This window comes from Triticum urartu, chromosome 5A, assembly GCF_056163025.1.
Source record: "Triticum urartu cultivar PI428250 chromosome 5A, HENAU_Tu73, whole genome shotgun sequence".
NCBI lineage: Eukaryota > Viridiplantae > Streptophyta > Magnoliopsida > Poales > Poaceae > Triticum > Triticum urartu.
In genome coordinates, this window is record NC_141877.1 from 101039182 (window position 1) to 101110537 (window position 71356).

The 71356-nt window shown below is 48.8% G+C and overlaps 3 protein-coding genes across 8 annotated transcripts; 2 read left to right on the forward strand and 1 right to left on the reverse strand.

Annotated features, from left to right (window-relative positions):
* Nucleotides 1-19597: 19597 nt before the first annotated feature.
* Nucleotides 19598-33691, reverse strand: LOC125537213 (putative tRNA N6-adenosine threonylcarbamoyltransferase, mitochondrial). Of its 6 annotated transcripts, none has more exons than XM_087525600.1 (16): nt 33553-33691; nt 33037-33122; nt 32577-32869; nt 32421-32465; nt 32218-32292; nt 32040-32136; nt 30269-30359; nt 29340-29389; nt 28749-28939; nt 28566-28651; nt 22022-22100; nt 21864-21947; nt 21669-21783; nt 21307-21395; nt 20556-20683; nt 19598-20073 (listed from the first exon to the last, which is right to left on the reverse strand). In XM_087525600.1, the coding sequence occupies exons 3-16, from the start codon at nt 32826-32828 to the stop codon at nt 19905-19907; spliced, it is 1551 nt and encodes a 516-aa protein (XP_087381726.1). In that variant the 5' UTR covers nt 32829-32869; nt 33037-33122; nt 33553-33691; the 3' UTR covers nt 19598-19904. The 6 variants fall into 6 exon arrangements, with proteins under 6 accessions (XP_087381726.1, XP_087381724.1, XP_048556471.2 ...); XM_087525598.1 differs by having other exon boundaries at nt 32577-32903; XM_048700514.2 differs by having other exon boundaries at nt 20551-20683; nt 32577-32903.
* Nucleotides 33692-34177: 486 nt separating this feature from the next.
* LOC125537212 (putative inactive purple acid phosphatase 1) lies at nt 34178-38003 on the forward strand. The gene is made up of 13 exons (XM_048700512.2): nt 34178-34438; nt 34518-34686; nt 34754-34845; nt 34977-35043; nt 35170-35292; nt 35413-35505; nt 35670-35799; nt 35953-36034; nt 36120-36252; nt 36387-36592; nt 36678-36803; nt 36898-37207; nt 37429-38003. Exons 1-13 carry the CDS (start codon nt 34422-34424, stop codon nt 37738-37740), a joined length of 1860 nt encoding a protein of 619 aa, XP_048556469.2. The 5' UTR covers nt 34178-34421; the 3' UTR covers nt 37741-38003.
* A 7057-nt stretch (nt 38004-45060) lies between these two features.
* Nucleotides 45061-45447, forward strand: LOC147970466 (protein FAR1-RELATED SEQUENCE 5-like). Its single transcript, XM_087523452.1, has one exon. It carries the CDS (start codon nt 45061-45063, stop codon nt 45445-45447), a length of 387 nt encoding a protein of 128 aa, XP_087379578.1.
* Nucleotides 45448-71356: the final 25909 nt, after the last annotated feature.

Consider the following 71356-nt stretch of genomic DNA (forward strand, 5'->3'; position numbering starts at 1 on the left):
TCACAGAGCCAGTCATCAGCATCCAGAGGCTGAGTTGAGCTGCGGTACACAGTTGGGTTCGGGCGCATGAAATCCTGCAGAGTTACTGGGGTTGGCTGCTGGTTCATATTGGGGCGAGGAAACTGAGCCATCATATTCTCCATGAACTGGCGATTCATCGCAAGCTGTTGGATCATACCAGCCATGTACTCAGTCGGTGGTGGGGCGTTGCCACCACGACCACGACTACCTGGTCTAATCATCCTGCTAATATATAACAGGGGTAGTTCAGCATTGAGAAATTTGCAAAGACAAGAATCATTCATGATGAAACATGCACAACGAAAGCAGCACGGTAGATACTACATAGTAGTCGGCATATCTTACAAAAGAGATCATGCATAGAGTTCGGTACACAGAGTTCAGTACATAGACTAAGACATCATAGGCGGCACGCAGGCTCGCGGCGAATGCATCTAACACTAACAAGCAAGTCTACATCAGTCCCACGCGGTATTGCGGAGGTAGCTATAGCTTGAAAGCTGGTAGTGTGGCATCGGGAACTCCACGTCGGCAACCTGGGGTCTGTGGGTACTCTGGTGCAGAACCCGACGCTCAAGTGGCAGAAGATTTCCAAGTGCGGGAGAGTAGCCTCCCACATCTGGCCAACCGACGCCCTGGGGCATCACGGTCCTGGCAGGGTAGATCGCAGAACGCGACAGATCACCAGATCGTACAGAGGGGTGCAACAGCGTCAGAGCACGATACAGGTGCTGATGGGTGGTGTACAACTCGTGGCGAAGAGCTCGGTTAGCTCTATCCAGCCCATCAGCATACAAAACCAGGTTCTGATGGTAGAAAGACTCTCGGGTGACAGTGGAGTAGGCAGCAGTGTAGTATCCCTCCGCACCAACATCGGATGCGATAGCAATGTGCCTGAAGGGGGAGGTGTCCAACTCCTGATACTCTCCACGAAGATGTGTCAAAGCAGCATAAACAGCATCATGGACCGCCATATCGATAGTCACTCCAACACCATGAGCAGTGTGCAGCACGGTAGTGGAGTCATACTCCCGAGAGTAGAGGTGGACGATGGCACGGTACTGCTCCTGGTTGAAGTCTTGATACTCCTCATAGACGGTGTACTCAGGGTGCCAGCGATAACCCAGATAGGTCATCATCTCAACCAACACAGCAGGTGATCCTGAGGCACCAATGGCCGTCGTGTGGCACACGACCTGTCTCGTGGGTTCCATCTAAAAACAAAGATGTTTCAAAGGAGTCAACTGACAGTGTGGATAATGTTCAATATACTACTCTAATGAATAGCTAGGGCTTATCCAACTTTGGGGTGAACGTGGTCACGAGATCCTAGTGTTAGAGTTAGTAAAATCATTTAACCCGAGTAGGAGAGAGTTCAGAGTCCCAGAGTAAGGATCGAGGAGTAAAACATCCTAATACCACCCAGATGGAGACATGGGCCCGTAAGGCACACAGCCATGTTAGTAAAAGTTTTTGTAATGTCTAGACTCGACTTCGGCCAAGGAGTGTGGAAGGGGGATTCCTACAGGCAGTCGGCTCTTATACCAACTTGTGACGCCCCCGATACAATCGTACACTAATCATACACGCAAACGTGTACGATCAAGATCAGGGACTCACGGGAAGATATCACAACACAACTCTACAAATAAAATAAGTCATACAAGCATCATATTACAAGCCAGGGGCCTCGAGGGCTCGAATACAAGAGCTCGATCATAGACGAGTCAGCGGAAGCAACAATATCTGAGTACAGACATAAGTTAAACAAGTTTGCCTTAAGAAGGCTAGCACAAAATGGGATACAGATCGAAAGAGGTGCAGACCTCCTGCCTGGGATCCTCCTAAACTAATCCTGGTCGTCGTCAGCGGGCTGCATGTAGTAGTAGGCACCTCCCAAGTAGTAGTAGTCGTCGTTGACGGTGGCTCTGGCTCCTGGGCTCCAACGTCTGGTCGCAACAATCGGGTATAGAAAGGGGGAAAAGAGGGAGCAAAGCAACCGTGAGTACTCATCCAAAGTACTCGCAAGCAAGAAGCTACACTACATATGTATGCATTGGTATCAAAAGGATTAAGGGTATCATATGTGGACTGAACTACAGAATGCCGGAATAAGGGGGGGATAGCTAGTCCTATCGAAGACTATGCTTCTGGTAACCTCCATCTTGCAGCAGGAGAAGAGAGTAGATGGTAAGTTCACCAAGTAGCATCGTGTAGCTTAACCCTAACCGGTGATCCTCCCCTCGTCGCCCTATGAGAGAGCGACCACCGGTTGTATCTGGCACTTGGAGGGGTGTGTTTTATTAAGTATCCGGTTCTAGTTGTCATAAGGTCAAGGTACAACTCCAAGTCATCCTGTTACCGAAGATCACGACTATTCGAATAGATTAACTTCCTTGCAGGGGTGCACCACATAACCCAACACGCTCGATCCCATTTGGCCGGACACACTTTCCTAGGTCATGCCCGGCCTCGGAAGATCAACACGTCGCAGCCCTACCTAGGCACAACAGAGAGGTCAGCACGCCGGTCTAAATCCTATGGCGCAGGGGTCTGGGCCCATCGCCCATTGCAAACCTGCATGTTACGAACGCGGCCGGAAACAGACCTAGCCTAGCAGGCGTTTCAGTCCAATCCGACGCGCGCCGCTCAGTCGCTGATGTCACGAAGGCTTCGGCTGATACCACGACATCGAGTGCCCATAACTGTCCCCGCGTAGATGGTTAGTGCGTATAGGCCAGTAGCCAGACTCAGATCAAATACCAAGATCTCGTTAAACGTGTTATTTTGAAATAACCGCGAACGCCCACCAGGGCCAGGCCCACCTCTCTCCTAGGTGGTCTCAACCTGCCCTGTCGCTTTGCCACAAAGATCCACTCAGAGGGCCATCGGGACAAACGTCCTTTCGGACCCAATCCGTGAATCACTCGCGGGTACTCCTATGAGCCGACCCGTCTTTAGTCACCACAAGTATCATATATTATGTATATAAGTATATACCCGTGACCACCTCCTGAGTGATCACGGCCCGATAGTATAGCATGGCAGACGGACAAGAATGTAGGGCCACTGATGGTAAACTAGCATCCTATACTAAGCATTTAGGATTGCAGGTAAGGTATCAACAGTTGTAGCAACAATGACAGGCTATGCAACAGAACGGGATTAATGGAAAGCAGTAACATGCTACACTACTCTAATGCAAGCAGTATAGAGGAGAGTAGGCGATATTTGGTGATCAAGGGGGGGGGCTTGCCTGGTTGCTCTGGCAAGAGAGAGGGGACGTCAACACTGTAGTCGTACTGGGTAGCAGCGGCGTCGGTCTCGGTGTCTAGCGAGAGAAGAGGGGGAAGAAACAATAAATATTAAGCAAACAGATGCATAGCGATGCATGACATGACAAGTATCGGTGCTAGGGGTGCCCTAACGCGGTACGAGGCGGTACCGGTGAAGGGGGGAAACATCCGGGAAAGTATCCCCGGTGTTTCGCGTTTTCGGGCAGAGGAGCCGTAGGGGGAAAGTTGCGTGTTCGCTATGTTAGGGATGCGTGGCGGACGAACGGGCTGCGTATCCGGATTTGTCTCGTCGTTCTGAGTAACTTTCATGTTGAAAATAATTTAATTCGAGTTACAGATTAAAAGATATGATTTTCTAAAGATTTTATTATTATTTTGAAATTATTTTTAATTCGAAAATAAATGTTAAATTGCTAGGCGGACCCAGCACAGTGTACACAAAAGTGTACCCAGTGGCTGACAGGTGGGCCAGAGGGACCCAGTTGACCAGTCAATGTTTGACTGGTCAACAGGGGTGGACCCCCCTGTCATTGACTGTTTTAGTTAATTAGGGTTTAGGTTAATTAGATAGGATTAATTAGTTGTTTTAGTTTAAATAATCAAATTAATTAAGTTAATTAATTCTTTAATTAATTAATTAGTTTTATTTTTATTTTTATTTTTATTTTTGTTTATTTTTTAAAATGCGTTCTGGGGCCGGGCCCCACATGTCTGTGGCCCAAGGGGCCTATCGGACGCCGCTAGTGGGCGGGGGCGTCGGACGCGCCCGAGTGGGCGCACGCCCAGTGCGGGCAGACCCGGCAGGGCACCGGCGCAGGGGAGGTCAGTGGCCATGGAGAGGCCATTGCCGGAGCGGGGTCCGGCCGGCGGGCGGCGGCGGGACTACAGAGGCGGGGCGGAGTGCAGTGGCCGGACGCGGCCACGGCGGGTGCGTGCGGGCAGGCGAGTAGGGCCGTGGGGAGCGGCGGTGCTCGACGGGAGTAGCGGTGGTGAGCACAAGCCACCGCGGGGAGGAGCAGCGGCGCCAGGGGAAGCGGGGTTATGCGGGCGGCGCGGTGCACGGCTAGACTGGGGCCCTGACAGGCGCGACGTGCAGCCGGGGAGGCAGGAGAGGGCGCGGGCGAAGCGAGGGCGCGGGCAGCGCGCGCTGAGCGCGTGCATCGTTGCGGGCGGGCGCGTCCAGGAGCAAGGGACGGCCACGACGAGGGGAGCGGGAGCGGGCGGTGCACGTGCGGGTGCGGTCCAGGGACGGCCGGCGCGTGGTGAGGCACAAGAAGGGCGCGGCAAGCGGCGGGTAGGGAGTGGCGGCAGCAGGCGATGCAGCGGGCATGCACGTGCAGGGGCGCGGCTCGGCGCACATATGGGGCGATGTGCGCGTGCGAGATGTGGACGGCACCAGCGACAGAGGGGGGAGGAGGAGCGGGAGGTGCTCACGGCGGTCGTAGGGGATGGGCAGTGGGGCTCGGGGTGGTCGACGGGGACGAAGGCGACACACGGGAGGAGAAGCAGGCCGGCGGGGTGGCGCGGGCTCCGGGCGGCGGCGTCCTGGGGCGGGGGGCGAGGTCGTCGCGGCGACGGGCGATGGGATCGGGGGTTTGCCCCGATCCAGATCCAGTCGAGGGGAGTGGGGTGTGGGTTCGGCCGGCTGGGCCTGTGGCCGAATGGGCCGGCCTACTGGGCTGAGGCCCGGGGGCAGGGGGTTTCTCTTTTTTTTTCTTTTGTTGTTTTGTCTTTTCCCTTTTTCTTTTATTTATTTCTCTTTTCTATTTTATTTAGTTTAAAGCACTTAGGCACTTTATAAAAATATGTTTATTACACCATAATTAAATATGAAAATTATGGCACTGCCCGAATATTTTTGTTTTAACTTTTAAAAAACTTTTTGTCGGTGTACAAAAAGAGGGGTACGCTTTTTGTACCCCTATAACTGTGCACGGGCAGTCTGAGCCACGGGCACCACCACACTGAGCAAGGCAAGGGAGGTGAGCCAAGGTAAGGCCGAAGCTCAGGAGAAGCAGAACGATGCCAAGACCAAGACCACAAAGAGCAAAGGGGACGAAGCGGACTCCCCCCGGCAAGATCCTTGTGGGAGGCGGTTTTAGCAAACCCGGTAAGACCCTTGCCATGGCAGCTCGCCCCACACCTACGGAGTGAGTCATCCTTGAGTCCACTGCCCCCATGGGGCAAGGATTCAGGAGACATCCCCGTGGTGGCATGCAGATCTTTGTGAAGACATTCAAGATCAGATACACCCTTTAGAAGATGATGATCCTTGGCGGGATCCCAGCCAAAGAGGACCACAAGGCCCCCGGCAAGAGCCTTGCCGGGGATGACAGCAGGCGCCACGGCAAGACCCTTGCCGGGGCCCCGGCAAGGCCCTTGCCAAGAACACCCATAGGGCCACCATCAGGCCCACCCCAGTCAAACCTCCACCGCCGTTCGCATGCAGCTGCCGACCCAACCAGCTGGGCAGGCACCTGCGTGGCGACATGCGGATCTTCGTGGAGACCCACCACTGCGCCACCTCAGCTGCCTGCCTGCCTACATGGCACCGCGGGCGCCGCTGGCCAGGGCGCGTGTCGACACGAGAGGGAGCGGCGACGGACGAGACAGGGCTCTCCCCCGTTCCCGATAAAGCAAGGACACCTGGGCAAGACGCATTAAATGCGCCTTGTCATGTACTGCGAGGGATAACCTCACATCATTGTACCCTTTCCACCTCCTGTGTGCCACTGTGGCAACCCCCTTTCCTATAAAAGGAGGCCCGAGGCGACCAGGAGGAGGATTCGGCTTTTTGGAGCTCCTCACGCCCCATAGCTAGCTCAAGAACACAGATATACAATCCACCAAAGCAGGAGTAGGGTTTTACGCATCCTCACGTCCCGAACCTGGATAAACGAACCGTGTGCTATCTGTTTGATCCGCTCTTCTCACGACCCCGCGCCCCGCAACCGTAGTAGGGATTCTTGTGATCCCATAGGTGTCGTTCCCACCGACATCTTTGGCGCGCCAGGTAGGGGGTGCCGTTGTGAGAATCGGCTTTAACAGTTAGTTCGATGCTTCTTCATCGTCATGGCGCCCAAGAAGAAGACGACGGTGGCGGTTGGCCCGTCGGAAGCCGGACATCCCGTCCCGACACAGGCGAGCAGCGGACCGGTCACAGAAAGGACCCGGGGCGCCGTTCGCGAACACCAACACCGTCCCAGCAGCTGGAGTTTGGGATGCGGCGATGTTCGTGCGCCTGGTAACGGGCCGCATGCCGCCAAATCCAAAGACGGAGCCAGGCCCTCCGCGGGTGGCGCAGGGCCTTCTAAGATCGCTACCGCCCCGCCCGAAGGCGATGCGAGGGCCTCCAAGACTCCCACGCCGGCGCCGACGGCGCGCTCCTCTCAAGCGGCGCGCGACGAATGGCGCAATCACGCCGAAGACCCCGGGCGTCGCCGCGGGAAGAGCCCCGAGCGCCACTCCCGGGAGGTAGAAGACCTGCCCGCTCGCCGAGGCGCTGGTGAAGATGGCATGCGACCACGGGGTCGTGATAGAGCTCCTTCTGACATGGTCAGAAGTCGAAGCGCGTCGCGATCCGTGCAGGTTTCGCTGCCACCAACGCCAGCAGAAGCCCTGGCGCGCGCGCAGTTGCTCCTCGATTTTCCTCCCACTACGGGGAAACTCGACGAATCGAGAGCCACTATCCGAAGCCTTGTTGCGGTGGCCAACAAAGACGAACCGAGTCCGGTGGAGCCCCCGGGTCGACGCTCCGACGGAGTCCCACGCACCAGTGGCAGGAAAGTCGGCGGCGCCGCGACCACGGTGCACTCGCCTCCTCCTCGCCCGGTACCGCGAACGCCAGCCCGTCGCGACGTTGCGGGCGACGAAATCTCCATTGCGTCGTCCGACCCGCGGACCCACTGTGACCAGCGCCAAGTCCTTCGGGAACGAGAACATGAAGACGCTCGAACCACTATCGAGCGCAGGCGCGAAGCGCGCCACCAGTCAGACAGGCGAGCAGGGCCTGCTGCGAACCACCCGGCACCGGAGAGCCCTGGAGGCCTACCTTACGAGGTAGGCTGTCCGGCTTTTACCCGTGAGCTGCGGCAGTTCCAGTGGCCCACTCACCGCACCTTCAAACCTGACGTGGGCGAAAAGTACAGCGGCAAGACCCACCCGTCCGAGTTCCTCAGCATCTACACCATTGCGATGCAAGCTGCCGGAGCCCGCGACGATAAGGTGCTTGCGAATTACTTTCTGTTGGCTCTTAAACCCAACGCCATGTCATGGTTGATGCACTTGCTGGTAGACTCTATTTCCTCCTGGTCAGATTTGTGCCATGAGTTTGTGGGCGCCTTTACTGGAGGCCACCAAGCCCATGGCCGAGCGAGCGACCTGCACGTCATTCCCCAGAAGGGAGGCAAGAGTCTCCGCAAGTATATACAGATGTTCAGCCGGATACAGTTCAATATCCCTGATGTTCACCCTGCCGCCATCATCAGCGCGTTCCATCAAAACGTGCGTAACCACAAGATGCGCGAAGAGCTGGCAATGAACAAGGTGAAAGATGTAGCAGAACTCTATGTTCTTGCTAACAGATGTGCCCGGGCTGAAGAGGGAAGGAATTACCCCGGCGAAGACGCCGGCGTGGAAACCGACTCCTCAGATGAAGATACTGCCGCCCCGGCGAAGAAGGGTCGGCGCCGCAACAGGAAGCACAAAGGTAAAGCCGTGCTTGCCGTCGAGGGATCTGATGACACCGGCTCCACCAAGAAAACCAAGGCAGATGACCCCGGCAAGGAAATTGCCGGATGTGTCGCCTGCCGGGCCTTGGCGGTTGCCGAGAATCCAGGAAACTCCGACAAGCGATACTGCAAGATCCATCGCACCAAAGGCCATGCTCTCCAAGACTGCCGACAGGTTGAGCTCCTCGCTGAGAAGCAGAGGGATGAATATGAGAGGCGGGACAAGGAGAAGGGCCAAGACGATGCTAAGGGGTCCGGCAAGAAGCGTGACGGCTAGGCGGGCCGTCACGGCAAGGATAAACAACAGGAGAGGCCCGCCCGGGGCCGTGACAAAAAGCCAGAAGACAACGATCACGAAGAGGACGACGAATCCGGCGACCAAGAGTTTCAGAAAGCTACAGAGGCCATGTGCGTCGACAGTGGCGCCTCGCTGCATACTTCTCACCGCCAGCTTAAACAGTGGGCGCGAGAGATTACAGCGGCAGAGCCGTCATTTGATGCCCAAAGGCCGCTGAAGTGGTCCAGCACACCTATCATTTTTGACACTGAGGATCACCCTGATCGCACTACTGCGGTCGGGTGCTTGCCATTGTTGGTTTCACCAACAATACGCAACCTCAAGGTGACAAAGATGCTAGTCAATGGCGGGGCCGGTCTGAACTTGATCTCGCCTGTCGTGATCGAGAAACTGCAAATTCCTGATGGAGACCTCGAAGAGACGGGCACGTTTCAGGGGGTCAACCCGGGAAGAAGCCAACCTAAGGGAAAGGTCACGCTGCCCGTGACTTTTGGAAGCGATCTGAACTACAGGACGGAGAGGATCGTGTTTGATGTTGCCAAGATCCCCTTGCCCTACAACGGGATCCTTGGCCGCCCAGCGCTGGCCAAGTTCATGGCGGCGTCACACTACGCCTACAACACCCTGAAGATGCCAGGACCTGTGACGATCATCACCATCCCTTCGATAAGAAAGATGCGCTGATTTGCGCTAACCAACTATACCAGCAAGCAGTTGCAGCAGCTGCCGCCACTAGGGCACTTGCTCCTGCCGCTGGGACCCCGGGAGGGAAGAAGAAGAAGAAGACCGGTGAGACCTCGGACACCCACTCCGGCAAGCGCACCTCTTCGAAGTGTAGCGCTCCCGTCGAGGACGTGCTAGAGAGCTCCACCGGCGGAAACAAGAAGCCCAGGGCCATACCGCCGGGAACCAAGAAGGTTTCTGTCAATGAGGACGGCACGGGAGGGGCTTTCACCATAAGCTCCACCCTTGACGACAAATAGGAAGACGCGCTCGTCACCTTCCTGCGGGCGAATGTCGATGTGTTTGCATGGCAAGCTTCCGACATCCCCGGCGTTCCCAGGGAGGTGATTGAGCACCACCTTGCTGTCTGTCCTCATGCGCGGCCCGTCAAGCAGAAGGTCAGAAAGCAAGCTTTGGAACGACAAGAGTTCATCACAGAGGAGATCCGGAAACTGGAAGCAGCGGGTTTGGTAAGAGGAGTGCTCCATCCAACGTGGTTGGCCAATCCGGTCGTAGTGCGCAAGGCTAATGGGAAGTGGAGGCTGTGTATTGATTACACAGATATCAATAAGGCTTGTCCTAAGGACCCCTTCCCGTTGACGCGCATCGACCAGATTGTTGACTCCACAGTTGGGTGTGATTTGTTGTCATTCCTCGATTCCTACTCCGGCTACCACCAGATCTTCATGACAAGAGAAGACGAAGAGAAAACAGCATTCATCACCCCATGTGGTACGTATTGTTTCATGCGGATGCCTTTCGGGTTGAAGAGTGCTGGTTCAACGTTTGCAAGGGCGGTCCAGATTGGTTTTGAACCCCAGCTCCATAGAAATATGGAAGCTTATATGGATGACATAGTGGTCAAAACCAAGGACAGGGCAACCCTCATACCGGATTTGCACGAAACATTTGCAAACCTGCGCAAGATCAATCTCAAGCTGAACCCTGAGAAGTGCGTCTTTGGCGTCCTGTCCGGCAAGCTTCTTGGGTTCTTTGTGTCACAGCGTGGTATAGAGGCCAATCCGGACAAGATCAAAGCTATAGAGCAGATTGAAGCACCCAAGCGAATCAAGGATGTGTGTCGGCTTGCTGGTTGCGTCGCCGCCATGGGCAGATTCATTTCCAAGTCTTCCAAGCGCACCCTTCCCTTTTTCAAGATCCTGAAAAAGGCGGGCCCGATGGAGTGGACGCCAGAAGCCGAAGCAACATTGCAAGATTTGAAGAAGTACCTCTCCTCCGCGCCAATACTAGTTGCGCCTAGGCCACAGGAGCCGTTGCTGCTATACCTGGCGGCAACGAACCAGGTGGTCAACGCTGCACTAGTGGCGCAGAGAGAGGTTGACGACGAGGTAATGGCAGCGACAGAGCCCGACACCACCAATGCAGAGACGACACAGCCAGTTGAAGTGCCGCCGAAGAAGAAAATGATGCAGCACCCGGTCTACTTTGTTAGTTCCCTCCTGCAGGGAGCTAGATCAAGGTACTCTGGCGTGCAGAAACTGCTATTCGGCCTTCTTATGGCCTCGAGGAAGCTGCGTCACTACTTCCAGGCACACGAGATCACTGTCGTCACTCACCTCCCTCTGCAACGGATATTGCACAATCCAGATGCAACGGGAAGAATTGTGGAATGGGCCCTGGAGCTGTCCAGCTTTGGCCTCAAGTTTGAAAGTACTTCGACGATTCAGAGCCGAGTCCTGGCGGAGTTCATTGCAGAATGGACCGCAACGCCTGACGAAGAAGCCCAAGAGACTTCTCTTCCCGGCAAGGAGGCAAGTTGCAGTTGGATCATGTACTTTGATGGAGCTTTCTCCTTACACGGCGCCGGGGCTGGCGTACTTCTTGTCGCGCCCACCGGAGAGCACCTCAAGTATGTGATCCAGATGCACTTCCCCAGGGAGGTGTCAACAAACAATACGGCAGAGTACGAAGGGCTACTCGCCGGTCTTAGGATCACGGCGGACCTCGGAATCAAGAAGCTCATCGTCAGGGGCGACTCGCAGCTCGTCGTCAAGCAAGTCAACAAGGACTACCAGAGCCCATTGATGAAGGCCTACGTCGATGAAGTGAGAAAGCTGGAAGAGCGTTTCGATGGTATACAGGTTGAATACGTTCCCTGAGCAGAGAACGATATCGCCGATTACCTGTCAAAACGCGCTGCCCTCAAGCTACCTGTGGAACCAGGTACCTTTGTGCTCCAGCTAACTCAGCCATCCGTTGATCCATCAACAGAGCTGAACAAGAGAAGGAAATCAGGACCCGGCAAGTACTTTCCCGCCGAGCTCCCTGGAGCCGCCGGCAAGGATGTTGCCGGGGACACTGAGCCCGCCACGGGACGGCTAGCTCCGGCGGAGCGTCAAGCTCTTGCCATCGAGACAGCCGCTCCTATAGCGGAGGAAATGCCTTTAGTCCTCGCCGTCGAGCCCCAGGCTCCAGCGTGGGCACAGCATATCGTCTGATTCCTCTAAACAGGGGAACTTCCTGAAGAGTAGGAAGAAGCGGAAAAAGTAGCCCGTCGCTCTACCATGTACCAGTTCGTCGATGACGTCCTGTACAGAAAGAGGCCGAACGGCGTGAAATTGAAGTGTATCCCTCGGGAGGAAGGACTGGAGCTGTTGGCGGAGATACACGGAGGCATATGTGGATCCCACATCGAGTCAAGGGCCCTTGCCGGCAAGGCATTTCGGCAAGGTTTCTTCTGGACCACCGCCCTCCAGAATGCGACGACACTAGTCACCAGGTGTGAAGCGTGTCAGTTCCATTCAAAGAAGCTTCATCAGCCAGCTCAATCCCTTCAAACCATTCCTCTCTCCTGGCCCTTCTCGGTCTGGGGGCTCGACATACTGGGCCCTTTCCCCCGCGCTGTAGGGGGCTTTGAGTACTTGTACGTTGCAATCGACAAGTTCACAAAGTGGCTGGAAGTGGAGGCAGTGAGGAAGGTCACAACCCAGTCAGTCGTCAAGTTCTTCAAAGGACTAGTGTGCCGTTTTGGTGTACCCAACAGGGTCATCACCGACAACGGCACACAGTTCACAAGCCGCACCTTCATGCAATATATCCAAGACCTCGGCAACAAAGTCTATTTCGCTTCCGTTGCTCACCCACGAAGCAATGGTCAAGCTGAGAGGGCAAACGCTGAAGTACTGCGAGGCTTGAGGACCAAGACCTTTGACAGGCTACACAAGAGTGGAAGGCACTGGATTAATGAGTTGCCGATGGTTCTTTGGTCGATCAGGACGACGCCAAATCGAGTCACCGGCCAGACACCCTTTGCCCTGGTATACGGGGCAGAAGCAGTTCTCCCCACTGAACTCATATACGGGTCACCTCGAGTGCTCGCTTATGATGAGTTTGAGCAAGAGCAACTGCGGCAAGATGACGCAATGCTCCTTGAGGAAGATCGTCTCCGGGCGGCTGTGAGAGCAGCATGCTACCAGCAAGCCTTGCGCCGCTACCATAGCCGCAAGGTTCATGCCCGAAGCCTTGAGGAAGGCGACCTTGTCCTTCGGCGCGTTCAATCGGCCAAGAATTCCAACAAGTTGACGCCAAAGTGGGAATGCACTTATCGGGTAATACGAGTCACCAGGCCCGGCGCAGTCCGCCTGGAGACCGAAGATGCCGTTCCAGTGAGTAAATCCTGGAACATTGAGCATCTTCGCAAGTTTTACCCGTGAGGCGCGGCTTGCCGGGCCCCCCGGCAAGCCACCTTTTGTACAAGCATTGCTGATGATGCATGTAACCCTTTGTACAAAGCCAGGCGCAGACCCTGAGCACAAGTAAATGAAGCGCTGGCGCCCTAAGTTATAGCATGCATGCTAGGTCGAGTCTCGTCCTTGGTTAGGGTTGATAGTGCTTAGCAGCGACTAACCCCTAGCTTAGAGGTCGAGTGTGCGCCACTTTGTCTTTCTTTTGTCTTCTTTGGTTCACAGGACACAAGGATTTCCGTGTCGAACCACTTGGGGAGGAAAAGAAGATGAACAGACCAACATCTAGCCCCCGGTAAGCCAGCATTGCCGGGGGCTGCAAGAGCAAAGATTCACCCACAGCGAACCAGAGTTGCCGGGGGCTGCATCTTCAGATAAGTTCTTCATCCCTTATCATGCATTCCATTATGGACTGAGGTATGTGAAACCTCGTTTTCCCCTAAGCTACCGTGCTCCCATAACTCTAGGCCCTAGGGCTCGTTCCTGGGGCCAAGTTTGGTCGTAGTCGCGGCAGCGAAAGGATGAAACAAGGAGCCAGAACCCGCCTCATCCCTGCCTCCGCCAAAGGCATGAGGAAGGTCGAGCGAAGTGGGAAGACGGCAAGGCCTGTTGCCGGGCAAGGAAATGTTTATCTTGAAGATATCAAGGATTTACTCCTTGTCGTGGGTTCTACCCACAAACAAATGACCCGGCAAGCATCCCTTTTTCATTAAAAACATTCCACTCAGGTACAGTCCATAGGGAATGAAAAACATGAATGATGGGATTACAAGTTTTAAATTCAGCTAAGGCCCGAAGGCTTACAAACTAAAAAGAGATAAGGTGCCTGTAATCCCTTTCTTGTCCCTCTCCTCAGGAGGCAGGTCAAGGAGGCGAAAAGGGCAAAAGGGGCGCCTAGGCGAGCTACGGGTGGCAGAAGACACCAAGAGAACATCTCGGTGGCCGTCCGAAGGCTGGATGGTGATGGCGGCGCCGGAAGCAGAGCTCGAAGACGAGGCGGCAGGACGTCAGCACGCGTCGAAGGCGTCGGTGCCCGCGTACTCTGACTTGACGGCCTTGCCGCCCGCCCTCTTCCTCTTCCGCAGCCTCCCAACGCCAGCCGCCCAAGGAGACGACCTCGGGAAGTTCAGGGAGCCGGTGACGCGGATGATGGGGTCGCTGGTGCCGCACGGAGCGGCACCCGACACCTAATCGGACCCATCATCCTGCCGCCTACTACCCTTGTCGTCGCTGCCACTGTCCTCCTCGTCACTCCCGTCCGAGGAGTCTTCACTATCAGAAGACCTCTCCACGCAGCACCTTGCACGGGTCCCAAAGCACCCGAAGACCTTGACGGAGAGAAGGCCACCCTCCATCAGCTTAAAATAGAGAGTGAGCCCCTCCGTCAAGTGGTGGATATGGGCAAACGTCTTCCATCCCCGACGGAGATACATCACGTGAGGGGCAGGGAAATCGACGCGGGCTCGCGTGCCACTGATCGCGCAACCCCTCATGTGCAGCCACAACGACTTCGGTGGATCCAGCTCCATCTCCCGCGCGAATGGAATCAGGAGACGAAGGCGACGGCGAGGCGGCCGGCGTAGCCTAACGAAGAACTCGCAAGGTTCATCCCCAACGTGGCCCTCCACGGGGGGAAGAACTGCTGGCGGAGGCGAGGCCGGCGCACCGCCCCGTCCTCCTCTTCCCCGAGCGCCTCGGCCTCGCCCACGGCCTCGCCCCTCCCCCTTCCCCTCGTGGCTAGCTCTGCCACCGCGGGTGCAGGAGAAGGAGGGACGCGTTGTCGAGCGGCGCCGCCACCGTTGAAGGACCAGGATTTCCTCTCTCCATGACGGATGGAAGGGGGGAGCAGAAAATGAAGGAAGGAGGGATGAAGTAATGCGGGACGCCATCCCCCCTCCCGCTCTTTATAAAGGAACGGGGTGGGGGCTCGGCCACCCCACTCAGCCAATCAAGACGCGGAAGGCGCAGGGAACTAAGACCGACCCGCCGCCCCAGCCCGCGGGGGCCCGGTTTCCCGCCTCCATCGTTCACCACCCCAAGCGCATGAGAGCCATGTGGCAGGCGTACAGGACTGAGGTGACGGGTGAGGCGACCTCTCCCCACCCCGTGATCGTGGGGAGTGAACGCCTTGAAGACCACGCCTCGGGCCCCGTTCAGTAAATGGGCCGTGCCTCCACGCCTCCCTCCGTTTATGGGGAAGGCGCAAACCGCCCCCTTTACTACGACGTGACGCATGCATGCAGAGCTCAGCCCCACGCATGCCGCCCCACGTCACACATGCCTCCCCACGCCGCGCCACGCGCGGGAAGCATGGGAAGCGCAGCGCGCGAAGAGACTTACCGCGGTAAAAACCGCCCCGCCTGCCCGCGCCCGCTTTTGGGCCTAGCCCAGCGACGCGATTGCGCTTACGTGTGGCCCAGGCCCGGGGGCTCCTGTCAGTGTACAAAAAAAGGGGTACGCTTTTTGTACCCCTATAACTGTGCACGGCCAATCTGAGCCACGAGCACCACCACACTGAGCAAGGCAAGGGAGGTGAGCCAAGGTAAGGCCGAAGCTCAGGAGAAGCAGAACGACGCCAAGACCAAGACCACAAAGAGCAAAGGGGACGAAGCGGACCCCCCCCCTCCGGCAAGATCCTTGCCGGGAGGCGGTTTTAGCAAACCCGGCAAGACTCTTGCCATGGCAGCTCGCCCCACACCTACGGAGTGAGTCACCCTTGAGTCCACTACCCCCATGGGGCAAGGATTCGGGAGACATCCCCGTGGTGGCATGCAGATCTTTGTGAAGACATTCAAAATCAGATACACCCTTTAGAAGATGATGATCCTTGGCGGGATCCCAGCCAAGGAGGACCACAAGGTCCCCGGCAAGAGCCTTGCCGGGGATGACAGCAGGCGCCACGGCAAGATCCTTGCCGGGGCCCCGGCAAGGCCCTTGCCAAGAACACCTGTAGGGCCACCATCAGGCCCACGCCAGTCAAACCTCCACCGCCGTTTGCATGCAGCTGCCGACCCAACCAGCTGGGCAGGCACCTGCGTGGCGGCGTGCGGATCTTCGTGGAGACCCACCACTGCGCCACCTCAGCTGCCTGCTTGCCTACATGGCACCGCGGGCGCCGCTGGCCAGGGCGCGTGTCGACACGAGAGGGAGCGGCGATGGACGAGACAGGGTTCTCCCCCGTCCCCGATAAAGCAAGGACACCTGGGCAAGATGCATTAAATGCGCCTTGTCATGTACTGCGAGGGATAACCTCACATCACTGTACCCTTTCCACCTCCTGTGTGCCACTGTGACAACCCCCTTTCCTATAAAAGGAGGCCCGAGGCGACCAGGAGGAGGATTCGGCTTTTTGGAACTCCTCACGCCCCATAGCTAGCTCAAGAACACAAATATACAATCCACCAAAGCAGGAGTAGGGTTTTACGCATCCTCGCGGCCCGAACCTGGATAAACGAACCGTGTGCTATCTGTTTGATCCGCTCTTCTCACGACCCCGCGCCCCGCAACCATAGTAGGGATTCTTGTGATCCCATAGGTGTCGTTCCCACCGACACTTTTATTATTGACATTAATTTAAACTTGAATTTTGAAGCGGTTTCGAATTAACCCGAGATTAACTACAGTGACAGAGGTGACGTGGCACCATTAACGTGAGATTACTGTAGCATGATTATCCGGGCATTACAAGAGGCTTACTAGGGACACAATGTTTTGTCTATATATCCACACATGTATCAAGTTTTCGGTTAACACAATTCTAGCATGGATAATAAACATTTATCATGATATAAGGAAATATAAAATAACAATTTTATTATTGCTTCTAGGGCATATTTCCTTCAAAAGAAGCAAAGAAGAAATATAAAACACAAACTATACTGGACTACTTGAAAAAAAATAGAAAGAAAGAAGAACCAAAAGGGGAGGATTACTTGGAAGAAAGTAGCAAATCACCCATTGTACTGACTTCGGACCGCAGTACCGCTGATTGTTGTTGCTAGAGCAGATCTAGAAGAGAAGGAGAGACATATGCAAAGGGATCTCTACTATTAATCGTTCACTACCGCCTCCCACCGATTGTCGAGACACATTGTAGATTAGAAGTGGTACGCACTGCGAAACAACTGGCAAGGAAGGAGAAGCAAAGAGGCCCACATTAATGAATGTGCTTGGGGTACTTGGTGACTGTATGTTGTTTTGTACTAACCGGCAACACCAATGTTGTGTCACACACCACCAAGTTCACCGTGCTTGGGGTTATTCATAGGCTGGGGGCGGTGTCCCCCCACATTGGAATTACGCGTAGCTTAGCCGTGGAGCTCCCTCCAGCAGCTAGATGTCCCCCGTGGGCATTGATCATGACTGAGACAGACCGTGCGCCATGGTAGGGTTATTAACATCGGGATAAATGAATATGTCAGAATGTTGGGCTCTGTATGATGAAATCTGGTTTGTGTGAGAAAAATTTGAAGACTCGGTACTACGGAAGATTCCAAGAGATGGACATGACTGGATGGCATGCGAGCGCCCTTCCAATCTTCCGGTGCACACGCTTAAAAGGTAAAGGATCCATGCAAGCCAAAACCACGCCAAAAATGGAAAGCTAGCTACAAACCGCCGGGGTGCATGTGCATGTCCTTGCCTCGCCGCGTCCCTCGTCTGACACCCAACGCGAAAATGAACCCCCCCCCCCCCCCCCCCCCCTCGTCTAGCTAGGGTTTTAGCACAAGCAGAAAGAAAAGAAATAAAAAGAATTAGGGGCAGCGGCATCCATGGTGTTCTGAAGCATAAAAGAGAAAAAAGCCATAGGAAAAAATCGTTCGGCAGAAAATACATAAGTACGCAGAAAAGCAAGATATCTCTCTATGTGATACTACCTCCCTTTCGTTTATAGGGCTTATTTAAAAAAATATTTTTTTCTATTTAATAAGTCGCAATTTTATTGTTTCCCATCGCAAGTTTAAATTTGATGAGGTGCATTAAATGGATTAACAGAAAACTCATCAATACATGTAAAAGTTCTTCATCATTTATTGGTCACGGATGCATGCATTGCAATTAATGCATTGATAAACACAATTTTTTTAGAAAACAAGTGCATTAATTGAATACATTTGCAAACTAATCCCCCATGTTCCTAAATATAAGTCTTTTTAAAGATTCCACTACAAACTGCATACAGATGTATATAGACATATTTTAGAGTATAGATTTACTCATTTTGCTCCGTATGTAGTTTATAGTGGAATATCTAAAAATACTTATATTTAAAAACGGAGGAAGTATAAAAACTATCACTCATCGTTTACCCTGGTAGGTGAGATTTATCAGTCGTGCCCTATAAACCGAAAGGGAGGGAGTAGCATCTGTAGGCAAACCTAGTTGTGTGGTGTTTCTATTTGGTAGCAACCCCTGATCTGTAGCAAAGAAAAACTCGCAAAAAGAATCCCTTTGATCTCTCAGCAGAACACACATGAGGGGAATCCTGCAACAAAAAAGAACCTCCTGCCACTCCTTTTGATCTGATTCTTCCAAGATATCTTGGCACAAGAATGTCTTGGGAAACTCCGAAGGCAAATATTTTGATTCCTTTTTGTTTATGCATGATCCTTGTGCTGACCTGCATGAATACATAGGAGAATTTTTAGTTTTGAACTTTTGATTAATTGAATTGTAGTGATTTACTTTACAGAAAGTTGGTTTGGACGCAAAATTTTGTGTTAATGCTTGCCTTTTGAGGAGGAACTTTGTATCCCCCCTGATAATGCTATCCCATATTGTTTCTGTGAGAAGCTTCTAGAAATGCACAAAATCTCGGAGGAGCAACTTTCACTACAGGATCAGGTGTTTGTTGGATGGACATCTTTGCATGGAGCACAAAAACTTAACATACTTGTCACTAACCATTTTTTTTAAACCCTACTAACTAGCCGATTTTTTTATTAGATTCTACAAGATATACTCTCTTGTGTTAATTTGGAAAAAAAAATGAAAACAAATGGCGGGGTTTGCACGGTTCCCTCCCCTGTGGATGAGTAAAAAATAGAAACGAACATTAGATTACTTGCCGATAAAACATGCGTAAAAGACGCATTTCTGATACTCACTCTGTTCCAAAATAGATAACTCAACTTTGTACTATATGTTTGACAAGAGAAGACAAAAACTAGCCTGTGGGCACATAATTTGTGTCTGTTGCAGCGTGATGGTCAGGCTGATCCTCACCGCCACCTTGTTGATGGGCGTTGCTTTGTCACTACTGTGTCGTGCGTCCGTATTTATACGTATCGGATTCTACTTGGCCCTTCTTCCCATCAAAAAAATAAACTCATGTATTGTACTTGTACTAGAGTTGTGTCAATTAATTTAGATCGGAGGGAGATAAAAAGGCAACCCAGTGCAGTCCATTCCCCCTCTTTTGAGAAAAAAATGCAAAAATAAACCCAAAAACAGATGCAGCGAGTATGCATTTCAGTCTCTCAAAAAAAGAATAGCAATTAAACCAAAGCGTTGAATATGCAGTTCTCTGAGAATCTTTCAGAACCTCTACCGTGTTGTTTGCTAGTCGCTCTCTGACAACTCATATAGAAGCGCTCTCTGAAAACACATTTTTAGCAACCCTGAACATATAAGCAAACGGTGTCTTATTTTGAACAACAGACCTGTATATATATATATATATATATATATATATATATATATATAAAAGCAACCCAATACACATACAAGCACTCTACAGTTTTAGTACCCTAGAACATGTAAGCAACGGTGTCTTATTTCAAATACAGTCCTGTAAAAAGAGCATGACACATAAACACAACGGTGTATTCGCGTTGTAATTCATTCATTGTTGATTGTTTCAGTTGCCTTTTGGTACAGTATCCACATGACTTTCAAATACAGTCCTGTAAAAAAACGCTGAAGAAAAATAGCACTTCCATCATGAACGATGTGACTCATTAGGACAGCTAAAAATCCAAGTTGGCAGCTGTACTTCCACCCTTTCATGTCTCGCAATGCTTACTTTTTATTTAGAGCCTGAGCACTTTCTACAAGAGTATTTCTAGCAGAATATGAATCAAGATGCAAGAAGCTTCAGACCGATAGCAGCCAATGCAGTCCTGCAGGATCATCAGGTAAGCGTTCTATTTCTCAAACTCTGATCCATGTGCATGTAAGTAGAACTTAACAAGTTGCCCAAGGTTTGGGCGCCTTCTATGTAGACGGTTCTTCTTCCTTGTGACATGTTGATATGCAGTTCCTTGTGAGATGCAATTGTATTTTGATCCAGAATATCAACACTGCAACCACAAATAAAAATAATTTAGGGAAACATGCCTCCTCTACATATCCTTTTCATGCACATCATGATGCGGTTCATGTGTCAGAATAATCATATAAAGAATAATACTCCTACATAACAACAAATACTTGTTTACTCTTCAGTTATACAATACTCCTACATAACAACAAATGCTTGTTTACTCTTCAGTTATACACACATATAACACTAGAAAAGTAATAATTGGTATCCTATAAATACATTGATTTCCACCCACCCATTAATGATTGCAATCATTTAACATGGATGCTCAAATATCAGGTCATGGCGCGGTAAACAACTTGTATATGAACAAATGAACAACTAGTCAGCTCATGCCTTTGCAGCTAATTACTACCATGACAAATAAAGGTGAGCTGTGCTACCCAAATAAAGGTCCCAAAACTGGATGATGTGGAACTCAACGACAGCAAAGAGCAAGGATCAATGATCTAACCATACTAGTTGTGGAGAGAGCTGTGTGTCATGGATGTAAGTGATGGATGGATCCTAGCCGTTTTCAGTGATCGTGAAACAATTCTTCCTTCTGAATGTTCCTCACCAAGTGGCCATCTTGGACGCAAGTCATACTGCAGCAGACAACTGATCAGGGAGGATACTAGCAGAACAACCAGAACAAAACCTGTAAGTTCTGCATCAGATCTTAAATACTCAGTGCGAGACACTTATCAGTACAAGACAAGGGCCTGATTCAGAAGTGCCTACGATTCCAATGAAGGAAACAAGAAAGCCGGGTGCTCATACCCTATATTAAATGACCAAACTTCAACAATCATGCCAAATTCAATTATCTGTTTTTCTAAGAGCTAGTTTGTCAACGCTATTCAAAGTCCCAAACCAAGTATAAGAATTTGACATATTTAACTCTTCAACCTTTGATGATGATGGAATCACCATTGATTTTATATTTACATTCTTCATTGACATACCAAATCTTTTTTATCCAAGTAACTATTTAGCTTTAAAAAGGAGCTGATCATACATCTGAATTAACAAAACAACCAAATAATAATATTTAAAAACTCAGGGCTTACAATGAAAAACAAAATAATGCAACTATAAATAAATACATAATGGAGCTCCCTATAGTGGAATTTAATCAGTTACTTTGTGCATTTATTTTTTAAGTTACCTTAACTCATCCATTATGCAGTTGATTTTATCAACTGTGATTACTGCTTGGTTAGGTTACCTGCATATCATCAGGCTCATCAGCGGGAGGTGGATCTTCAAATCTACCGGCAACAAAGTGCTCGATTCCAGTCCAAGCAATCATGACACCTATGCATATAAAGGAACATAGCATATTTTACTAGTTAAAAAAAGATATCTAATAGTTTATCACAGTTATGGGAATAACTGCAAAGTTGGCAGAAATGGTCAGGATAAGTCATTCACATGCTTCAAAATAAAAAGGGAATACAGCCTAGGGTATAGACTGAGAAACAAAGAACTGTGCTGAGTTTCATCAAAGTTGATTTTGAATATTATATGCTTTTACTGACAGTGTGATTGAATATTAATATTTACAGCTCATAACAATAAACTCATTACCATTGTCAGTACAAAGACTTGGGGGAGGGGATACGAGCTGTAGACCATTCTTCTCAGCAATATGATTCAAGCGGGTCCTAACATACTGGTTAGAAGCAACACCACCTGAAACAACCTTTAATAATTGAATCGATTAACCACTGGATGAATTAAGAAAAGTGACTGAATTTAACAGCAACAAGATATCTGCATTACAAAGTTTTTAATTGAAGGTTTCATCTTCAATGCCCATTCAACTGCTCGCTGGCATCTATCCTCCAAATGTAGAACAGCAATCCGCTGCACAAGTTAAAATTATCAGAAACTTATCAGAGTCCTCCTGGACAACGAGTACAATATCCATGATACTAAACCTGAAAAGAGGCAGCAATGTTCGCCCTTAGTTGTCTGTCTTCTTCTGTTGCAGAAGAAATGGGGATATCATCTGTGCACCTACAATGGTGTAAAAATGGCAACACAGTTAATTAATAATCACAGCATAGCGACTCACCGACCCTGATTGCAAATTTTTCCTTCACCGATAATTAGTTAAATACAGTAAGGCATCTTGTACCCTCACTCATTTCAAACAAACTGATATATTTGGTTACTTAGCCTACTTCGTCTGTAGTCCCGTTGGAAATGTTCAGTTTATCAGGGCATAATTTATTCAACAAATTAAGGTGTCAAATTGTCACTGCTTGAAAGATGTAAGATGATTCCCATGAAAAAAACATTCTATGATGTTTTAAGCATCAGTTGCATCACTCTTCCCACCAGTACCGTTCTTGTGATTTGGTTCACAAGAATGCTACCACATCTGTATGGCATTATTCATACGAAAGGATTTCCAAATTCCAATAATATGTAAACCTTGCTTAGCAAACATTTCCACCGCAGATCATTGTACATTGTGTACTTTGTATGAATGTTCTCTAAAAAATGAACTTTGTGTGTTTGACATTGGATTACTAAATGGGTAGGCTCTCCAGTACAAGTTTCAAGTTACAACCCCTACTACATTAAACAAACAAAAAATGGGAGTAAATAAGAATACATGTATACTATTTTTTTGCAGGGGAATACATGTATACTATTGAGAGTTCCAAATGAAGTTGCGTTTGAAAACCTGAGGTGTAGCATAAAAAAATAATAAATTTCAAGGATAAATAAATAAGGAACAAACAGCATGCCAAATGGCAAAATGCAAGGTTGTATGGAAGACAGCAACAGGTGTGTTCATCTTATCTGTTATGACCGGCCAGGTCTATGGCCGCAGGAGGCCCAACAGGCAGGCTTAGGCCCGCAAGTTATCTTAGTTTTATTTTCAGATTATGGTTATATATACGAGCTGTAAGACTATTTTGAGAATTAAGCAATAAGACTATTCTATTGCCAGGCTCCCAGAGGAGCCGGAACCCTAACCCTAGCCGCCTCCTTCCTGCGCCGCCGCCGCCCCAACCGCAAGGACGGCGCCTCGCCGCCGGCCGCCGCGCTCCAGCCCTCGCCCAACTCCCTCCTTCCCCTACACCCTACGCCCTAGGCAGGGCAGAACCCTAACTCCTAACACCTTGGTATCAGGTACCCGGATTTCGACCATGTCTTCCCCGCCAATCCCACCACCGCCGCCGCCGATCCCCCACGCCTCCCCCACCGCCGCTGCCGCCGATTCCTCCACCACCGCCGCCACATCGCCGGGTACTACGGCCTCCCTATCAGCGCCGCTCTCCTCCGCCCCCGACACCACGCGGGGCCAGGCCAGCTGCACCTTCCCATCCAGCAACCATCGCCGCCGCCTTCCCCAGCGCTGCCGCAATTCACACCGGAGGCTATGGCCGGCGTGCTCAATGACCTCGTCGTGGCGGTCCAGGGCATCCGCCTCTACTTGGCCAGCCCGTATGGACCGCCTCCACCGCTGCATCAGGCCGCGGCCGCGGGACAGCAGGCGCTGCCGTGGTACTCAGTACCGGCGGCCCTCACCGGCGGCTTCCCGCCCCGGCGGCTTCGACGCTGCCTTGGCCGCAGTGGCCGACGCCGTTCTCGGCGCCAACCGCGCCCCCCGCCACCGTCCAAGGACCACAGTGGCCGACCTGGACCCCGCCGTCCGCGCCACCCTCCACCGCGCCGTTCCTTCCGGCGGCCACGGTGCCAGTTCCACCACCGCCACCGCCCAACCCTGGCTCGGGCGGGTCCTCACCGAGCGGCCTTCCGATCCAGGAGGTCCGCTTCCCTTCGTCACCATCGCCGCTTCCCGACTGGCTCCACGGGCCGCCGTCGGCTCCCACGGAGGCCCGGCCGCCGTCAGGGGTCCAGGGGCAGCCCGAGGCGTCGGGCGTCACAGGGCACTACGCCGGGCCTTCCACCCTGGACCAGGCGCCGTCATCCGCCCTCCGTACCGCCGAGGCAGTGGGCCCGGGCGCGCCACACCAGCAACCGCCCCGGTTCGCAAAAGTCGACTTCGCCACGTACGACGGTTCGGACGACCCTCTTAACTGGCTCAACCAATGTGACCAGTTCTTCCGTGGACAGCGCACGCCCGCGTCCGAGCGCACGTGGCTGGCTTCCTACCATCTCCGCGGGGCCGTCCAGACATGGTACTACGCCCTCGAGCAGGACGAGGGCGGCATGCCACCGTGGGATCGCTTCCGCGAGCTATGTCTTCTTCGATTCGGACCACCGGTACGCGGGAGCCGCTTGGCCGAGTTGGGCCGCCTACCGTTCACCTCCACGGTGCAGGATTTCGCCGACCGCTTCCAGACTCTAGCGTGCCACGCCCCGGGTGTGACAGCCTTACAGCGGGCGGAGCTCTTCGTCGGCGGCCTTCCCGACCACATCCGCGTGGACGTCGAGATGAAGGGACCACAAGACCTTCAGACGGCCATGTACTATGCGCGGGCGTTCGAGCAGCGTGCCCAGGCCTTGACGTCGACGCGGCCATCCGCGCCACGTGGGGGCCGTCCACCTTCCCGGCCGCCTCCGGCAGCGCCGGCGTCCTCTACCACCGCCCCGGCCGCTACCCCGGCCCCGACGCGGCCGTTCCGGCGCCTCACTCAGGCGGAGCAGCTGGAACGCAGGCGCTTGGGCCTGTGCTTCAACTGCGATGCGCCCTATGCGCCGGGCCATGTTTGCCCGCGCCTCTTCTACCTGGAGACGACGGACGAGACCGAGGATGACACCCCGGAGGCTGACCTCAGCGCCCCGACTCTTGCGGAGCCCGCAGCGGCACCCGCACCGGCCCCGGCTACCGCCCTCGTGGTGTCCCTTCACGCGCTGGCCGGCATCCGTGATGAACGGACGATGCTTTTACCGGTCATGATCCATGGCGAGCGCCTGGTGGCCCTCCTGGACACAGGTTCCACGCATAATTTCCTGCCGGAGGCCACCATGCGGCGTCTTGCGCTCCAGCCGACCGGAGGGGAGCAGTTGCGGGTCACTGTCGCTAATGGCGACCGTCTACGCTGCCACGGGCTCGCCCGCGACGTGCCCATCACTATCGGCGACGAGCACTTCACCATCACCTGCGCCGGCATCGATTTGGGCTGTTTCGACTTCATCCTCGGCGTCGACTTCTTGCGCACGTTGGGTCCTATTCTTTGGGACTTCGACGCGCTGACGATGACCTTCTGGCGTTTGGGTCGTCGCATTCGGTGGGAGGGCATTAGGGGGGCCGCACCCGCACCCCCTCTTCAGCTGGCCGCGACAACCACGGAGGCCGAGCATCCGCTCTTGGACGGGCTCCTGCAGCAGCACCTGGATCTCTTTGAGGAGCCACAGGGTCTGCCACCGGCCCGGATCTATGACCACCGTATTCACCTCCTTCCGGGATCGGCCCCTGTGGCCGTACGGCCTTACCGGTATCCACAGCTGCAGAAGGACGAGTTGGAGCGGCAGTGTGCACTCATGCTTGCCGCCGGCATCATCCGCATCTCCACGTCCCCGTTTACAGCACCGGTCCTCGTCGTAAGTCGGACGGCACGTGGCGTTTCTGCATCGACTACCGCGCCCTTAATGCTCTCACATTGAAGGACAAGTTACCTATTCCGGTTGTCGATGAGCTTCTCGACGAGCTACACGGGGCGCGCTTCTTCACCAAGCTGGACCTCCGGTCGGGGTATCATCAGGTGCACATGCATCCAGACGACATTGCCAAGACGGCGTTTCGGACTCATCACGGCCACTTCGAGTTCTTGGTGATGCCCTTTGGCCTCTCCAACGCCCCGGCGACATTTCAGGCCTTGATGAACGATGTCCTCCGGCCCTACTTACGTCGGTTTGTGCTCGTTTTCTTTGATGACATTCTTATCTACAACGCCTCTTGGGCAGAGCACCTCCAGCATGTGGCCATCGTCTTCAACGAGCTTCGGGCGCATCATCTTCATCTTAAGTGCTCGAAGTGCTCGTTCGGGACACCTTCGATCGCTTACCTCGGCCATGTCATCTCGGCCGAGGGAATGGCCATGGACGCCGACAAGGTGGCGGCCGTCGCCGCCTGGCCGATCCCGCAGTCTCCGCGGGCTCTTCACGGGTTCCTTGGCCTCGCGGGGTACTACCGGAAGTTCATCCGGGAATTTGGCCTCATCGCGGCCCCGCTCACGCGTCTCCTCCGTCGCGACGCCTTCTCTTGGGATGCGGAGGCCACTTCAGCATTCGAGGCCCTCAAGGGGGCCCTCACGACGGGACCCGTACTGCAGATGCCGGATTTTGGCCTTCCCTTCACCGTCGACTGCGACGCTTCCGGTGCGGGGTTCGGTGCGGTCCTCCACCAGGGCGAGGGACCCCTCGCTTTCTTCAGCCGCCCCTTTGCCGCACGCCATCTCAAGTTGGCAGCATATGAGCGTGAGCTCATTGGGTTGGTGCAGGCAGTACGCCATTGGCGGCCCTATCTTTGGGGTCGCTCTTTCCAGATCCGCACGGACCATTACAGCCTCAAGTTCATGTTGGATCAGAGGCTCTCGACGGTGCCCCAGCACCAATGGATCAGTAAACTCTTTGGCTTTGACTTCACCGTCGAGTACCGGCCGGGTCGCCTTAACACCGTCGCCGACGCCCTGTCTCGGCGTGACGCCGATGTGGACGACGGTGCGGCGGAGGGGGCGGCCTTCTGCATCATCACCGGGCCCTCCTTCGCCCTCTACGCCGACATCCGCCGGGCGACCGCGGCCGCGGCCGACTCCCTCCTCCTGCAGCAGCAGCTGGCGGCGGGAGAGCTGGAGGAGCCGTGGCGCCTCGCCGATGGCCTGCTTCTCCATGGGCGCCGGGTCTTCATTCCGGTGCACGACGATCTTCGCCAGCAGGTGCTGCGCCTCGCTCACTCGGCGGGCCATGAGGGAGTGCAGAAGACGCTCCATCGTCTCCGCGCCGACTTCTACATTCCCGGTGATCGTGCCCTGGTCCGTGACTGGGTACGGTCGTGTGTGACGTGCCAGCGCAACAAGTCGGAGACTCTACGGCCGGCTGGCATGCTTCAGCCCTTGGAGGTCCCATCTCAGGTTTGGGCGAACATCTCCATGGACTTCATCGAGGGCCTCCCCAAGGTGGGCGGCAAGTCCGTCATTCTCACGGTGGTCGACCGCTTCTCCAAGTATGCTCATTTCATCGCGCTTGGCCATCCATATTCAGCGGCATCTGTCGCACGGGCCTTCTTCGATGGCATTGTCCGCCTCCACGGGTTCCCTTCTTCGATCGTCAGTGATCGGGACCCCGTGTTCACGGGATACGTGTAGCGTGACCTTTTCCGGCTGGCGGGCGTGAAGCTACGCCTGAGCACCGCCTTCCACCCTCAGACGGACGGCCAGTCTGAGATCGTTAACAAGGTGATTGCCATGTATTTGCGTTGTGTTACAGGTGATCGCCCGCGCGCATGGGTGGACTGGCTGTCGTGGGCGGAGTACTGCTACAACACCTCTTATCACTCCGCCCTCCGTGCTACGCCCTTTGAGGTGGTGTATGGCCGGCCGCCCCCGCCGATCCTTCCGGTTGATCCGGCCTCGGCACGGACCTAGGTAGCCGGGGCTCTTCTGAGGAGCCGTGATGAGATGCTCGCGGAGGTCCAGCAACGACTCCTGCAGGCCCAGCAGTTGGCCAAACGTTACTATGATGGCCACCATCGCGAGGTGGAGTACGCGGTGGGTGATTGGGTCTGGCTGCGTCTACTTCACCGCTCTACGCAGTCCTTGGACCCACGCGCGAGGAAGAAGCTCGGTCCTCGCTATGCCGGTCCCTTTGCGATCCTGGAACGCATTGGGAAAGTGGCTTACCGTCTGCAGCTTCCGACAGGCGTGCGGATCCATGATGTCTTCCATGTCGGGCTGCTCAAGCCATTCCGCGGCACCGCCGGCGCTCCCACCGATCACGGACGGGCGTCTCCTTCCTGAGCCAGAGAAGGCATTGAAGGCTCAGCTGCGCCGAGGCTCCTGGTATGTGTTGATCCGGTGGACTGGACTACCAGAGGAGGACGCTACTTGGGAGCAGCGCGAGGAGTTCCACCAGCACTACCCCGACTTTCAGCTCGAGGACGAGCTGTTTGCGCAGGCGGGGAGAGATGTTATGACCGGCCAGGTCTATGGCCGCAGGAGGCCCAACAGGCAGGCTTAGGCCCGCAAGTTATCTTAGTTTTATTTTCAGATTATGGTTATATATACGAGCTGTAAGACTATTTTGAGAATTAAGCAATAAGACTGTTCTATTGCCAGGCTCCCAGAGGAGCCGGAACCCTAACGCTAGCCGCCTCCTTCCTGCGCCGCCGCCGCCCCAACCGCAAGGACGGCGCCTCACCGCCGGCCGCCGCGCTCCAGCCCTCGCCCAACTCCCTCCTTCCCCTACACCCTACGCCCTAGGCAGGGCAGAACCCTAGCTCCTAACATTATCATGAAGATGATGAAACAAATGGTGCAACTAAAGGGAATGACAAAGTCATACAGATTTCTGGATTCAATAGCCAATCGAACTTGAGTCTTCAGACCAGCATAAGAGAAATTGCAATCTTTCTGTTGTCGCATCGGAACCTAGAGGTGTACAAAAAAGGGCAAGTAACATGTCAAATTGAACTAAGATTAAGGGCAAGCAAACACAATTACTGTGAAATTACACCTGCAAACTTACTGTGAAATTAATAGAATTTGGATCACCTTCTAGGGCAAGCTCCTCAAGAGCAGGACCACCACCTTTCCGTATATCAAGACCCAGCCATCTTGCTGACTTGTCATATGCCTCACCAATTGCATCATCTATTGTAGTTCCCAGTTGAACATACTCACCAAGGTTCTGAGCGAGAACAAGAAGATTGTGTCCTCCTGTACATACTAACTACTTAGCGCAACGTCATAAAAAAAAGCAAACACAATTATTCCAGTGTCAGTATTAAAACTAGCATGTCTGCTAGATTAAGACATCTCTTCATGAACTTAGGCTGATGCGGTTTTGCATTAAATTATTTTGAATAAAAAATATAAAAATTTAGTGGATCGAAACTTCAATTTGTATGAGTGAAAATATTAGTCACAGTTCAATCATTGCAATAAGGCATAACATAATGGCTGGCTTTGGACTCCGACAGGCAGGAAAAGAATGACTGCGTATCTTCTATGGCATTATTGCTATCGTAATTTACAACTGCAAGCTTCTCTGGAATAAGAAAATTAAGCTAGATCATGGTATAGAATACTGAGACATGGTACTGTAATTAGCATATACCTGAAATTAGAAGAGCTAAAAATGGGTAATCAAGGTCCTTGTTCACTAGCCTGACAAGGATCAAACCACATTAATCTATAATTCAGTAATGCAATATCATTAGAAGTATGGCAGACACGCGTGCTGCTTTTTTTATATGTTTACAGAGTGAGGCCTTTGTCACAAATATGAAACATGTTTACCATATTTGAAGTAATTAAACTACGAATTTTCACATCATAAGTTCACAACAAGGCATGCTGGAAACAGATATGATACTGAGAAATAGCTTGTAGACAGTAGACGTAAATACTTTCCTACTCAAAGTCAAATTGTAGCTATAGAGTAGAATTTAGTTCAATCTTTGGAGGTTGTATCATTATAAAATAGTTCAATTTTCAGTTGTCGCAGCTTGTGCTAGACTTAGTTCAATGTCTCGATAAGTTCGCAGCTATTTTAAGGGGAAAACATAATGTAGGACCTACAAGGAGTTTGTAAGCATAGCTCAGATGACTAGGTTCCTTGTGGTGGAACCTGCCCACCCAGGTTCAAGTCCTAGACTTGACACGGGTGGTTGCATTTTCCTGGATTTATTCCAGGCTTTCCGGCAACAGTGTCTGTGGCGATTTCGTCAATCTCAAGATTTGCCTGCTTGGTTTCTCGGAGGTGCTCATAGGGGTAGGTCGGTAGGGTGTCCGTGCGTGCGTTCATAGGGGTGACTGCATGCATGTATGTGAGCGTCTGCATCTGTACTGTGCTTCTAAAAAAAGTAGCTGTAAAAGAAAATCCACACAAATAAACACTTTTGGAATCTGGTTTTTCAAGTTACATGAAAACACATTGTGTCCTCGAACCAAAAAAAAATTCCTATATAACTTATTCTATGTGATGTTGAACTCATCAAACAAATTGTGCGTCACTTAAAAATATGTCAGAAGTTAAATGTTTACCTGGAAACTAAAGCATGTGCCTCCATATGGTGAACTCCAACAATAGGCAAGCCAAATACTTTTGCTATTTTCCGAGCTTTGTGAACACCAACTGCAATTTAGAGAGGTAATTACACTCCCATACAAAAAAACAGAAAAAAGATTAACATACTTGCAAGCTTTAACCGAAGTCTTGCAGTCACATAAACAATAGAACAAATAGAAAATGGTTTCTCTCCAGCTTCAAGAGTGTCCCAAATAAATCAAAAGATACAGTGATCTACTTGGCATGGTTCTATAAAAATAAAAAATAAAAACATGACCAATTCTTATTGAGTGGGTAAGTAGACTGCATATGTTATAATGAAGAAGTCAATTTTTCATCCGTCAACTCTATATAGGGTAAGTTTGGTCCCTCGAGTATTCAAAATCGTCCCGAATCCGCCCCGCTTGCCCCACTGAATGCTGTTTTGATCATGATTTGGCGCTGTTTCACAGAAGTGGTACCACAAAAGATCGTGTGTGAGTGTGTGTGTGTGTGGGGGGGGGGGGGGGGGGGGGGGATTATGACGGGAGGGGGGAAATCAAATATTGAAGTTCTTTTCGAAAGGTCAGCCAACAAAAATAAAAAACAGGAAAAATAGATTACCTATTTTAATATTATTTCAGAAGTCAGGAAAACAGACTATTCAGTTACCAAAAAATCTGAGAATTTTAAGGATGGCAAAAAATATAGAAAAAGAAATGCTTTTAAAAAAACCAAACCTAGGGGCTTTCCAGTATCTATGGACGTTACACATTTTTTCAATTTCTAAAATATTTAATTTAATTAACTTTTAGGAACATTTCCCTTTCTATTTTATTTTTTTGCTAGCTGCGCTGTCATGTGTGTGAAACCGCAGCCAAGTCACTGTCAAAAACCACTTTCAGTGTCGCAAGGGATCGAATCTAGACGGTTTTGACATATTTGAGGGACAAACTTATCAAGTACAGACTACAGAGTTGACGGACCAAATTTAGAATTTACAAAGTTGACAGACTAAAAATGTATACCTTCTTCCTATCTAATATGCCAGTTCAATAAACAACAACAAAACAACAACAACAAAGCCTTTAGTCCCAAACAAGTTGGGCTAGGCTAGTGGTGAAACCCATAAGATCTCGCAACCAACTCATGGCTCTGGCACATGGATAGCAAAACAGTTCTAATATGACTGTGTCTGCATGTAAGAAGGAATTACTAAAAAAGCTAAAGGGCCGACAGGCTAGTGATAAAAATGCACTACACCTAAAACAGTTTTGCTTAAGTACCACAAAGAAAGAAAATGAAGATCACATGTGACAGATTAAACTTAAGTCAGCCCTTGAACTGATAGTGTGATACATATAAAACATGGAAGCAGCAAAAATTGGCTTTCGAGTTGTGATACTCGCACACACACCACCATCATCCATCCTAGAAATCTGGCACATCCCAGGTCATATGACAACATTTGACACAAAATGGTCACTTCAAGAAAGTCAACACTAAATTATCCAAAACAGTTCTTTAAGTGAATGGCAAGATTCTTTGATTAACTTTAACTCGCTCGGACCACTGTCACCATGCCTAAAACCTAACTGATAAAAGTATCCGATGTGCAAACTTACAAGTTAAGTTTCTTTTTTTGCGAGGATAAAAGTTGAATTTGGTAACTGACGAACAGACATTTCCTTATTTTAGTAGCATGCGATGGAAAACATCAGTAATTCATATTTATTTTAAGCAAGTCAGAATAGCAAAAACAGGAACCTCTAAGGCATAGACTAAGCCCTGGTCCAATGGTCACGGCCACAGCAGAAAGATCAGTCTCTGACACATTTGCGTCATCGAGTGCTTTCTGAACAACCTGCAAGACAAGGACATATAAGACAGTTAACACAAACATCTTAGACTTAAGGTCATCCATCTTCTTAAAGGAAGACAAAACCTGATCAATAGCAAGCGCATGAGCTTCTTCGGCCATCTTAGGAGCGACACCGCCCCATTTCACAAGCAAATCTGACTTCCAAACACACAACAGTACGATCAGCAACATGTAAAGGATACAAATGTTTGCCAAAAGTTCTTGATCTCAATAGAATTAGACATGGAACATCTGGAGAGAATGTGAACTGAAAAGCAAATCCTTACTTGGGAAGCAATCGCTTGGCTAAGGATCTCCCCATCGCCTCTAACCTGCAAACAACCAAGCATCATAGAGACATGCCGTAAGCATAAAACCTGGAAGGTTCGACCACAAATAGAAGTGACTGGACAGAAATGGGACAGCAAATGAGCAATGCATACCACGGCAGCAGCAGTGTCATCACAGCTGGTCTCAATGCCAAGCATGAGGAGGTCCCGGCGCGCAGGGATACCCGCGGAGGCCATGGTGACGAGGGAGTGGTAAGTAGGAGGGGTTGATGGGGAAGAAGCTGAGGCGGGGAGGCTGCGGAAAAGCGGATGGTGAGAGCGGAAGGGTTTTGGTGGGGTTCGGAGGAGGAAGGCGACGGCACGTGAAACTGGCGGCAATAAGGTCGGGAGAAGGGTGGACGCCATTTTTCCAGGCGCCGTTCCAGCAGATGACCAAGCAGCCTCAGCTGGGAACACAATCAAATGGATGAACCATGCTCACTGTCCATGCACATAGCAAATATTCCTCACAATCCATACACATACAGAATAGAAGAATATATCATGCTCACTGTCAAACGATCAAAGAATAGAACCAAACAACAGCAATGGAGTTCCTGTGTGCTTGTTATACCTCTGCTTTTTGAGGGAGAGAAACGGGGCTGCTGTGCTTGTTATCTTGGCCGGCTAGGTGCTCCCAGGAGAATCGCTCGGTGCTAGCTGAAGAGAGAAAGAGAGGGTGGGGGTCAGAGCCGGCGCAGAGAAGTACAGAGGAGAGCCCCACTCCACGCCCAGTGTCGAGAACTGAAATTCCGATCCAATGGCAACCCCCGGCCATAGCATAAGCCACCTCACCCCCGCGCCGGAGTTCGCCGCCGTCTGCCTCATTCACGGGCTGCCCGTCGCCGTCCCGGACCTAACCCTCGCCGCACCGGCCTTCCGCCTCGCCATCTGCCAGTTCGCCTCCCGGCTCCCGCGCACCACCCATCCCTCACCGTCCACTGACTGTCTCACTCCCCTCCCGCCCACGACCATCCCCTCGACGCGCGCCACCGTCGCTCACCTATCGCGACCCGCCGGCCGGCCGCCGTACCATAGAGATAGAGAAGGGATTACAGAGGGGGAGAGAGAGAGGGGAGAGTGGCTGCACCTCGACGCGCGCCGCCGCTGCCTTCTCTGCCGCGGGTGAGGATTGGGTAGCTCTCTGTTCCTGTGGGGACGGTGAGAAAAGAAAAGAAAAACGTTTCGCACCTCGGGAGGTGACTGGCCCGGGCGAGCTCGGCCGTGGGCGGCCCAACAGCCGGCCGCTCGCTGCCACCATCCTCCAGGCCGGCGTGTTCGCGTGCGCCGTCGGCGCCGCGCTCGCAGGCCAGGCCGAACAGCACGGCGTCGAGTCTGGAACATGAGCGGCGCGCGGGTGTACGCGCGAACGATGACCGGCGTGACTGTTCCCCTCCTCCGTCGCCCACCACCTGTTCGAGCAAGTTCCATGCTATGCTATGGATGCTTCTTGGCACATGTTCATGCGCTCCATGGCTGCGAACAACCTCTGTCGAAGACCGTCAGAGAGCCACGTCGACGCCACGGTTCTTGCTCTCAGGGTTTGCCTGGTAATTTGATCAAGAAGCATTTATCTCTAATACAATTAATCCTTACCGAATGATCTTTTCTCTAGGTCTGTCAAACTAATCTTCACCAGTACTGTACTGACATTGACAGCCCTCGCAAAGAAAAAAGGAAATGCTGACACTGACAGAATCAGTCAACTATTATGGTCTTTCTTGACGCCATTTTTCAATCTCAGTTTGTCTTCTTGGGAGCAACGGATGGTATCCTATGCCTACACGCCTACCTCAATGATTGGCTGTATATTTGTGCATTCTTCCTCGGTTCCTCCAATCCTGCACACTCGGTCACTCAACTAAGTTGCACTACCCACGCATATGCTCGTATCATAATAAAGCTGCTGTCTCTTGTTGGTATACTTTCTCCTTCTCCTTCTCCTGGCGATCGCCAGAAATGGTTCGAAATTACAGGTAGGTGTTGCAGTCTATATGCTTGCTCTTTTCTTCTTCTTGTTCTTCTTCGATTGTTGTCTTAGTTGGGAGTGTTCAGGCTTCTCGACGAAATGAGGCTGTGGGTGGTCGTCATATGGCTGTTTGTTTGTGCCGCGGCTCTTCCGGGCGGCGAGCAGCCGCTGTCGAGGATCGCAGTTGAGAGAACAACCCTCGCCATCGATGACTCGGTGCATGTAAAGGCGTCCCCGTTGGTTCTTGGGCTCAAGGTTAGCATGCCCCACTTCTCACCACTCTTGTTCAACAGTTTCACAGTGATGTGATGCCATCCTGCAGGGCGAGAGCAGCGAATGGGTAGAGGTAGAGTTCTTCCATCCAAATCCCTCTGATGACGACTGGATTGGTGTGTTTTCTCCTGCCAATTTCAGGTAATAATATTGGTATATCTGCGCGGAGGCAAATCTGTTGTAACATGATCTCAATCCACCTAGGCATTCAGAGATGCACCTAAGATCTTACGTATTATTTGATTTGTTGTTTCTTTTTTGAAAAAAATTAGTGATGCGATCTGCGAGCCTGAAAATGAGAGACAACAACCTCCAGTGCTATGCACAGCACCTATCAAGGTTGGCATTATTTTTTCCTGTTCGATTTGGCTAATTGAGCTTCAGATATAGTTCTATGCCAGGATTCAGACTCTGGGATACTTCCGTTTCGAACATTAACCTTTTCCTTTCCTATCTTCATTGCAGTACCAATTTGCAAAGTTCAAGAATGATGGCTATAACAGGTCTGGGAAGGGAAACTTGAAGCTTCAGTTGATCAACCAGAGGGAAGACTTCTCTTTTGCACTCTTTTCTGGTGGTCTGATGAAGGCAAGGCTATACTGTGTTACCTCAACTTCTCTACATAATAACAACTCTGATCTAACCAAAAATATACTCGTCATATTCCTGAGACTGAAAAATGTCCAATCCTGTCCTCACCTGTAACAGCCCAAGCTGATTGCTGTCTCAAATATGGTCACCTTTGCGAACCCAAAGGCACCTGTCTACCCACGTTTGGCACAAGGGAAGTCTTGGGATGAAGTAAGCTTGCCTATAAATTCACCATCGAAATGACCGTTTTGAATTGTGTGGCTGTTTTTCATGAGAATATGCATCGTATTATTATTCTCAATTCAGCATTGAAGCTAGCTATACAAGATAACTGTCTTCAGTTATCTAAGGTAACTGTACTAGTACTATTGTAGATGACAATCACCTGGACAAGTGGATACGATATAAAAGAAGCAGTTCCTTTTGTTGAATGGGGTGCTAAAGGCGGGCCTCAGTTTCTTTCCCCAGCCGGAACATTAACATTCAACAGAAATAGCATGTGCGGTATGTCACTATTTCCCTATTCTTCTTAAGAGATGAGATGATCGTAGTTCAGAATTTACACCGTCAACATAACTGAGAATCTGCTCAAAGGTTTTCTGAGGTCATTTGTTTTTGTTTTGAATCAAACACCTTACTTCTAATCTGCACATGTAGGAGCACCTGCTCGAACTGTTGGTTGGCGCCATCCGGGTTACATTCATACTAGTTTCTTGAAGGATCTGTGGCCAGACTCCAAGTGTGTTGTCTATCTTTTCACTTTAACCTGTTTTGAAATTGTGATGCATCCAGCTACTAAGAAATGGTTACTTAAAAATTTTCAGGTATACCTACAGGCTTGGCCATAGGTTACCAAATGGTACCCACATCTGGAGCAAGTTATATAGCTTTAAAGCATCACCTTATCCTGGGCAAGATTCCTTGCAACAAATTGTCATATTTGGAGATATGGGAAAGGTATATTATATTTCCTGCCCATCTTGGTTTTATTTCATATTTTTCTTGTAACAATTAGACATTTTCCAGTTACGGTGATTCTCTTTCTGCATCAGAATTACAGTGATTTTTTGTGCTCGCATTTTTTCCTTCAGGCAGAGGCAGATGGTTCCAATGAGTTCAATGACTTCCAACCTGGCTCACTGAACACTACTAACCAGATCATTAGAGACCTAAAAAACATTGACATGGTGCTTCACATTGGGGACATTTGCTACGCCAATGGCTACTTGTCTCAGTGGGATCAGTTCACCTCACAGATTGAACCAATTGCATCGACTGTACCATACATGATTGGCAGGTTAGTTTAGTATATCACTTCAGAACTTCCTCTGTTATCAAAATGTATTACTGTTTCATAAATACAAGAATGGGCATTTCTTCAGTGGTAACCATGAAAGAGACTGGCCCGGGACTGGATCTTTCTATGGAAATCTTGACTCAGGTGGAGAATGTGGTGTTCCTGCGCAAACTGTATTCTATACTCCTGCTGAGAACCGTGCAAAATTCTGGTAAATGCTGTGACTCGGTGAGGCCATAAGTCTTCCTTTTAAGATATACAGTACAATCCTTGAAATTTACTGACAGACAGCTATCCTTCTTCAGGTATGCGACAGATTATGGCATGTTCAGGTTCTGCATTGCTAACACAGAAGAAGATTGGAGGCCAGGGACCGAGCAGTACAAGTTCATTGAGCAATGCCTGTCGTCGGTCGACAGGCAGAAGCAGCCCTGGCTCATCTTTCTGGCACACCGTGTTCTTGGGTACTCATCCTGCACTTACTATGAGACAGAGGGCACATTCAAGGAACCAATGGGACGAGAAGCTCTGCAGGAGCTCTGGCAGAAGTACAAGGTCGATCTCGCCTTCTACGGTCATGTCCATAACTATGAAAGGACATGTCCAGTCTATCAGGTATGTCCCTAGTTTTCATTTGCACCAGACTGAAGTTTTCTGTAGAATATTGCATTTGCACTTGGTTCAAATGACAAGGTCCAGTAAGTACTATTGCTGGTAATGCTGCTGTAAATATTATAGTTTACAGGCATAAAGCTTACATATCCTGTACAGTATATTTTTAAGAGTTAGTCTGTTACAATCTTATATGTCCTGTTACAATCTTTAATTGGTTGCAGAGCCAATGCGCCGTTGATGCATCGGATCATTACAGTGGCCCGTTCAAGGCAACAACACATGTGGTTGTTGGTGGTGCTGGCGCTAGCATTTCAGATTCAGCATTCACCACATCAAATATCCAGTGGAGTCACTTCAGGGATTTCGACTTCGGGTTCGTCAAGCTCACGGCCTTCAACCAGTCATCCTTGCTGTTTGAGTACAAGAAAAGCCGTGATGGCAATGTGTATGATCATTTCACAATTTCGCGGGATTACCGAGATGTCCTGGCTTGCTCCATCGACAACTGCCCAAGGACTACGCTGGCTTCCTGAAGCCCCAACACTTTCAAACAGGGAATCAGTTTGATCTGCTAATGGTTGCTGGTTTGTGTGTGGCCCAATACTAGTGTCTAAGATATTTACATAGCTTTGAAACTTGTATTGGCTACCTGAAGCCCCAGTACATTCAGATGGGGGAATCAGTCGATGTGCTACTGGTAACTGGTGTGTATGTGGCCCAATACAAGTCTGTAAGATATTTAAATATTCCAATTCTGTATACGAAATAAAATAAAATAAACGGTTCTTAAGTTTCAGTTCTGGACTTACAACATTCAAAATTTGAATTTGATATTTTGTGTTTTTAAGTTTCAAACCACGGATGCTGAATTCAAAATTTTAAATCTATAGAACTTACATTTTTCAAGTTTACATAATATAATACCATAATTAGAAAAATAAAGATTGAGTCATCAATTTTTAAAATATATAAAATTTAAAATAGTAAGGGGACCAATAAACCATGACGAAGGTAATAATAAAGAAAATAAGTATTCTTGGTTCGTCACGTTATTTTCCAGAAAAGCACCTGATGTTTCTGGTAATCAACCGCGAGTCAGTTTTAAGTAGATTTCCTCTTTTGTCGGAAACCCCTGATAATTGGGTTAATCAACCCGCAGTAAATATCAAATGCTTTTTAAAATTTTCTATATCTTTTAAACGCTAGCTCCAAATTTAACATGTCATATAAAATTTGATTAGAAAATGCATATAATCTGAATATGGTGTTATTTTATCTGTTAACCATTTTAAAAATTCTATTTAGGGTGCAACCTTAATCAATAGCGCATGATCCGTCTCTATTTCATGCCGGTGACGATCCAGATTGAAAATAAACACCTTAGCAAAACCAGAATTAGAGATGAAAGAAACCATCTATAACCCCGCATGCACGCCTTGTCAAAATCTCACGGAAAAAAAATCGATTTCTTATCTTATGCCGAGAGAGAGACGCCTTAAGATTGACAACATCCAAACACGTAGTGATTGTGTGAGCACCGGGGCCACCATTGACGAGGGCGGGAAGGAGGATAAGTGGTAACACAGATGGGATGTCATGTGTTGAAAGGAAAGACGTGGACCTATTGGGGTCTTGACTCATGGTTATTGGGTTAAAGGAGTGTGGTATTTGTTTCTCCGTTGCAATGTACGGACTTTTTTTGCTAGTATAAATAGAAAACTATGTCTGATTTCTTTTCTCTTCTTACATGGCGATAATTTATTTTTAGAAAATTATAGGGGGCATCCCAGAAGAAAGAAGGGTGTTCTGCGGAGGCACGTAGTCGATGGTAAAAGAACACCCGTCAAAGCCCAGCCCAAATCGAGGGAGAGGGAGAGACCGACTACGTATCATTTTCGGCCATGCCACTCTTTCTCGTAGGCCCACCCCCGACCTCGCGATGGCCGGCGACGGCGATTCCGACACATACCTGAAGCGCATCCAGGCGGAGACCCTCCGTAACGAGCACAAGCGCGTGTGTATTGACCAAGAGCTCCACAGTCCCGCCGGCTCTCCAGCATCCTCTTCGCCTGAAACTGGGTAAGATCATCCCCACCTCCCTGCCATTGCTTATCGCCGTTGAAGAAATAACCTTTTTTTAAGCGCAAAGACACCAATTTCGTCGAGAACTGCAAACGCAACCGCCGTTTTTTTTGGACACCGATAACTGCCACACGTGTGGTGTACGGGTGGTTGTGCCGCACGTCTTGTGTGGCATGGAGAAGAACCCGCCCGCACGACCGCGTCCGGGCGCGCGCAGCCACAGCTCGCACATCCGGTGTGTGGCAAAACCGCCCACACGTCCGGGCCAAACGACCGCGCTGCCCGCACGACCCAGCACGCCAGCCGTCCCGGGCTCCTTTCGATCCCCAGTCCGCCCTGCCGCCATTGTCTCGCACCTCTCGATCCCCTACCTCCGCCGCCTTCCTTCTCTAGTTGCCATGGCAACCAGAGCAGATCCCTAGCGCCTTCCCACCGCTAACCACCCACCCCACCCCCATCCCCTCCCACCCCAACCCCGCCCTCTCAAGACGACGAGCTAAAACAGTTGGATCTCCGATCTCCTTCTGTTTCTCGACCGTCTTTTGTCCAGAAATCTGAAATTGCAAATTTTCCCACGAAGATGGCGACTGGATCCACGCTATCAGGGCAAACACCCCACGAATTTATGTGTCTTTGCATTTGCCCACCAACATACGCCAAATCTGTCATATACTATGCTAGACTTGTGCCAAGCTTCTGGGTTGGCTTGATGCGAGTAGTTGGTAATGAAGCGTGCGTAGGAATCACTATAAATAGGGAGAGAAAGGAGGAATTTGGCATGGGGAGGGAGGAAAAATAATTGCCACTTGTATCTAACGTCAGTTGCCATCTATCATTGTCCGTAGTTGCCACCATGTTATCTTATTGCTTGCCATCCTATTTTAATTTCTGTTGCCATCGCTTCAAAATGATAGATGGCATCCAGAATTCAGAAAAGAGAATGGAATGTGCATGTCCTACTTGCCATGAGGTGTTGGTTGCCTACACAAGAAATGTTATGAGATTGCCGTGTTATCTTCTACGTGCAAACAGCAAGAACGCTTTTTGCGGATTGTTGATGCTTTCTTGTTCATGCAGTGACTAAAACACAGTGGCAGAAAAGAAAAGGCAGAAGAATGAATCACGAAGATGACACTGATCCTTGGCTTTCTCAAAGGCCGGAAATGCCACCTTGGGATGCAGCAGAGTACAATCAACTCATTTCTTCAGGGCCATTGCTGCCACTACTAGAGCACTACGCGGGCATCGGTACGATGCATGATAAACAAAGAAGAAACAGTTGCCATGTTCGTGACGATGAATATGTCATTCTACTTATGTCCTACAATCTATTTTTAGCAGGTTCTTATGACCAAACCACAATCAGGGGGGCAGCATGGCAAGTTTCGTCACAGGGCGCTAACGCTGACAAATGTACGAGCAACCAACTTCAGCTAGCTAATGTGGCAAATCAAGGTAACGTATACGAAAAAGAAACTTACTGTTGTGGACATGAAATTAAACTTGCAAGGATGGCAAACGACTCACGAGTTATATCGAAAAAAAATGTAGGACTTTCATGCAGCACGTGGCATCAGGCGGCAACCATGTACCTGCCATCAACGTCATACACAGATGAGTGCATGAAAGTGAAGTTGTGGACAGTGAGTTAGGAGAAAGGAACATATCTGATAGCTGCAGTTGCCATGGCTGGACAAACTGCAGTTGCCATGCCTGGACAACTGCAGTTGCCATGTATAATCAAAATGTGACTGGAATGTCTAAACAACCGTGGATGACAAGTGTGAACAAATCTGTGTGGCATGGTTGGACCACTACATGTGCCATGTTGAACAAACTACAGTTGCCATGCAATGACCAACTGCTACCATGATCGCAGGTTGTTACGGTGGAACCACATCGGCAAACGTCTCATGGCAAGCTTCATAGTTGCAGGAAAGCGCTATTGTAGATAGAGCACATCAAATTGGAATGACAGACCACACAAGATCGGCACATGCGACACAACAAGGTAAAAAAAGTGAAAACAGAAAACAGTACTGCATTTGCTTTTGTGGGGAATAACATGTGAAGAAAAGTAGATTTGTAACGGTGGTGGTGGAAAAAACAAACAAAAATGCTACGAAGTGGTCATGTGCAAAGAGTCGTATATTGTCTTCGGGATTTGTCAATTGCTATAAGAGTGTGTGCCACATTCATGATTGTTCACATTTGCGTATTGAGCTCAAGCCTAGAATACAAGTTTTGATGCTATAGTATACTGGTTGCCATGTGTTGGCAACAGTAGTTGCCATGTGTTGGCAACAGTAGTTGCCATGTGTTGGCAACAGTAATTGCCATGTATGTTGGACTGTATCTGTCAGTGCTATATGCTGCAAGTTCTGATGCTGAAAGACGCTGGTTGCCATGTGTTGGCAACAGTAGTTGCCATGTGTGTTGGACTATATCTGCCATTGCTATATGCTACAAGTTCTGATGCTAAAAGACGTTGGTTGCCATGTGTTGGCAATGGTAGTTGCCATGTGGTTGGACTGTAGCTTCCATTGCTGGATAATCACAGTTGTCATGCATGGCCATATGCAGATTCACGGCTTGCTGTGTGAATGATGTCATGCAAAATCACATGCAGCTGCTGTACTCCGTTACGATAAACATGACATTCAAGCAAAATCTTACGCTTGTACCTGATTTTTTATCGCAGGACCTTCAACTACAATTAACAGCGGCACGGGGACATCTACTGCGGGAAGCTCTGAGCGCATGAAAGACGCATTCCACCAGCCAGCCAACACTCATGCCACAAACAATGCCAAGTCAGTGTCGGAAATGGCAATCGTGCCAGCAATACCGACAAGCACACCTGTGCACACCAGCACAAGCAACACTCAAGCAGATGAAACAGCCGCCGATACTGAAGTGAATGATGAAACCGATGACGAAGCACAAGGGGATGAAGATGGTGGACAATCAGAAATCATGGTACCCTAGCCACCGTATCTTGGGCAGAGATTTGATTCGTTTGAAGATGCAAAGGAATTCTACCAGATATATGCAAAGTTTCATGGGTTTGCGGTCAACACCGAATACCATAGGAAAATTAAAAAAACTAACGAGTACAGCAGAGGTGAGATGAGGTGCTACAAGGCACGAAGAAACAAGAAGGGCAAAGGTGATGCGCCTGTCGTTCCGGAACGAAAGAGAGGTATCATTGTCAAGACGGAATGCCCTGTCCGGTGTAAGCTGAACGTAGATGGAGCACAGTGGGTGGTCACTGAATATTTTTACGAGCACAGCCATGAGCTAATAAAGAAGTTTGACCTGGTAAAATATCTGACCGCCCATAGATGATTCACCCCCCTCGAGAAGAAATTCATAAAGCTGCTACATGATTGTAACGTCAGTCCATCAAGAATGGTGCAGATACTTTCCCTCATCCACAGCAAAAAGGGGTATCTGAGTAGCATGCCCTACCTACCAGCAGACGTCACAAACCTAAAGGCAAAGTACCATAGAGAAAGCAAGTTGGCTGACATAGAAGCCACGATAGCCTACTTCGATGAGAAAGCAAAAGAAGATCAAGATTTCTTCTACAGGATAAGATTGGACGATGAGGACCGTGTCAGGAACATGTATTGGGTGGATGGTGCTGCAAGAAGAGCCTACAAACATTTCTGAGACTGCATTTCATTCGACACGACATATCTCACTAATATGTACAAGATGCCATGCGCTCCATGAAGGAAATATGCCCTAGAGGCAATAATAAAGTTATTATATATTTCCTTATATCATGATAAATGTTTATTATTCATGCTAGAATTGTATTAACCGGAAACATAATACATGTGTGAATACATAGACAAACAGAGTGTCACTAGTATGCCTCTACTTGACTAGCTCGTTGATTAAAGATGGTTATGTTTCCTAACCATAGACATGAGTTGTCATTTGATTAACGGGATCACATCATTAGGAGAATGATGTGATTGACATGACCCATTCCATTAGCTTAGCACCCGATCGTTTAGTATGTTGCTATTGATTTCTTCATGACTTATACATGTTCCTATGACTATGAGATTATGCAACTCCCGTTTGCCAGAGGAACACTTTGTGTGCTACCAAACGTCACAACGTAACTGGGTGATTATAAAGGAGCTCTACAGGTGTCTCCAAAGGTAAATGTTGGGTTGGCGTATTTCGAGATTAGGATTTGTCACTCTGATTGTCGGAGAGGTACCTTTGGGCCCTCTCGGTAATGCACATCACATAAGCCTTGCAAGCATTGCAACTAATGAGTTAGTTGCGAGATGATGTATTACTAAACGAGTAAAGAGACTTGCCGGTAACGAGATTGAACTAGGTATTGAGATACCGACGATCGAATCTCGGGCAAGTAAACATACCGATGACAAAGGGAACAACGTATGTTGTTATGCGGTCTGACTGATAAAGATCTTCGTAGAATATGTGGGAGCCAATATGAGCATCCAGGTTCCGCTATTGGTTATTGACTGGAGACGTGTCTCGGTCATGTCTACATTGTTCTCGAACCCGTAGGGTCAGCACGCTTAAGGTTTCGATGACAGTTATATTATGAGTTTATGAGTTTTGATGTACCGAAGTTAGTTCGGAGTCCCGGATGTGATCACGGACATGACGAGGAGTCTCGAAATGGTCGAGACATAAAGATTGATATATTGGACGGCTATATTCGGACACCGGAAGTGTTCCGGGTGATTTCGGAGAAAACCGGAGTGCCGGAGGGTTACCGGAACCCCCCCGAGAGAAGTAATGGGCCTTATGGGCCCTAGTGGAGAGAAAGAGGGGCGGCCAGGGTGGGCCGCGCGCCCCCTCCCCCTCTGGTCCGAATTGGACTAGGAGAGGAGGGGCGGCGCCCCCCTTTCCTTCTCCCTCTCCCCCTTCCTTTCCCCCTCCTAGTAGGAGTAGGAAAGAGGGGAGTCCTACTCCTACTTGGAGGAGGACTCCTCCTCCTTGGTGTGCCCTAGGGCCGGCCGGCCTCCCCCTTGCTCCTTTATATACGGGGGCAGGGGGCACCCCTAGACACACAAGTTGATCCTCGTGATCGTTTTCTTAGCCGTGTGCGGTGCCCCCTTCCACCATACTCCTCGATAATATTGTAGCGGTGCTTAGGCGAAGCCCTGCGACGGTAGAACATCAAGATCGTCACCACGCCGTCGTGCTGACGGAACTCTTTCCCGACACTTTGCTGGATCAGAGTCCGGGGATCGTCATCGAGCTGAACGTGTGCTAAAACTCGGAGGTGCCGTAGTTTCGGTGCTTGATCGGTTGGACCGTGAAGACATACGACTACATCAACCATGTTGTCATAATGCTTCCGCTGTCGGTCTACGAGGGTACGTAGACAACACTCTCCCCTCTCGTTGCTATGCATCACCATGATCTTGCGTGTGCGTAGGAATTTTTTTGAAATTACTATGTTCCCCAACACTCCATTCATAGGAATAAATAACCACAATCAGTCATTGCAGTTCGGATGCGGGCTCATTCGGAACGAAGACACGGATGTGTACACTTGGTTGTTCAAGACCTTCTTGGAGTGCATGTGTGGACTTGCTTCGATGAACAGAATAACAGACTAGGATTTTAGCATGCGTGCAGGCATAGAGGAGGTCTCTCCGTTGGCAGTGCACATGCACTGCAGGTGGCACATTATAAAGAAGGCTGAGGAGACACTAGGACCGTTCTTTGCTGACCGTCTAGAGCTGTAGAAGGCATTCGAGCTGTGCATGGACCACAACTTGACGGTGGAGGAGTTTGAAAGGAGCTGGATGGCTATGATTGAAACATATCAAGTCCAAGACCACGAGACGCTTGCTAGCTTGTGGGAGAAGCGAATGTACTGGGTGCCGGCCTACTTCATGCAGTGCTTCTTCCCGTTTCTGCAGACTACACAGCTCAGTGAGGGGTTCAATGCTGTTTTGAAGCGGTACGTGAGCCCTGGCAACTCATTGCTGCAGTTTGCCAAGCAATACACCGCTTTGCAACAAAAAATACTGGGATCTGAGCTACAGCAGGAAGCAAACACCGCACTCAAGCAGCCAAAATTGCTAACGTATTTACCAATGGAGAGGCAGATGAGCAAGATATACACCAACATGATTTTTAACAAGTAAGTCAGTCATGCTACAATCTTATTTGCACAAGCATGAAGGTAGTAGGTGCCATGTAGAATGCAATGCAGTTGAAGTGCTTATTTAAAAAATGATGATTTTGTTGAAAAGTAGCCATTAGGTACAGAGTAACCATGATATCTAGTTGCCATGCTTAATGAACTACAGTTTGCCATGCTTAATGAACTGTAGTTTGCCACATTTACTCAACTGCAGTTACCATGTTTGCTCAACTACAGCTGCCATGTTTGATGAACTGCAGTTGCCATGTTTAATGAACTGTAGTTGCCATGTTTAATGAACTGTAATTCCACTGGCCATGATGGCATGGAATGCAAATGCCAAAATGAAGTTGTTATGTAGTTGCCATGTTTAGATGAACTGCAGTTGCCATGTTTAATTAACTGCAGTTGCCATGTTTAATGAACTGTAGTTGCCATGTTTAAATGAATTGTAATTCCATTGGCCACAACAATAAAAGGTGCTACAAAAACCTTCACATAGGAGTTTAACAAAACCACACAAAACTTGCAGATTCCAGGAAGAAGTAAAGCGTGCCAGCATATACACGGCTTTCCAGGTGGACGAACATACATTCAAGGTGTGTTCTATCCTGGGCATGTCGGATTCAGAACCTGAAGACCCGGACAAGGGAAGGAACTACTTTGTGAAGACATCGATAAGCGAAGGCGAATACTGTTGGAAATATGCCCTAGAGGCAATAATAAATTAGTTATTATTATATTTCCTTGTTCATGATAATCGTTTATTATCCATGCTATAATTGTATTGATAGGAAACTCAGATACATGTGTGGATACATAGACAACACCATGTCCCTAGTAAGCCTCTAGTTGACTAGCTCGTTGAACAATAGATGGTTACGGTTTCCTGACCATGGACATTGGATGTCATTGATAACGGGATCACATCATTAGGAGAATGATGTGATGGACAAGACCCAATCCTAAGCATAGCACTAGATCGTGTAGTTCGTATGCTAAAGCTTTTCTAATGTCAAGTATCATTTCCTTAGACCATGAGATTGTGCAACTCCCGGATACCGTAGGAGTGCTTTGGGTGTGCCAAACGTCACAACGTAACTGGGTGGCTATAAAGGTACACTACAGGTATCTCCGAAAGTGTCTGTTGGGTTGGTACGAATCGAGACTGGGATTTGTCACTCCGTGCAAACGGAGAGGTATCTCTGGGCCCACTCGGTAGGACATCATCATAATGTGCACAATGTGATCAAGGAGTTGATCACGGGATGATGTGTTACGGAACGAGTAAAGAGACTTGCCGGTAACGAGATTGAACAAGGTATCGGGATACCGACGATCGAATCTCGGGCAAGTATCGTACCGCTAGACAAAGGGAATTGTATACGGGATTGATTAAGTCCTTGACATCGTGGTTCATCCGATGAGATCATCATGGAACATGTGGGAGCCAACATGGGTATCCAGATCCCGCTGTTGGTTATTGACCGGAGAACGTCTCGGTCATGTCTGCATGTCTCCCGAACCCGTAGGGTCTACACACTTAAGGTTCGATGACGCTAGGGTTATAAAGGAAGTTTGTATGTGGTTACCGAATGTTGTTCGGAGTCCCGGATGAGATCCCGGACGTCACGAGGAGTTCCGGAATGGTCCGGAGGTAAAGATTTATATATGAGAAGTCCTGTTTTGGTCACCGGAAAGGTTTCGGGGTTTATCGGTAACGTACCGGGACCACCGGGAGGGTCCCGGGGGTCCACCAAGTGGGGCCACCAGTCCCGGAGGCTTGCGTGGGCCAAGAGTGGTGATGGACCAGCCCCTGAGTGGGCTGGTGCGCCTCCCACAAGGCCCAAGGTGCAGCAAAGGAGGAGAAGGGGAAACCCTAGGCTTAGATGGGCCCTAAGGCCCACCCTAGGGGGCGCCCCCCCTCTCCCCCTCTTGGCCGCCACCCCAAGACCCATCTAGGGCTGCCACCCCTCTAGGGGTGGGAACCCTAGAGGGGGCGCACCCTCCTCCCCTTCCCCTATATATATGAGGCCTAGGGGCTGCCCAATACACGCGATCTGATCTCTGCCTGTTGGTGCAACCATCCCTCTCTTTCTCCTCATATCTCGCGGTGCTTGGCGAAGCCCTGCAGGATTGCCATGCTCCTCCATCACCACCACGCCGTTGTGCTGCTGCTGGATGGAGTCTTCCTCAACCTCCCCCTCTCTCCTTGCTGGATCAAGGCATGGGAGACGTCATCGGGCTGTATGTGTGTTGAACGCGGAGGTGCCGTCCATTCGGCACTTGGTCATCGGTGATTTGGATCACGACGAGTACGACTCCATTAACCCCGTTCACTTGAACGCTTCCGCTTAGCGATCTACAAGGGTATGTAGATGCACTCTCCTTCCCCTCGTTGCTAGTCTCTCCATAGATAGATCTTGGTGACACGTAGGAAAATTTTGAATTTATGCTACGTTCCCCAACAAATACTACTGCCAATGCTGCAAATTCGAACGGGACGGGATTGTGTGCTGTCACATTCTAAAAGTAATGGACATGAACGCGGTGACATGAATGCCTCGCCATTTCATAAGGCGACGATGGACTTGGGACGCTGACGACACATTGGTGCCGCAGACATCAAACGCAGTTTTGGACGTGCATGACGAGAGACCAGAGTCAACCATGGAAGCCGTGAGGCACGTTGTGTTAACAAAGAACTATGCTGAACTAATTGATGAAGCGTGCAAGAGTGATGAGACAACAAGGGTCGCAAAAAAACACAGGAAGGCCCTCAAAAGAGAGCTTGATGAGATCAAGAAGAGGAAAGCTGAGGAAGCCTTACACAGGTTCCCCCGCACATCAAGTGTGCCTTCATCCACGGGGCCATCATCTGAAAACTCGGAGGTAGGATCTGGAACAGCAAGCACACAAACACAGGTTAGGAACCCACCCCGTTCCATCACAAAAGGGCGTCCAAAAGAGATAAGATACAAATCGGGACTGGAGATTCAAGCAAAACACAAGAAACCAAAGAAAGGGACGGGCAATCCATAAACAACATTGGAGCACTGTGACTTGGTCCATGGTGACATTTTTTTGTAATCTAGATGTTCTAAATTTTGTAAAAATTGGAGAATGACTCTTCAGGGGCATCAGAATTTGAAGTAAAAATGCCATGAACGAATAGCTGTAGTTGCCATGTCTATGACACTGAATTTGCCATGTTACTTGAACTTAATCTGCCATGCAATTTCTACTAAATCTGCCATACCATTTCTACTGAATCTGCCATGCCATTTCTGCTGAATTTGCCATGTTAGTTGTACTGAATTTGCCATGTTAGTTGTACTGAACATGCCATGTTAGTTGTACTGAATCTTCATCGCGTAGATTTCCATGTTCAGTCAGCACATTTTAGTCACATATATTGTACTGTGGTGCAAACTATGGGAAACAAGCTGAAACGGTCTCATGCAGCAACCGCACAGATTACAGCTGCGTGATCAAACTACCATGCTAGCCGGTACAATTAGCAGTGCAAAAAAACCCAAAAAGCCAAACAAGAAAGAACGATAACTTTCACTAACCATGACGAATCAACTACATTTTCCATGTTTTCAGACATCAAGGACGCATTCAAAACACCATACTGGTACTACCAACCCACAAGCGCATAAATAATACTGAAAACACATAAACGTATCTGCTGTCACACCTAAGTAGGTTCACATCCACACATATATTACAAACTATTCAAATGTCACTCACACGCCACCACTGTATACTAGGCTATGAGGAGATGCGGTAATAGCATATTACACGGACATAGTTTTGAAAAAACAAGGTAATACCTTACATTCCTCGACAACAGAATGTAAGGTAGGCGTTCGGTATGGAGCACCACGTGATCACTTGTACTTCTTGGCAGCTTTGTTCACAGCTTCCTCTATGAACTCACATGCGTTGGACCGCGTGTTGAAATCTTCATTCATCAACCAGTTCCATGTGTAAATTTTGCGGAGCTCGACGACCATTGCAGCTGTGACGACAGGAACCCGTCGACCTTCCCACTTTGCAAGGTATTCCAATGTGTGGAAGCCGCAGTCGTGCCTAAACAAGAAAAGAGTCAGGTTAGCTCACAAGAATGGAGAGAAAAATCGTAAACTTCAATTCAGAGGTGACAAAAAAGGGTAAGCATTGGTTTAGAGGACACATGAAGAAAAGATGAGAAAATATCGGTTTCCTTGCTTCGTAGTCGCCACGTACTCAATTGGAAAATGTCTGATCTGGACCTTTGAGTGTTCATAGTGATGGTTCCATGTCTCTTTGAGGTTGTTGATGAAGTATTCAGCATGCGTAGTAAGGTCTGCATCAGCTTCTGAACGCATTGAATCAAGCACCTCAAAACGTTGGTTCTTCAGGTCAAGGCAAATCGCGTAGTGGTGACCACACTTGTCATGTGGGTCCTGTGGTGCAAGCTCCTGGAACATGGGGAACAAGACCTGCAAGCAAAAAAATGAAGGAAAAGAAGAAGTAGAGCTCACATTAAGAACATGAATGATGTAGTTGGGAAAATGACATATAAAGATATCACCGATTACACTAACAGGCACATGAGTGACATAAAAGCATCAAGGATCCAGAAAAAGTAGACCAACGTATAATGTTTAGTTACAGTGGGTAATTAAAAAGAAGTTGCCATCCATGTATGAACAAAGTTGCCATGTATTTTAGTTTGAAGTTGCCACATGGGTTGTATTAAGAAAGCAAATCAGAAGTCATATTACATGGCAGCTGTTGCCACATGAAACATCTACCACAAAACAGGGTGAAGCCCACATCTAAAGCATAGCTACTGGCAAAAAAATAACATGGGAGGAAAAAATGTGCAAAAAGGTAGGAGTACTCACACAGTTCTTCATTGTGAGCTTGAAATCACCATGCGCAGCAAAATGCTTCCTCAGGATTTTGTGGTGGAAGTCACCATCCCATATTTTGCACATCACAGTGTACTGCATGATTGTTTTGTCGGGAGACATATCCATATGCCTGTTGATGATGTCAATCCCACATGCAACTACATTCTTTGACATTTTACCGAGTGGCCTCACAGACTCGGCAAGATCACCCAGGTCAACGTACGTCACATCACATTGTATGATCTTGGTTCTGTCCAAACATGAGCTGTATGAAAATGATATAACATGAAAGAATCATGGCTACTAAGTAAAAAAGAAAATAAAACATAAAACGGGGCATATCTACAAATAGCAAAAGGATGAATAGTAAAAAGAGAAAAGCAAATGAGAGGTTTATGTGGGTGTGGTCATTACGCTTTCAGCTCCTTCATGTGATTGCTGTTGGACCTCGCATTTCCAAAACGCTTGACAATGTCGTACAGCTGGTTCTAATCCTTTGTGGCCTTGACTTCCGGCTCATAATCATCCGCGGGTGGCGCGTGAACTACCCTACGCTGCCTCACAGAACCAGGGGTTGCACTTCTAATGGTATCCTCAGATACCGACTCAGCAGGCACATTGGAACTTGATTGGCCCTGACCTCGTGAGGACCTCCTCTGCAATGCTGCCTCCTCAATCCTGCGGTAAGCTTCATCAAGTGACGGCGTAATCTCCTCAGGGGTGGCTGCAAGGATCAAAAAAGTGGGTTAGCATACCTCGAAAACAAAATAAATTTAGTGTGAAAAGAAAGGTTGCAGAATATGAAATGTAGGCACAGAAAGTAGGGAGTTGCCATGTGCAATGCATTGTAGTTGCCATGTGACAACAACTACAGTTGCCATGTTGTATGAACTCCAGTTGCCATGTGCTTGCAGAATGGAAAATGTAGCATGGCAACAGAAAATGTAGGTGACAGTGTGCAAGCAAATCCAATTGCCATGTCCATCAGATAACATTTGCCATCACAAAAGTGAGAACCCAAAAAAATGCTTGGGACAAAAGTCAGACTAAAAAGATGTATGCACGAAAATGATAAACGCATAAGAAATGTACCTTGCACAACCGGCTCTGCGAACTTGACAGCATTCTTGCCCTCAACCATTGGCTGCGCCATCATTGGGGCCATGCCTGCCGGGAAAGCAAAGGCAACTGGCGTAGGATCTTGCACCACTGGTTGATCCTTACTGATGCCAAGGCTAAAGCTCGATGGGGTGAAGGCCATTGGGTGCCTCTCCTGCCTACTGGCCAGACCGTGAATAACTTGCTGGGCAGAATCCAAGGGTGAAAGATCAACAAACATTTCTGCATCGGCCGCTGCAGAATCATCGGGCTTATTCATAGGGCGGGGCGTGCTGTCAGCGGTATCAGTCGCAGCTTTCTTGACAATCTTGTTTGGGCTGTAGGGGACACCGATGTTGACTGGGAGCTTAGAAGTGCGCAGATTTAAGCTAGGGTTATCCACGGAGGGTAAAGATGCAATCTGCTCCGCATGTTCACCTTCGTCAGTCATGCCCGGCTTGCCACCTGGGTCGGTTGTACTCCGGTCTTCCGTTCTCTCCATAACATTGTTTCTGGCAGGTGGTGGGAACAGTGTGGACGCAGGCACATAACCAGAGCCATCTCTGCTGCTCCTAGCTACAGTCGGCGCGTTGGGTATGTCTGCAGATTGCTTGCGGGGGCTACGACGCCTAAGTGGAAGACCAGCTCACGTAACGGACACCTTAGCAACCTCTGGAGCACCAGAAGCTGGAGCTGTTGTGCCAAGAGTCTCACCTGTGGATGGCATATCATTATGAACTGTCGCCTCAGCCCCTTCTTTTGTGGACACAGAAGTGCCACCACCCACCCGCTTGGAATCCGTGTCAGATGAGCGGAAATCTTCCTTGTTTAGGTTGATCTTGGGGGGCGTCCACTTCAACACTTGCTGATCGGGTGGCATGGCTCACAACAGCATCCTTCATTGCTAGCAGAGTGGGCAATATTTCAACAGTCCTGGCAGATACCAACTCGTCACTCCCAGATGTACGGATGCCTGCTGTCTTAGCTTGCACATCTGCAACCGGCGGAGGTGCTCGGCCGCTTGCATCAGAGCTAGTGGGAACAGTGGACACTGCAGTAGTAGGTTTGTCCACTGGCGCCTCATGAACGTCTGAGTTGCCACCTATTGAAAACTTTGAGTGTATACGTTCGAGTGGGTCTCTGGGGTTCTGCTTGGTCACGCGTGTGGTAGTCTTCTTCACCCTGAAAAAAAACACGAACATTGTTAGATGAATAGCTGATAATTGCAAATGTAGGTGGAATAAGAGTTGCCATGTGGCCTAGTTAGCAGTTGCCATGCAGAACAAGCAGGAGTTGCCATGATACACATCTTAAAAAATGTAAGAAATGTGTGATGTGCCAGGGCTGCCATTTCAAAACTAGGTGTGGATGAGTGCACAAACAAAAATGGAAAAGCTGGTAGTTGCCATGTAGGTGGAATAAGAGTTGCCATCTTGACTAGTTAGCAGTTGCCATGCAAAACAAGCAGGAGTTGCCATGTAGTAAAAAGAAATAGAGCATGGGAGAAACAACAGTTGCAATGTGGGACTGATGGCAGTAGCCCACGTGGCAAGCTGAACAGCTGCATTGAAAAGCAAAAATATAGCAATATGGCAATGAAAAAGAACAGGGATAACCTACTTCTTGACTATCTTCCTCAAATCTGGCAACACGACAGGATCACCGGTGTTGGACGTTGACGTACGAGGAGATGACCTAGTGGAAGGCGTGTCACCAGCAATAGGGGCACCCTTGTTCAATCGAGCAGAAACACGGGTTGGCGTTGGTGCTTGTTTCTTTGTAACTGCTCGTCCACCGGCTGTCGCCTCGCTGCACATATAAGGAAGTGGCAAGAAAAGGGTACCAAGTGTCAGACATGAAAAACATTGCCACGCTTAGCAAAACAAATGGAAAAAGGGGGTCAGTCTGTTCGAAAGGAGAGACAAAACAAAACACTAAAATAGAAGTCGAACCTCCTCCTAGCAGCTAAGGGATCGGTCCTAGGTCTCTTGACAGGAGAGCCCTGCCCAACATCCTCTTGATCCCTCCCCCTCTTTGAGGGCGACACCCCTTGCCTCTTGCAGTTGCCTGTTCTTTGACTTTCTCCGGTGAGGGGACATCTCGTGCACCCTTGCCCTTCTTACCACTTGCACGAACTTCAACATGTTCATCATCGTTGGTGTCATGTTGCACGTTCTCCATGTCATCATCATCGTCCTTGTCGAGAGCAGCATCTCCATCTAGTTCATCTTGTGTGTCAGGAAGCTCCTGCGAGCTGTTGTAGTCGTACCGACCACGACAACCAGTTGGCCGATGTGTCCGTTCTGCAACAAATGGAGTGAACTGCCTCGCAACCGTGTCGCTGTCAGAGCCATTAAGGGACGTCCAACCCTCAACCAACTTCCCGAGCAAGCTGGTCATTCCGGATGCAAACTGCCCAATTAGATGCTCAACAGGTGCCCTCGCCTGTGCACGAAACAAGAAGCAGCAGTAACCAACCGTATTAAAGTCACGTGCACAAGATCAAAATAAACCAAACACAACCATATATATATATATCCTTGATTACCTCAACAGGACAAGATGGAGCTGAGTGCACGTCCATCCACTTTCCAAAGTTTTGAGGCCCACCAAACACGTTGTAGTCTATAGCATGCTTGGCCATCAGCTGGAAAAAACCAAAAATAACAGCTAGCATGTAAAGAGAGAAAACAATGAACACTAACTAACAGTTCATGTATTGAAAAATGAAAAATAAAAAAGAGGAATAGGATGGAAGTTTCAAAATGGATGGCAGAGTTGCCATGTGGCGTAAGACATGGATACCATGCGCAGACAGCCATGGCTAACAAGGTAGTCATCTCTTGTTAGCCACAGACGGTTGCCGTATGGGGATTTTTTCATATGTTATGCAACGTCAAAATTGAAAGAATGTCATGCAAAGAAAGAAGCCAGAACTAACCTGCAGTTTCCCGTATTTCGTATCAGTTATCTTGTCCGCAGCAAGCATAGCCTTGACAGCATCGTAAGTCCACGCAGAAATACCAAACTTGTGTGGAGGCAGCGGGCCTCCTATCCCAGTAAAGTCCATAGTGGACAGATCAAGACGATCGACGTACATGAGCTGATGTACAACAATGTAAAAAGAAAAAAAATCACTTGCCATCATGGTATTTTACAAAAAAGAAGCTAACGTATGTTCCTTCAATCATCAAGTTGGAGGGCTGAAGAAAGAAAAGAGTTGCCATGTATTTCTGTTAGTTGCCATCTAGTTATGTTGGCAGTTGCCATCTTGTTATGATGGTAGTTGCCATCTTGTTATGATGGTAGTTGCCATCTAGTTATGTTGGCAGTTTCCATCTTGTTATGATGGTAGTTGCCACAATGTCACCATCATGGTTGCCATGCATGCTCAAGGAGCTAGGAGTGTTTGCAAAAGAGTAGAACAAAAATACCATTAAATGGAGTCGACAACCCTTCTGGTACATCTTGTTTGAGAATGCATCATGTAGGAAGTCCGCAATGAACTTACACCAATTCATGTTCTTCACTTCTTTCATTTTTGCCTGCACAACACAAATTTCAGGACAAGAAGTTGCTGCATCAGAAATCAAAATGGGTAAACATCAAAAAACGGGCAGTGACTAGCTTACAGACGACATAGGAGTCAAAAGATTGAAGGAAAAATGAAGGAGTAGAGATAGAGCATTCACCAGGATGGGGAAGCATTAGTTACTTGGACGAAGATATGTGGTCGGCGCAAAAACAACTGAGATCAGGTACATGAGTATCTTCATCTTAAAAACTTCTCCATGGGTTTTCATGCCCTCCAGCGAATTTGCCAGCACGGTCGTGTTCGGCATGGATGTCATCCCAGGAAACAAATAGGCAAACAAAGTTTTCTCAATCGTATTATTGACCTCATACGTGACTTTGATTTCTTGTAATGCCCGGGTAGTTAAGCTACAGTAACCACACACTAATGGCACCATGTCATCACGATTAATTTTCTAAACCTCACCTTGATCCAAACCGAACTTGAATTCAAATTCAAATGCAAGTCAAATTATTAAATATTCAAATAATAAAATAAAAATGCAGGCTGGGTTGAAAATATTCCTTAACTACTTTTCATAAATTATCCAACATATTTTGAATTAGCAAAATGACAGTAACCTATTTAAAACAGAGTTAGCAACAATTAAATTTACCGTTCCAATTTAGATAAATATCCAACCTTTTCAAAATAAGTTGTAACTTTGTGTGCTGCTTTAAAATGCTACCCAGTAATATTGTGCTAAGTGGCACTTTTGAGAAAGTTTGTTTGATAGATAAAATAAATAGAAAACTATAGAGAAAATAGAAAACAAAAAATAGTAAATGTAGAAGGAACCTAACTACTGTGCACTTTGGCCCATGTCTACACTAAATGGCCTAGCCCATCTTGAGGCTTTCTCCTTCATGTATAGTGGAGGAAGCAGGGGCGCGTCGTGGCGCACATCCACGCCTCCATGGCCGTGGATGTCGCCGTGTTGATCATCTAGCGAGTCCCCGCGATGGATAAGAGCACCCCGGCGCCTCTGGACAAACCCTAGCGCCCTTTCCCTCTCTTCCTCGCTCGCTTTCATCCCCGCAACCCACAACTGTAGCCTTGTGGCTATGGCCATCATCGTCCGTGCGCTCTCCGTCGTCCCCGCGCCATGAGACCTTGTCCACGCTCTCCGTCGTCGTCCGCTTCATCATCTGCGTCCACGAGCTCGAGCCGACATCCACTCCATCGCCGGGATCGAGCCCTTCTTCTTCCTCCGGCCGACCCCATCTCGCCGTCGCCACCGCTGCTATGGTCCATCCCCGCGGCAACCGAGGTGTCCACAAGCCCCGTGGTGAGCTCGTCCGTCGCCCCCCTCATATTCCCCTTCGATCTGTGCAGTTTGTCACCGCCCTCGTGTTCGTCTATAGTCGCCACGGCCGGAGCCCGAGCTCCTCTGTACGTGCCGTAGCTGCTTCTGCTACTTGTGCATACTACGTGCCCGCCACCCCGCGTCGGACCTTTGCCAGGCCGCGTCGCCTCGCCGTGCTTGCTGCTGTTGTTGTAGGTCGCCACTGCACGCGCACCCCGTGCCCGTGGCCGCTCGTGTCACCGCCGTCCACTTCTACCGCCCGATACACCCGCGCTCCAGCCGCGCATCGCCTCACTGGCATCCCCATGGCGGCGCCCTGCCGCACCCGTCAAGCCCACCATCCCTGTTGCTGCTCCACCACCGCGGCCCGCACCCTGCTCCGCATCGCGTCGCCTGCCGCCGTGCTCGCTCGTCTCTGCTCACCCACAGCTGCCGCTGCTACGCGCCCATCGTCCCGCTGTCTCGCGCCGGGGCCATGCCTGGCTGCACCTGGGCCGTGCCCCTGCCCGTGCCTGGCCGCACTGCCCCGGCCCCGTTTTGCAGGCCCACGCGTACGCCGTGCAGCGTCGCTCCCGCGAAGCTCGTTTTCATGACACTGCTGCTCTGCTGAAACTATTGTTGCTACTAGCTACTGTAGCAGCCTAGCTAGCTTTTTCATTTCTACATCGAGTAACCCCCTCGGCTGCCCATAAACTGCGACTAAACAACTACTAATAGGGCTAAAGAAAATATGAGTAGAAAGTATACTTGACAAACTCCATTTTATCCCACTGGACCAAACCCTTTCGATGCGTGGATTAATTCCTATGAAAATCACAAAGTTCAATGTTCTATTAAAAAAGACTGGAAAACAACTTTATTTTCATAACCACTTTAGTCCTGTTGATGAACAAGCAAATGGACACTAACGTAGATGGACTTGGTACTGTCATGTAGATCACAGCAAGGTGCTCAGAATTGATATAAGGCACTAATCCATAAGATGAACAGGACTCTAGATATAGCCTTTGGAAGACAGCCAAATAATGTTTGAAACTGAGGACTTAGCCAAATTTCAGTGATTTTACAAAATCATTTAAAACTTCGAAAAATCATAGAAAAATAACGGTAATCCGGATCAAAATACTTTGTACATGAAAGTTGCTCAGAATGACGAGACGAATTCGGATACGCAGCTCGTTCGTCTGCCACACATCTCTAGCATAGCGAACACACAACTTTTCCCCTCCGGTTAATCTGTCCGAAAACGCGAAACACCGAGAATACTTTCCCGGATGTTTCACCCCTTCGCCTGTATCACCTCATACCGCGTTAGGGCACCCCTAACACCGCTACTTGTCTTGTCATGCATCATTATGTATCTATTTGCATTATATTTATTGTTTCTTCCCCCCTCTTCTCTCGCTAGACACCGAGACCGACGCCGCGGCTACCTAGTACGACTACAATGTTGACGACCCCTCTCTCTTGCCAGAGCAACCAGGCAAGCCCCCCGCTTGATCACCAGATATCGCCTACTCTCTTTCTACTGCTTGCATTAGAGTAGTGTAGCATGTTACTGCTTTCCGTTAATCCTATTCTGATGCATAGCCTATCATTGTTGCTCCAGCTGTTGATACCTTACCTGCAATCCTAAATGCTTAGTATAGGATGCTAGTTTATCATCAGTGGCCCTACATTCTTGTCTGTCTACCACGCTATACTATCGGGCCATGATCACGTCGGGTGTTGATCACGGGTATATGCTTATTCATAATATATGATACTTGTGGTGACAAAAGACGGGTCGGCTCGAGGAGTACCCGCGGTTGATTCACGAATTGGGGGCTGGAAGGACATACTTTCCCGACGGCCCTCTATGTGGATCTTTGTGGCGAAGCGACATGGCAGGTTGAGACCACCTAGGAGAGAGGTGGGCCTGGCCCTGGTCGGCGTTCGCGGTTATTTCAAGAGAACACGTTTAACGAGATCTTGGTATTTGATCTGAGTCTGGCCACTGGCCTATACGCACTAACCATCTACGCGGGGACAGTTATGGGCACTCAATGTCGTGGTATCAGCCGAAGCCTTCATGACGTCAGCGACTGAGCGGCGCGCGGCGCACTGGACCGTAAGCTCGCGCTTGTATTAAGGGGGCTAGATTTGCTTCCGGCCGCGTACGCAACGTGCAGGTGTGCAATGGGCGATGGGCCCAGACCCCTGCGCCATAGGATTTAGACCGGCGTGCTGATCTCTCTGTTGTGCCTAGGTAGGGCTGCAACATGTTGATCTTCCGAGGCCGGGCATGACCCAGAAAAGTGTGTCCGGACAAAGGGGATCGAGCGTGTTGGGAAATGTGGTGCACCCCTGCAGGGAAGTTAATCTATTCGAATAGCCGTGATCTTCGGTAACAGGACGACTTGGAGTTGTACTTTGACCTTATGACAACTAGAACCAGATACTTAATAAAACACACCCTTCCAAGTGCCAGATACAACCGGTGATCGCTCTCTCACAGGGCGATGAGGGGAGGATCATCGCTTAGGATTATGCTACACGATGTTACTTGGTGAACTCACCATCTACTCTCTTCCTGTGTTGCAAGATGGAGGTTACCAGAAGCATAGTCTTCGAAAGGACTAGCTATCCCCCTCTTATTCCGGCATTCTGTAGTTCTGTCCACATATGATGCCCCCCTTTTCCATTTGATACCAATGCATACATAGGTAGTGTAGCTCCTTGCTTGCGAGTACTTTGGATGAGTACTCACAGTTGCTTTGTTCCCTCTTTTCCCCCTTCCTATACCGATTGTTGCGAGCAGACGATGGAGTCCAGAAGCCAGAGGATCCCGAGGATGATTCTACGTGGAGTTTGGCTTCGAGGAGTAGTTAGGAGGTCCCAGGCAGGAGGCCTCGCCTTTTCGATCGTTGCTACTTTTGTGCTAGCCTTCTTAAGGCAAACTTGTTTAACTTATGTCTGTACTCAGATATTGTTGCTTCCGTTGACTCGTCTATGATCGAGCTCTTGTATTCGAGCCCTCAAGGCCCCTGGCTTGTAATATGATGCTTGTATGACTTATTTTATTTGTAGAGTTGTGTTGTGATATCTTCCCGTGAGTCCCTGATCTTGATCGTACACGTTTGCGTGTATGATTAGTGTACGATTGAATCAGGGGCGTCACAAGTTGGTATCAGAGCCGACTGCCTGTAGGAACCCCCCCTTCCAACTCCTTGGCCGAAGTCGAGTCTAGACATTACAAAACTTTTACTAACATGGTTGTGTGCTTTACGGGCCCACGTCGCCATTTGGGTGGTATTAGGATCTTTTATTCCTCGTGTATACTCTGGGACTCCGATATCTCTTCTATTCGGGTTTAAATGGTTTTACTAACTCTAACATTAGGATCTCGTGATCACGTCTGAAAGTGCGTTATATCGACTAGAGGGGGGGTGAATAGGCGATTTTTATGAAAGTCTTCAAAACGTGAGAGTTATGAAGACAAACAGTGAAGATTATGCCTATTACTATGCAGCGGAAGTTAGATTACACTAGGCCAGCCATGGTCATGTATTCAATAGAGTGAAAGCGCAGTGACAAACAGCTTCAGTGTAATAAGGATCAGGTAGGAAGAAGTTATGAAGCCAAACAGATCATACATTCATGTTGTGAAGACAAACGGTAAAGCAGGCATGTAATGGCTTCACAATGAAAAACTGTAAGTAAAAGGAAGTGAAGATGAAACCAGTGACACGTTGAAGACAATGATTTGTTGGACCAGTTCCAGTTGCTGTGACAACTGTACGTCTGGTTGGAGCGGCTAGGTATTTAAACCAAAGGACACACAGTCCCGGACACCCAGTCAAGGACACTTAGTCCAAGACACCCAGTCCTCACCGTTTTCTCCTTGAGCTAAGGTCACACAGACCTCGCCCAATCACTCAGGTAAGTCTTCAAGGTAGACTCCCAAACCTTCACAGACTTCGTTCACTGACAATCCACAATTTCTCTTGGATGCTCAGAACGCGACGCCTAACCGTCTGGAGGATGCACAGTCCTCAAGTGTAATAAGTCTTCAAATCACACAGACACGAAGACTTAAGTGATGCCCAATTTACTCTGGCTCTGGTTGGTTAGGGCTTTTCTCCTCACTGGGAATTTTTTCTTTCAAAGGCTTCGAGGTGGGTTGCTCTCAAACGACAAAAGCCGTGCACTGAATTCTGAGCAGCCAACCCTTTTAAGGTTGTGGGGGGTGGACTATTTATAGCCACTTGGCAACCCGACCTGATCTGTCCGAAATGACCCTGGGTCACTAAGGAACTGACACGTGTACCAACGGTCGGATTTCGAACTCACACGGCAACTTTACTTGGGCTACAAGTAAAGCTGACTTGTCTGACTCTGGACAAGATTTTCTCTCATAGGCTTCGCTCGAAGACATAGGATTTGAATTTAGGCATCACTACAGTCATTCTGACTGGTTCTCTTCGACCCCACTTAACAGTACGGTGGTTCCTATGACACAACATGAATGAAATAAAACTACGAAGGATCTAGGTCTTCGAGTTCCAAAAGCTTCATAGGGAGTCTTCTCATGTCATTGTCTTCAATATGAATATCTTCATAAACCACCATTGTCTTCAATGTCTTCGTACATTTTTAGGGGTCATCTCTGGTAGTAAAACCGAATCAATGAGGGACTTCTACCTGTGTTTTCCTGAAATTCTCACAAACACATTAGTCCCTCAACTAGGTTTGTCGTCAATACTCCAAAACCAACTAGGGGTGGCACTAGATGCACTTACAATCTCCCCATTTTTGGTGATTGATGACAAACTAGTTGAAGTTTTCAACGGGAAACATAATTTGCGAAATTGTAAAGGAATTTGTCTTCATAAGTTGCAAGGGCTCCCCCTGAAGATGTGCATATAAGTAATTTGCCTTTTGAATGCAAATGCACATGGCAGGTTGTACTTGTGGAGATCCACTTCAACTTATGATGACAATCCACTATGTATATGAAGATAATGACATGCATAATGGAAAATGGACGTCTGCAGTAAGAGATGAGTGCGGAATTTATCGTCGCACATGCGGAATTTATCTTCGCATAACGGAGTGACAAGCAGGTAGCAGACGGCCATCAAGGCTAAGTGTTACAACTCAAAGAAGCAAATGTAGCAAAAACGGGAGTTGTAAGCACGAAGCAAAATGTAGCAAAATATGAAGGCACCCGCCCATAGTGACCCGCTTGAAGACTATTACCATCATATGCTTATCCCCCTTTTGTCAGTGATGACCAAAAAGGTTTGAAGACATAGAGGTTTCTACGCGTTCCCAGGCGCAGCAGGATCGGTGGAGTTGTTTGGCGGCGGTGCAAACGAGCTTGGTGCAGATTCGACGCGCGTTGAAGCAGGTGGAGATGATGTCGCGTCGTCTTCTTCTTCAATAATCCGGGCAGACACGGTGGCAGCAGAAGAAGAGAACTCTGACTCTTCAAGTGATGGTGTGCTGCGCATCACCGCTCTTCTTGGAGGCGTGGAGTCAAATTTGAAGTGCTCTGTGAAGCCATCCTCATGCAGTTCAGCTTCAGGGCACATCATGGTGAGGCCCTTCCAAGTGCGGCGACAGGTCTCGTGTGTGACAAATGCATTCTTGGTTGCCATATTTCTGATGCGATTGACGTCTTGCATGATGCTTCTCATCTGCCTCTTGAGCCAGTCGTGATGCCTATCTTGCTTTTGGTGAAGAGCCACAAGAAGCTCTCTGTCATTGAGTGCACGAGCGCGCTTCTTGGGTCTCTTTGCAGCTGTGCTGTTGGTGGCTTCAGTTGATGCAGGGGCACGTGTGGTGCCAGCCATTGGATACACTCGGGAGAGAGCTTCAACACCTTCAATATTTTGAGTGAAGCTCTGGTGTTCTGCATTCTGAAGACTTAGTGGTTGCTTGGCCGGCTCTGGATATATTGCTTCAGCAGATGTGTCCACATCTGGCAAAAATATCCTATGATTGCGGGCTGAGGGTTGATAGGAGATTGCAGAGTGAAGCTTGATCAGCCTCATAACCCAAGGAGCATAAAACTTTAATCCAAACAGTTCTGAAGCAGACGCTGCAAATTGACGGATGAAGAGATCCTGTGCATTGAAGCATTTGCCGTGAAGAATGCAGAAGATGAGAGTCTTCATTGCACCATCAATCGTTGCATATCGAGAGTGTCCCTTGACAGGCCATAGAGTCCGCCTTATGATATGATATATTGTTCTGGGCAAGTACTCTAAGTCTTCAACGAAGAACCTAGTTGGATAGGGTGCATTTGGAGGAAATGGCTTCATCATTGAGAGCATCTGACTCATATCTGGCTCAGGACGCTGAAATATGCTCTCAATTGCTTCAGCATGGAGTTGGCACCCTTCTTCAAAGAATTCGCCAGGAGTGGGAAGGCCGGTAAGCTCAATTAGGTCGAAAGCATTGGCTTCATGATGGATATTGCCTGTCATCCACTCCAAAATCCATGTCTTCGGATCTCTGTTATGGCCTTTGATATGCAAAGTGGCATAGAACTGGAGCAGAAGCTCTTCATTCCAGTGCTCTTCGTCAGTGATAAATGGAGCAAACCCACTTGCTTGAAGCAATCCAGTGCTTCTTCCAGACCAAGCAGACCAGCAACAGCTTCAACCTCAAGGCGCTTGTGAGGAAAGATGCGGCCTTGGTTGTAAAGGATGCATGAATAATAGCTGCGCTGTTGATGGCTCCAGAACCTATCTGATACAATCCGTTCCCTTGAATAAGGGTTCTTGGAGCGGTCGAAAAACGTGTTATCTGCCCTGAAGCCATTGATGTTGAAGGAACCAGGAGCTGATGCAGGACCTGGGAACCTTGGTAGTCGTGGGATCGGCTTCTGGACCTGGGGCCTGTGCGCAATATGATAGTTGAATTGTGGTCGGGCAGCAGACTCAGGCACAGAATGTTCAGGAGCAGTAGCTTCGGTGTCTTCTGAAGCTGTTGTTGGGGAGGGCTCCACATTTGCTTCGGCGTTGTTTGTGGCAGCCTCAACATTTTCAGCTTCAGGCACGTTCTCCTTGAGAACTGCTTCTTGTTGGTGCGGGGGAGTTGGAGCTTGTGGTATTTCTGCTTGCTCTTCGGCTGATGCAGCCGGAATGTCTTCAGCAGCCTGAGCCCTTGGCCCTTTGCGAAGCCTATGGAGTGTAGGCGCTGATGGAGTTGCAGTGGGTTGGGGCTCATCTTCCTCCTGTGGGCGATCTGCCCATGACGCATTTTGTGTGATTGGCGTCAATGGACGACCAATACTAATCTGTTCGCTTGTCTCAAGCTGAGGAAGGGCTGCATCACCTTGCACATTGTCTTGGAGACCAATGTCTTCAGCAGCGTAGGGTTCGTCTGCTGGAATGTCTTCAGTGTTGGGTTCATGCACAGTCAACTGACGATCTGTGTCAGGATAGCGGACGCAGAGGGGTTCAACTATCAGGGGCTCTGTGGGAGCAGCCCGAGATTTCTTGGTCTTGCGCTTCTTGATGATGGGTTCAGAAGGAGAGGCTTCAGAATGTTTTCTCTTCTTAGCTTTAGCCTCTGCAGTCCGTGTCTTCTTGTGCTGTGAGGCGGTTGATCGACTCTTTGGCTTCGAGCCAGTCGTTGCAGCGGGGAAGACAATCGGAGCATCAGGTTCTGACCTTGGCGCTTCAGGTTCGGGCACAGCCGCCTTCTTTTTCTTCTTCGCGGCCATCCTGGGGTCAATGCCGGGACACCCAAGTGCCTTGCGCTTTTCTGCCTCATTGTAGGCCTGCACGCAGTGATCAGCCAAAGTCTTCATGCGTTCTCGCGAGCCTTGAGCTTCAGCACGCGTCTTCAGGAAGCTCTCTTTCAGCTCATGCAACATGGTTTTGAAGTTTTTCACTTCTTGCACACTGAGCTTGGCCACGTGCTTCTTGAACTGAGCCTTTTCATAATCAATTTTCTGCTTCAGTTCTACAATGCGCTGGGCTATTGCAAGTTCTGAAGCAATTGCACCTTGAAAGGCAACGCTGAGGCCTATGGGTAGCTGCAGATCATTGAAGCTTATGTCTGGTGTGTCAAACCATTCATCGATGAAGTTGTGGATGATGGCGACATCAAACAGAGGCAGATTGTTGAAGATTTCAGCCTCCTCCTTGCTCTTGATGAGCTGCTCAAGAGCATCATCTCCAAGATCTTCATCGCTTGAGAGATCAATGGCTTCGCAGCGCAGAATGTCAGCAGCTGTGAGCTCTTTGCCTGTGTGTGGCTGAGGCTTCTTGGCTTCTTGGGGCTTGGACACTCGTGATAAGCCTTCTGACTGCACACTGGCTTCAGGAGGTGCAGTTACTAAAGGCTTCACTCTTGCGATCTTGGGAGAAACGGCTGGCTTTGAAGCTTTTGGAGCTTTTGGCTTCTTCTGCTTTGGCTTCGGAGCAGCAGGGGCGTCATCTGACTCAGTATCTGCTGGAGGGTCATTCACAGCAGTCCCTTGGACTAGGATGCGAGTGATGAGGCCTGCAAGATTGGCATACGGCCCGATGATATTGGGATCGGCGTTGCGTGTGCCATCTGCCCTTGGTGAGGAGGGACCAGGGTTGAAGTCAAGCCCAAATTTCTTCTTGTTTATCTTTGCTGACTGTTGTGCAAACTGAAAGTTGCGCTTGAAGAGATTATCATCGCGGCACCAGAGAAGTGATGACGGATGTGCCTCAGCTGGCTGTGGTCCTCTCACCATGCATGGATAGAAGCCTTGAGCAATGGCTTCGTCTCTGGACCTGGGTACGAGATTTTTGTATAATACATCTCCCCACGGTCTCTTGATGGCGCACTTCTCCGCATATTCCTGAGTGACGAAGCGGTAGTGGAACCATTGCTCTGCCCAATATCTTCGAATCCATTGGATTCGTGTCTTGCGCTGACCATAGCTTTCTTCAGGATCAGTTTTGTACATCTCTGCCAATTCATCAGGCAGATCTTTGGACGTTTCACCACGTCGCTGTCTGCCTCCCTTCCTTGCTGCTGTTTCTGAAGCCATGAATAACTTGGAAGGCTTCAAGATGTTCAAAGGCTTCAAAGGCTTCCTTTTGCAAGAACTGGCTTCAGGCGAGTTGATGTGATGCTGCAAGTACTCTGCAAATGAATGCAGACTATGAGAACCAAAGGATTCTCCCACAGACATGTACCTGTGACAGCATTAAGGTGCGAGGGAAGGGGAAGAGGTCATATGCATTCTCAGAAGATTTTGAAGATAAATCGGTTTAGAAGACATTGACCTCATTATGCGAAGACATTCACTTATAGATAAGAAGTTGGTTCCAGATTTGTACGAACCCATAGATCAGTACAAGTGAGGAATCTAACTACTTTATGAAGCACAAGTGAATATACTAGGCATGTTATGAGATGCAGCGAGAGATTTAATTGGTGTGAAGAGAAACTTCTTATGGCAGAAAGTGACTGAACTGTAGGATCAAAAGAAGCTGTAAAAAGAGGTTTTATTTACCACACTTGGAACTGCTAGACGAAGTGAGAGTTGAGGCCAAGCAGTTCGATCCTCCGTGCCCTAACTTGGCGACGGAAGACACCTACGGCGACGGCGGAGAGAGTGATGTCCGCTGTCGGCGTGAAAACGGCGTCGGAGGGGTTGCGGCAGTGAAGCGCTTCGTCGCCGGCGTCGTCGAGTGCTATCGGTGGCGCTAGGGTTCGTGCGAGGGTGGAAGAAGGAGATAATGACCGCAGTGAATCGTATATTTATAGGGATAGAGGCGGCACTGCGCTATTACGCAGGTACCCCTGGCGGTTCGCATTTGAGGCACGCGTGGCCAGTTAGAGGAAGATTGGGATTTGTTCCATGTCCCACGCACGCCTAAATTGTCGGACGGTCGTTCCTGCTTCTCCGGATCTTATGTGGAGGAATGATCATTAAAAACGGACTTTTATGGTTGTCACTATGTCTTCAGCTGACAAGGACACAGTGAAGACATTTGACAGTTTCAACAGAATGCATATGACTTGGAGAGATAGAGTTTGAGATAGAAAGCATAGAGAGGTTAGGGTCCGATCACATTCACTTAGTTCAAAAGATTCAACCAAGAAGACATAGCTATAAGTGAATGCTGTAGAGGACAGAACATCAGTACATATATATCCATATAATTAACGCAGTGAAGATAATCATGAAGACATATTGAGAATGAAACCAAACCAATTGTGAAGACATTGAGAGGTAACGCCATGAGAGAAATACTTCAAAATGGAACGTTTGATGGTGGCGTTACCCACCGTATAGGAAGTATTAGACCCAGACACGGCGCACAATTATCGTGGCGCTCCGAAGTCAAATTCCACATTAATGTATTCACACTTAGAATGTATGTCTTCATTGTTTGAAGATATACGCTACTTCGTGTGTTGCACATCTAAGTCATCAATATGCTTAAGTGTTAGGATGTGTGCTTGATCACAGGACATTTGAGGATTCCAAGATATTTAGCTCACACCGTAACTTGCAAAATCTCTTCTCATCCAAGGGCTTTGTGAAGATATCTGCCAATTGCTCTTCAGTGTTGACGTGTATGATATCAATGTCTTCCTTCACAACATGATCTCTGAGAAAGTGATGACGAATTTCAATGTGCTTTGTCTTCGAGTGCTGAACTGGGTTGTTGGCAATCTTGATGGCGCTTTCGTTGTCGCAGTAAAGTGGCACTTGCTTCAGATGAATGCCATAATCCTTGAGTGTTTGCTTCACCCACAGAAGCTGAGCGCAGCAAGATCCAGCAGCAATGTATTCAGATTCAGCAGTGGAGAGAGATACACAGTTCTGCTTCTTTGAAGACCAACATACAAGTGATCGTCCCAGAAAATGACATGTGCCTGATGTAGATTTGCGATCAACTTTGTCGCCAGCATAATCAGCATCCGAAAATCCAACCAGATCAAACTCTAAGCCCTTTGGATACCATAATCCTAGAGTTGGGGTGTGAGCCAAATATCGAAGAATTCGCTTCACAGCTAAGTGATGCGACTCCTTTGGTGTCGCTTGAAATCGAGCACACATGCAAACACTAAGCATGATATCTGGCCTAGATGCACATAAATAAAGCAAAGACCCAATCATGGAGCGGTATACCTTTTGATCGAACTCTTTACCATTGTCGTCGAGACCCAGATGATGCTTGGCTGGCATTGGTGTTGTGAAGCCTTTGCAGTCTTGCATACCGAACTTCTTCAGGCACTCTTTAAGATATTTCTCTTGAGATATGAAGATGCCATTGCGTTGTTGCCGTATTTGAAGACCGAGAAAGAACTTCAGCTCCCCCATCATGGACATCTGATATTGCTCTTGCATCATGTATCCAAACTCTTCACTATACTTCTGATTGGTGCAGCCGAAGATAATGCCATCCACATATATTTGGCACACAAACAGTTCACCATCATATGTCTTCGTGAAAAGAGTGGGATCCAGGGAACCAGGTATGAAGCCTTTGCTCTTTAGAAAGTACTTGAGTGTATCATACCAGGCCCTGGGGGCTTGTTTGAGGCCATACAGTGCCTTGTTGAGCTTGTATACCATATCAGGATGTTTTGGATTTTCAAAGCCAGGTGGTTGTGCAACATACACTTCTTCTTCAATCTTGCCATTGAGAAAGGCACTTTTCACATCCATTTGATATAGAAGTATGTTATGATGATTTGCATAGGCCAGCAGTATGCGTATGGCTTCAAGCCTAGCCACAGGAGCAAATGTTTCATCGAAGTCAATGCCCTCCACTTGAGTATATCCTTGAGCAACTAGACGAGCTTTGTTTCTGACAACTTGACCATGCTCATCTTGCTTGTTGCGGTATATCCATTTGGTGCCTATTATGTTGTGCTTTCGTGGATCAGGACGCTTAACCAGTTCCCATACATTATTCAGCTCAAACTGTTGAAGCTCTTCTTGCATAGCTTGAATCCATTCAGGTTCCATGAAGGCTTCTTCAACTTTCTTGGGTTCTGATATTGAGACGAATGCGAAATGCCCACAGAAGTTTGTTAGCTGAGTTGCCCTTGAACGAGTGAGTGGACCAGGTGCATTGATGCTGTCCAGTATTTTGTCAATTTGTACTTCATTTGCAACACGAGGGTGTGTGGGGCGAAGACTTTGCTCTTGCTGATCTATGTGGTCATTTGAAGGTATATCTTCAGGCTGAGCATTGTCTTCATGTGGATCAGGTGCTGAGATGATAAGTTCTTCTTCAGGTTGAGCTTCAGAAGGTACAATTTCTCCAGTTCCCATAAGCTTGATTGATTCATTTGCTGGAACTTCATCTAGCACATTTGGCAATTGCTCTCTTTGTGATCCATTGGTTTCATCAAATCGCACATCCACTATTTCAACCACTTTGTAGTGGAAGAGATTGAAGACTCTGTAGGAGTGCGAATCCTTTCCATATCCAAGCATGAAGCCTTCATGTGCTTTTGGTGCAAACTTTGAGGTGTGGTGTGGGTCCTTGATCCAGCATTTTGCGCCAAATACTCTGAAATAACTGACATTTGGCTTCTTGCCAGTTAGGAGTTCATAGGATGTCTTGTTCAGAAGCTTGTGAAGATAAAAACGATTGATTGTATGGCATGCAGTATCAATGGCTTCAGTCCAGAATTTTCTTGGAGTCTTGTATTCATCTAGCATTGTTCTGGCCATCTCAATGAGTGTTCTGTTCTTGCGTTCGACGACGCCATTCTGCTGTGGCGTGTATGGAGCTGAGAATTCATGTGTGATGCCCAAGGTATCCAGATATGTATCAAGGCCAGTATTCTTGAATTCAGTGCCATTGTCACTTCTGATGTGCTTTATCTTGGCGCCAAAATTGTTCATAGCTCGATTTGCGAAGCGTCTGAAGACATCCTGCACTTCAGTCTTGTAAAGGATTATGTGCACCCAAGTATATCTAGAATAATCATCAACAATTACGAAGCCATAGAGGCATGCAGAAGTAGTAAAAGTTGAGTAGTGAGTGGGACCGAAAAGATCCATGTGAAGCAGTTCGAAGGATTGAGTAGTGGTCATGATTGTCTTCGAAGGATGTTTTGCCCTTGTAATCTTCCCTGCTTCACAGGCACCGCATAAGTGATCTTTCTTGAACTTGACGCCTTCGATGCCTATGACGTGCTTTTTCTTCGCAAGGGTGTGGAGGTTCCTCATGCCAGCATGCCCGAGCCTTCGATGCCAAAGCCAGCATTCTGAAGCTTTTGCAAGAAGACATACTGCAAGTTGTGGTCCTGCTGAGAAATCTACCACATACAAATCACCTTTCCTATACCCTTCAAACACTAGAGATTTGTCAGATTCCATTAGCACCAGGCAGCGATATTTGCCAAACATTACAATCATATTCAAATCGCAAAGCATTGAGACAGACATTAAGTTGAAGCCAAGGGATTCAACAAGCATGACTTTATCCATGTGTTGATCCTTTGAGATTGCAACTCTACCTAGACCCAATACCTTACTTTTACCAGTGTCAGCGAATGTAATGTGGCTCTTGTCGGATGGACGTAAAGTTGAGTCCATAAGAAGGCTTCTTCTGCCAGTCATGTGATTTGTACACCCACTGTCAATAATCCATTCTGAAGACTTTGAAGTCGCTGGTATCGTACCCTACAGTGCAGTTAGGGGGATAGGCTTCACGAAGAGTGTTGTGAAGCATAAACATTTGACGAACCAGTGGGTTATGAAAACTTAGATCCAGATTAGGACTAATGGGGAGAGTAGCATGCGATTCAGGAACGAAGTACATAATGATGCCATTTGGGCATTTTATCTTGCGCCCCACAAGATTTTTATGGTCCCCAGCAATAGCATCAGAAGATTTTGTTTTTGTGCTGGAGACCTTTCCCTGCAAAAAAAAGTTAAGCTTTCTTAACCACCCACATCTTCAAGGGTGGCTTAGAAGCTATGAGTCTAAGAGCAGCATCTGAGAATTTTGGCTTTGAAGCCTTAGCAAACAGTCTAGCAGGGGGACAATAATACTCATAGGAATAAGCAGAATAATTTTTGGTCATATGAACATGACGGTTCGATGAACCACTCTCATATTCACATGCCTGAGTATGGTTCCCCTGCAAAACATTTGCGTTAGTGCGACTCAGGTGAGTCCCCTGTTTGTATGAAGCATTTGGACCATATGAAGCCTTTGGTCTGAGGTTTGTCTTCTTCAAGTGAGGTGTCATGAAGACATTCACAGGAAGATTTTCCAGACATGTTTTCGGAACCCAGATCTTCTTCATAGGCGGTCCATTCCTGCAGTTAGTACCAATGTACCTGGCAAACACTTCATCATTCTGATTCTTAAACAGTTTATAGTTTGCATCAAAGGATTCATCAATGATAATTGGGTTAGCACAAGTGAAGCCAGACAGATTGGATGGATCTGCTGAAAGTTCCTTTGCAGCAACCCATGTAGTTTTGGGGTACTGCTCAGGTTTCCAGTAAGAGCCATCTGCATTGATTTTCCTCACGAACCCAACACCCTCTTTCCTAGGGTTTCGGTTCAGAATCTGCTTCTTAAGGACATCACATAATGTTTGATGCCCTTTCAGACTTTTGTACATCCCTGTTTCAAGCAATGTCTTCAACCTAGCATTCTCATCAGCAATAGCAGTGGTATCCTCAGCAGAGGGGTTAGTTGCCACATCAACAGTTGAAGATATTGGAACAGTAGTAGCAGTGGAACATTCAGCAACAGAATTAGCATTATTACGCTCAATGCATTTAAGACATGGTGGTTCAAATCCTTCCTGAGCGGGACTGATCTGTTCGGCGCGAAGTGACTCGTTTTCCTTTTGAAGATCTTCATGAGCCACCCTCAATTTCTCGAGTTCTTGCTTCCTTTGAAGATAGTCATAGGAAAGCTTTTCATGAGTTGTTGAGAGAGTATCATGACGATCTTCAAGTTCCTGATACTTAACGTGAAGGTTTTTTATGTCTTCAATTAAGGATTCAGATCGAGTCATTTCAGCACCCAACAGATCATCGCTTCTGTCTAACAGT

Excerpts from the sequence above, each read along its gene's own strand:
- LOC125537213 (XM_087525600.1), bottom strand. The coding sequence starts at position 32,828 with ATGGCGTCCACCCTTCTCCCGACCTTATTGCCGCCAGTTTCACGTGCC. Across the intron at positions 32,466-32,576 it reads ATGACACTGCTGCTGCCGTG|GTTAGAGGCGATGGGGAGAT; the intron begins GTATGCATTGCT and ends GGTTGTTTGCAG. Across the intron at positions 28,940-29,339 it reads TTTAGCTCTTCTAATTTCAG|GAGGACACAATCTTCTTGTT; the intron begins GTATATGCTAAT and ends TAGTATGTACAG.
- LOC125537212 (XM_048700512.2), top strand. Across the intron at positions 35,044-35,169 it reads TATGCACAGCACCTATCAAG|TACCAATTTGCAAAGTTCAA; the intron begins GTTGGCATTATT and ends TCTTCATTGCAG. Across the intron at positions 36,253-36,386 it reads TATTTGGAGATATGGGAAAG|GCAGAGGCAGATGGTTCCAA; the intron begins GTATATTATATT and ends TTTTTCCTTCAG.
- LOC147970466 (XM_087523452.1), top strand. The coding sequence starts at position 45,061 with ATGGACCACAACTTGACGGTGGAGGAGTTTGAAAGGAGCTGGATGGCT.